The sequence below is a fragment of the Hyperolius riggenbachi genome, chromosome 5 (assembly GCF_040937935.1).
Source record: "Hyperolius riggenbachi isolate aHypRig1 chromosome 5, aHypRig1.pri, whole genome shotgun sequence".
Taxonomy (NCBI): Eukaryota; Metazoa; Chordata; class Amphibia; order Anura; family Hyperoliidae; genus Hyperolius; species Hyperolius riggenbachi.
The window spans coordinates 84,984,612-85,045,559 of record NC_090650.1 but is presented as its reverse complement, the minus strand read 5'-3'; the positions used below and the strand labels follow the sequence as shown (position 1 = coordinate 85,045,559).

At 44.8% G+C, this 60,948-nt stretch overlaps 2 protein-coding genes across 5 annotated transcripts in view; both read right to left on the bottom strand.

Annotated features, from left to right (window-relative positions):
- Window positions 1-4,285: 4,285 nt before the first annotated feature.
- On the bottom strand, window positions 4,286-39,696 carry LOC137519657 (solute carrier family 22 member 13-like). Its single transcript, XM_068238628.1, has 10 exons — window positions 39,288-39,696; window positions 29,156-29,259; window positions 26,035-26,189; window positions 24,531-24,699; window positions 17,797-17,917; window positions 15,627-15,721; window positions 13,650-13,864; window positions 9,222-9,330; window positions 5,763-5,972; window positions 4,286-4,483 (listed from the first exon to the last, which is right to left on the bottom strand). Exons 1-10 carry the CDS (start codon window positions 39,660-39,662, stop codon window positions 4,390-4,392), a joined length of 1,647 nt encoding a protein of 548 aa, XP_068094729.1. The 5' UTR covers window positions 39,663-39,696; the 3' UTR covers window positions 4,286-4,389.
- An 8,542-nt stretch (window positions 39,697-48,238) lies between these two features.
- OXSR1 (oxidative stress responsive kinase 1) overlaps window positions 48,239-60,948 on the bottom strand; it is a 191,544-nt gene continuing 178,834 nt past the window's right edge. For all 4 annotated transcript variants that reach the window (XM_068235944.1, XM_068235947.1, XM_068235945.1 and 1 more), the window contains exons 15-18: window positions 58,968-59,020; window positions 58,629-58,697; window positions 53,039-53,103; window positions 48,239-48,818 (exon numbers count right to left, since the gene is read on the bottom strand). In XM_068235944.1, the coding sequence (XP_068092045.1) occupies window positions 48,744-48,818; window positions 53,039-53,103; window positions 58,629-58,697; window positions 58,968-59,020 (262 nt within the window). In that variant the 3' untranslated portion in view covers window positions 48,239-48,743. The remainder of the gene's footprint in view (window positions 48,819-53,038; window positions 53,104-58,628; window positions 58,698-58,967; window positions 59,021-60,948) is intronic.

Genomic DNA, 60,948 nt, shown 5'->3' with positions numbered 1-60,948 from the left:
GGAGAGGATAACTGCCACTCAGCCAAGGAGGAGGAGGACAGCGAAGAGCATGTAGCAGGAGGAGAGGAGGTGGCAGGAGGCCTGCCTGCAAGCCGTGGAGGTGTCACAATTTGGTCCGCTGCGCCCTGCTTGCCATCGTTCACCACCAGGTTGACCCAATGGGCTGTGTACGTAATGTAGCGGCCCTGCCCGTGCTTGGCAGACCAGGCATCCGTGGTCAGGTGTACCCTTGACCCAACGCTCTTCGCAAGAGATGACACCACTTGCCTCTCAACTTCACGGTGCAGTTGGGGTATGGCCTTTCTCGAAAAATAAGTGCAGCCTGGCATCTTCCACTGCGGTGTTCCGATGGCCACAAATTTACGGAAGGCCTCAGAGTCCACCAGCCGGTATGGTAACAGCTGGCGAGCTAACAGTTCCGCCACGCCAGCTGTCAGACGCCGGGCAAGGGGGTGACTGGCCGAAATTGGCTTCTTCCGCTCAAACATTTCCTTCACGGACACCTGACTGCTGCTGTGGGCAGAGGAGCAGGAAGCGCTCAAGGGCAGAGGCGGAGTGGAGGAGGGTGCCTGTGAAGGTGGAAGGGAGAAAGCGGCAGAAGCAGATGATGCACCTGAAGGAGGAAGAGGAGAAGGAGGGTGACTTTTCTTTTGTGTGCTGCTGCTGCTTTTGCTCAGGTGGCCATCCCATTGCTGTTTGTGCCTTTTCTCCAGGTGCCTTCGTAAGGCACTTGTCCCTACGTGAGTGTTGGCCTTTCCACGGCTCAATTTTTGTTGGCAGAGCGAACAGATGGCTTTGCTCCGATCTGAGGCACACACATTAAAAAATGTCCACACCGCTGAGCCACCCTGGGATGTGGGCACTATGGGGACCTCAGCAGCTGATGCTGAAGGGCAAGTTGGCTGGCTGTACATAGGTGGCGATACATGGTGCCGGACACTGCCACCAGCTGTTTCTGACGAAGAGCTGCCCCAGCTTCTTTCAGCAACTTCTCTCCTCCTACTACTCTCTGACTCCCCCTCTGAACTGTCCCCCTCTTCATCTCCTCTATTGGGAACATACAGAGGATCCCTATCATCGTCATCATCATAATCATCCTGCCCAGCTTCGCTTGCCTTAGACAAATCCAAACATGCACCATCAGTAGGTCCTTCATCCTCCTTACACGTTACATCCATTGTGTTGCCGCGTAACTCAGACATATGAACTGGTGAAAATTCATCTGGCTGTAACAACAATGGCTGTGCATCAGTGATTTCAACACTAAATAATTCTTGCGAAGTGTCAAATGCAGCGGAAGTGGTGCTAGTAGTAGCGCTGGTGGCTGAGCAAGATGAGGTGTTCTGTGTCGCTAAATACTCAACCACGTCCTGACAATCTTGGGAGGTGATGGGACGTGCCTTCTTCCGAGCACTGTACTGTGGGCCAGGTCCACACGAAATTACATTTACACGACCTCGCGCAGACCTGCCGGGTGGCCTTCCTCTGGCTCTGGCACTACCTCTTCCTCTACCTGTTTTGTCCATATCGGGTTTGCACGGAGTGGTATATCACACTGCGTGCACTCACGTAGGTAGGTGGGTTCACTTAACTGCACAGGTATGCGCACTGATGCGGTGGGTTCACTGAACAGAACAGGTATACAGTGGCGGGTTCACAGAACAGGTATGCAGTGGCAGGTTCACTGAACAGAACAGGTATGCAGTGGCGGGTTCACTGAACAGTACAGGTATACAGTGGCGGGTTCACTGAACACAACAGGTATGCAGTGGCGGGTTCACTGAACAGAACAGGTATGCAGTGGCGGGTTCACTGAACACAACAGGTATACAGTGGCGGGTTCACTGAACAGAACAGGTATGCAGTGGCGGGTTCACTGAACAGGTATGCAGTGGTGGGTTCACTGAACAGGTATGCAGTGGTGGGTTCACTGAACAGTACAGGTATACAGTGGCAGGTTCACTGAACAGAACAGGTATGCAGTGGCGGGTTCACTGAACAGAACAGGTATGCAGTGGCGGGTTCACTGAACAGTACAGGTATACAGTGGCGGGTTCACTGAACACAACAGGTATGCAGTGGCGGGTTCACTGAACACAACAGGTATGCAGTGGCGGGTTCACTGAACACAACAGGTATACAGTGGCGGGTTCACTGAACAGAACAGGTATGCAGTGGCGGGTTCACTGAACAGGTATGCAGTGGTGGGTTCACTGAACAGGTATGCAGTGGTGGGTTCACTGAACAGTACAGGTATACAGTGGCGGGTTCACAGAACAGGTATGCAGTGGCAGGTTCACTGAACACAACAGGTATGCAGTGGCGGGTTCACTAAACAGGTATACAGTGGCGGGTCCACTGAACAGAACAGGTATGCAGTGGCGGGTTCACTGAACACAACAGGTATGCAGTGGTGGGTTCACTGGACAGGTATGCAGTGGTGGGTTCACAGAACAGTACAGGTATACAGTGGCAGGTTCACTGAACAGAACAGGTATGCAGTGGCGGGTTCACTGAACAGAACAGGTATGCAGTGGCGGGTTCACTGAACAGTACAGGTATACAGTGGCGGGTTCACTGAACACAACAGGTATGCAGTGGCGGGTTCACTGAACACAACAGGTATGCAGTGGCGGGTTCACTGAACACAACAGGTATGCAGTGGCGGGTTCACTGAACAGGTATGCAGTGGTGGGTTCACTGAACAGGTATGCAGTGGTGGGTTCACAGCACAGGTATGCAGTGGCAGGTTCACAGAACAGGTATGCAGTGATGGGTTCACAGCACAGGTATGCAGTGGCAGGTTCACTGAACAGGTATGCAGTGATGGGTTCACAGCACAGGTATGCAGTGGTGGGTTCACAGAACAGGTATGCAGTGGTGGGTTCACAGCACAGGTATGCAGTGGCGGGTTCACAGAACAGGTATGCAGTGATGGGTTCACAGCACAGGTATGCAGTGGCAGGTTCACTGAACAGGTATGCAGTGGTGGGTTCACAGAACAGGTATGCAGTGGTGGGTTCACAGCACAGGTATGCAGTGGCAGGTTCACTGAACAGGTATGCAGTGATGGGTTCACAGAACAGGTATGCAGTGGTGGGTTCACAGTACAGGTATGCAGTGGTGGGTTCACAGAACAGGTATGCAGTGGTGGGTTCACTGAACAGGTATGCAGTGGTGGGTTCACAGCACAGGTATGCAGTGGTGGGTTCACAGAACAGGTATGCAGCCAGCCAGGAACAAGTTAAGCCTAACTAATCTTTCCCTGAGAGACAGTCTGCAGCAGCTCGCCCTACTCTCACTAACGCAGGCAGCACACGAGTGACCGTAATGGCCGCCGCTGCCTGCCTTATATAAGGGGGGGTGGGGCTCCAGGGGCTAGTGTAGCCTAATTGGCTACACTGTGCCAGCTGACTGTGATGTAGAGGGTCAAAGTTGACCCTCAAGGTGCATTATGGGGCGAACCGAACTTCCGCAAAGGTTCGCCAGCGGGACGCGAACGCGGACCACCGAAGTTCGCGTGGAACCGTTCGCCGGCGAACCCTTCGGCCCATCTCTAGTCCACACTTGTATGGACCTTGCAAGATGGGCCCTCGGGCTATGAGGGTCACCAAGAGTAGGCAAAGGAAAGGGGGTGAATATTGGGGGGACCCCATCAAACTTTTTTTTGCGGGGGGGGGGGGGCAACATGAGTTAGAGTTATGCCCCTCCTGGGCCAGTTTTAGACTTTTCCTGCCTGAGACAAACTTGTGAGGGTGCCGATTTGGAATGATCACACAGCGCCCAACTATATACTCTGCTTCAGTCAGCAAGGGAGCTCAACACAATAACACACTGGCTGGCTGGCTCGATGTGAGTCTGTGACAAACAAACTGCTCACCCTCAGCCAGTCGACCGTCCTCCATTCCTCCTCAGTCAAGACATCAGTGCCACCTCCTCCCTTCCTTCTACTGTGCAAGTCAAATGAAACACTCCCCTCTCCTCACTCACTGTCAGATTCCTCACACAGCACAACAAGCTGCTTTTCCCCAATGATGACCTCTTCACCTTGCTCTCCTCTCGCTTCTCCTCCTGCTCTGACTGCATGTTGTTAGTGTAAACAGTAAAAACATGCTGCCCCTGTAGTCTCTGCACCTGATGCAAATGTTTCACCTTGCTTCATGAGAGAACTGGCCCTGTGCCCCGGAATCTTTGCATCAATATGTGCCTGCTAACATTCACATTCATGCATCATATTTGCATCTAACTATCACCAACATCAAAAAAATGTACATAAACCTGTATATAACAATTTATTTTACTTTAATAAGTGAGTACATTGACTTCATAATATCTACGGTAAGTAAATATTTTTAAGTGTTTTTGTCCACACAGTGGCATTAAAAATGGCTATAAACGCGTTCCCTTGTATTCTTGCTTTATGTCCTTCTCTTGTTGATGATGTTTTTCTTGTATTAAGTGTTCATCTGATGTGGCATAGGACCTATAATAAATGGACAACAACAAAAATGTATTAATAAACGATAATGATGATTAAAAAAGCTGTAAAAACGGTAAAGGTATTTATTGGTATCTAAAGTCTCATGTTGAGAATAAGAGTGCAATTTTGATTGGCCAGTCACTGATCAATTTTACCACCTCTACGCAGCATAAGGGCGAACAGATTTTGAATACTACAAACAGGTTGGGTAATTACTCTCATATTACATGGAAGTGGTAAAACTGGCCAATCAAAATTGCACGAGTGTACCAGGCTTAAAGCCTGGTACACACTTTCAAATATGATAGGCCAATCACTGACCAATTTGTAGTATGAGAGTCAACAGATATTGAATATTATGAGCATATTGTGTAGGTAAACCCTCATACTACATGGAGGTAGTAACATTGGTCAGTGATTGGCCAATCGTAATTGAAAGTGTGTACCTGGCTTTAGTCCTCACTGATTATTATAGGTTCTGCACAGGGTAAGTTAACATTTAGGTTGTATTTCCAGAACTGGCAATACACTCTTATGGCCTGAGGTCTGTGTAGTCTTCTGATAACAGCCTGTGATCTGTGTGTATGATATGCCAAATGTGTGATAACACATAACCGCTGTGTTCATGAGGTCATAAGGCCACTGCATTTCCTACTCTCAGCTAATACTCGAGTCAATGACGTATTCTAACTTTTCGAAGATAAAAGTTGTGAGACTTGTTGAAACATGTTGGGTTTATTTTTGGTGGGGGGTATTGTGTAATATACTTTATTAGATTATTGAGCTGAAGGGGTGTGACCTATGCTCACTTTGTGTACTTATAATGTACCCCTAGCTCAGTCGTATTTTTACAGAGAATCTATATGATATGAAAGCAGTTAGATGGTGGATTTTATAAATCTTTATTAAAAGTTAAGTTTTATTAACAGTCCCCTCATTAAGAGGGTATTTTGTTGTTTGTATTTAGGATATCAGGTACTGTGAAGGTTGAATAAAAGTTGGGAGGTAGGCTTATACTCGGGTCAGCTTATACTCTAGTACATATGATAGATGATTTTGTCGAATCTAATGTAAGCCAGTCTGGGGTCTCCTACAGTATCTAAAAGGAGACCACACACCTGACAGAGCAGGCTGAAGACATATGTAGCAGCCACACCGAAAGTAAGCTGCAAAACAGTTTTCTGAAATATATCCTCCACAAATTTAAGACGGAACATAACTTTTCATTGGCATTTTCTTCTGGCTTATGTCTTTATGGAGCAGGGTCACATGATATGCATACCTCGGAATGCCATTGGCCTCTTGTGTATGGTCCTGCAGGTCTCTATTCCGTGTCTCTGGTAGGAGGCAGCAGAGGAACCCTCCAATGACAGGTCCGCTGCCATATATGGCCATTGGAATAGCTGGGTGGTATTTGCTCAGAAGGCTTATAAGAGGAGCAATTATTCCAGCAACTCGGGCTGTCATAGAGCACAGGCCCACTCCATTCTGCCTGCAAGAAACACAACACCATTAATCTAACCAAAGTGAATAGGAAAGATTCACAATCTCAGATTAGCACTCATTTCGACTGTGGTTTCCATGGTCAGCAGGGATCAGTGGGGGTATAGGTTATTTTAAATAGTGAATGATTCACAATCTGTCAGTGGGGGTATAGGTTATTCTAAATAGTGAATGATTCACGATCTATCATCAGTGATGGTATAGGTTATAGTGAAGTGAATAGGAGTACAAACAACATTTCCCTTGTATTGGCCTGGAAATGCTGCTACACTATTTTTGCAGTCATTTTATGAACATCCTATTACGGATCAAAGGCTTGATATCAGCCGAGCTCCTTCAAAAACAGCAAAGACCATTGCCCTGTGTCACACCGTGTGCACTGTGTAATGTGCATGGTATACAATGCTGACTTTTTTACACAGTGTTGCATTTTTACATATATAATTAACGCATAGTAATGCACTCTCAATCTGTGCAGCTTTAATCACATTCTATGCCATATCTACAATCATTTTCAGTCTAACGTGCACAGTTCACGGGAAAATACACACAGTACGTTTCAGTTACGCACTGTAACTGAAACGTACTGTGTGTATTTTCCCGTGAACTGTGCACGTTAGACTGAAAATGATTGTAGATATGGCATAGAATGTGATTAAAGCTGCACAGATTGATAGTGCATTACTATGCGTTAATTATATATGTAAAAATGCAACACTGTGTAAAAAAGTCAGCATTGTATACCATGCACATTACACAGTGCACACGGTGTGACACAGGGCAATGGTCTTTGCTGTTTTTGAAGGAGCTCGGCTGATATCAAGCCTATGATCCGTAATAGGATGTTCATAAAATGACTGCAAAAATAGTGTAGCAGCGTTTCCAGGCCAATACAAGGGAAATGTTGTTTGTACTCCTATTCACTTCAACAGGCACTCTGTTGCAACACACATAGGGCTTTATTCACAAAAGCGTGATAACTGATAGCACGGCCGTGCTATGCAGTTATCACACTTTTGTGAATCAAGCCTATAGGCCCTTATTCAATTCACTTTTCTCCTGGGAGATAATCTTTCATTATCTGTTGAAAATAACTTTTCAGCACTCTGCAATTGGAAAATTACAAAAGAAGGTGAAATAATGTCATGTGCTTGCTGTTGGCTTAAAAGACATTTTGACGTTTTCCGTATGCACTGTGTATTGTACCATGTTTGCCGATATTGGCCTTCTTTTTGGCAATACTGTGATGTTTATTATTTGTGTTTCAATAAACTTTTGTTGAAAAAAAAAGGCATTTTATTGACATGGTCTAAAAATATCACGTAGAAGAAAACTTAGGAGAAAAAGTACATTGAAAATGGGCCATAGTGTGAATGAGACAGGCAAAAAGAGCTCTGGAAATTTAGGCGCACCATGCACCAGGTCGTAATGTGATTTATGGCTATAGCAGTGCTCAGACAGTAATTTGGGTGCCGTCAAAAGCCGGACCCCAAATTAATATAAAAACACCGCAATTTGGCCACCAGCAATGGCAATATTTCCACCCGGTGGCCTGGAGGGGAAATAGTAATTAATGCCTCGGGGCTTTTGCAGGAGCAGGGTGAGACACTTTTTGGCTTTGTCCTGCACCCAAATTTCCTGGCACATTAATTACATGAATGCATTGTGAACACCCACTTTCAAAGCTATGAGTAGAACGTTGCTATGAACTAATTATAGGATAAAATAAGGCTTAGTAAGCAACCTACAAAAAATACATATATCTGTGGGCAATCCTCTGTGGTGATCAATAACCATAAAATGCATATGCATGCTCTTGCTTCTTAACTATTTGTTTCCTGTTCCATTCTGTCAATTGGACATTCATGTGCGCACTCAATTCGCATGGGTCTCATCCATAAATATTTACCAGCATATCCCAGTGCTCACCAACAGATCGAAATTGCTCCAACTCCTAGACTACGATCATGACTCCACAGCCCTGTCCGTTCCTTAAAGGGCCAGAGCCATGCAGTCCCAAAAGAGTTATAACTAGACCACAGGTGTCAAACTCCGGGCCTGGAGGGCCAGATTCATGCCAGTGTTTAGGATGGACTAAAAAGAGGAATGTGTTCTACCTGATGGACCACACCTTTCCTGATTCAGTCCCATTAATTCATTTGAGCTGTATCAAAAATGTGTGAGGACTTTGTCCCTCGAAGGACCGGTTTGACATCTCTGTACTACACCGTTATGCATGAAGCACAGGACTACCTTATGCTTCAGTTTTTCTATACATTACCCTATGTAACTGTAAAAATATTGTTGCTACAGTCAATGCTTATTGACTACATTGTGGAATAATGTGACGCAGCCACACAGTCCAAACAGCATGCTAACTACACCCTGATGTCCGTCCACTATCAAGTGCACAACACATGATTGCCAGCCAACCCACAGGACCACCACCCTTACAGACAATAAAGAAGTGGCCACAAATGGCTTGCAATTCAGCAAAGGTGTATTTTTGGAGCATGCACAACATGTTTCGCACATCGGCACACCTGATGAAGGACCGGTGCCAGAGACCTAAGTGCGCTCCAATACACTTTTTCTGAGTTGGAAGCCATATATGTGCCGCTTCTTCTTATTTGTCTGAATATTGCAACACAACCACCAAAGCAATATACTTTTTGCACTGCTTACTGATGATTTACGAGGAAGAACACTGCAAAAATTTCCTGTGTGGTGTTCATACATCTGGCCTGTAGATGTCACTGTTCTGCTTGTGTACTGCATAAGATTATCTGGACTGTTGTGGGTCGTTGGGTCCTGCTATGCTCTGACTAGGAACATGGAGTGAAGACACTGCTTATGAAGAGAGTGGGTGAATACTGTAAATAAACCTAGTTTCAGTTATCCTCCGTCTCCGTGTTCAGTAGTTGATGAGACCAGTCCACACTGGAAGCCTGATCCTGGCTGATTAATGCATTTTGTTGGCACTGACTCGCGTCTTTAATCCTATAAGAGTCAATGGAATATGACTGCCAGCGCACAGGGAAACCATTAGCAAACGCCACTTAGCACCAACTGCCATAAGTGCCAGTTAGCACCCAGCAACACCAAATACCACCAGTCATTGCCAACTTTTCCAGGGCTTCACGGATAAATGCACCCAAAGAAATACTCTTTGGCTAAAGAGATTGGTTTTCATACAAAAACCCAATACCATTACAGTGTATGCAGATGTTCAGCTCACCTGATCACTGTGGGGAATAACTCTGCAGCATAAATGTAACAAATAGAAAATGAACCTGCGATTGCAAATTTCCCAATCACTGCCAGCACTGTGGTCACAACAGGCAATGCTAGAGAGAACAGAGAAATAATAAAAACTGTTTTTATACAGCTGAAATGAAACATAGAAAGTGAACAAAAATGTATTATTCTATACAATTTAGGCCCCTTTTACACCTGAGCCTGCCGCTGCATCACCGCGCTGCAGCAATCCGTATATATATGACCCTGCGCCACGGTGCCACGACATAGTCATATGCATAGCGTCGCCCCCCGGCTAGTGACGTACTCTGCTGGGCAGGAAGTACATCCTTGTGATCCCCTTCAGTCCGTGCTTGCGCACAAGTCGCACCATGCTCCCATTGTTCACAATTGCTGCATTGCCCATTGACTTGCATTGCTGCATAATCTGTGCAGTAGGCATGGATCATGTGGCAACGCGCTCTAGACTTTGTGACAGCAATGCGGCACACTTCCAGTGCACCATGTTACGTGTTCAAGTCTTCATAGACTTGCATGTCCCTTGCAGCGGGGATACGGACGGGAATCATAACGCCAAGTGGCCAAGTGTAAAAAGGGGCCTGAAGCTACATGTTAACTATCAAGTATGTATTACCCAGTAGCTCACAATACCTAGATAATGTGTGCTACTCGGCATACATAACGGTAAAATTGGCGTGCACTCTCTGCCAATGGCAGCTTTACCGATGTTTAGTGAATATGGTCCACTGTATCTTTACACTGTTTTGTATTTGCATGATAAAATAAGTCTAAGAGAAACTGAGGTGGTTTTTTGGGGGGCAGATGTGACACAGAGGCAAGTTCTCTGCCTCATGACATGCCTCTGTGTCCCCACACTGCCACTCTCTGGACCTCCCCCCCCCCACCTCCCCGCTATAGCCCCGTTCAAAATGCCCGCCAGGGGCATTCCTGCAGGGTTTCCAGAGCTGCCATTGAATAATTCTCCCTGGTCACGCCCCCTGCTGCTCCCCCGCCTCCCTGCACATTGTGAATGAGAGAATGCATCTCTCATTCCAGCGTCGTGACTCAGAGATCACGAAAGTGAAAGTTGGCCATTGCGGTCCACAGGAGCAGCGGTTTTGGTGGCTACCTGATCCACTCAGAACCCCCCCCCCCCCCTCCCTCCTGGATCAGGCAGCCTAGTTTTTCTTTATTTCATGAACTGACCTCTGGCTCTCTTTAGGGTAGTATGACTTGATTGAGCTATATACTGTTTGTAGTGTAATCTGTAATACAGGACAAGTCTACAAATTCCAGTAATGATAGCAGTAAATGTTCCAGGCAAAATATGGACACCTCAACTGAATGTTCTCTTTTATCACTTATCGGGTGGCTTCATCACTTGAGATGCTGAAGACACTTGGCTAGTGGTGAAATGTCATCAAATTACACTTGTGATTACTTACAGATAAGGGGGAATTAGACAGGCTCTTCTCTCCAAATACACACAGGGTGGATTTTTCTGTGTTTTCCTTATGTCCTGTGCAACAGTTCAGGTCCACTTTAAAGAGGCACTATGGGGACTATAGTAGAATGTAGTAAACTATTCAGGATACGCACCTTTACAGTAATTTTTCCTGGTTTCAGCATCATAAAGAAAGGAGATGATTTGCATAACTGTGGTAAAATTGCTGCCGCATCAAGTTTACCCATATTTACGCATGTAACATAGCTAGTGTTGTGCAAATGGCACAACTCGTGCTACATCTATATATATAAAATCGGATGTATGTGTGTGCAGGGGCGTAATTAGAAATGACTGGACCCCCCTGCGAAACGTTAGATGGGCCCCCCTATTGCCACCCCCACCCCCTTTTTTCCACAAAACTTTGTATGATTCCTTACCAGTGGCAGATGCAGTCATTAGAACAATTGTGCAGAGCGCTGAAAGCTTTTACTCTCCATGCCCAAACTTCTCAAGAATCACTACAGGACACAAACTTGGGGAGGGGTAGAATAGCACTGTACACTAGACCCTGCTGTACACTGACTGTCTACAAATCTTTGTCTGCAAAACCTTGTGTGATTCCATATCAGTGACTGAGCAAATGCAGTCATTATAACAATTGTGCAGAGAACAGAAAGTTTTTTTCTCTCCTTGCCCTTAGTTGTCAGTCTCTCAGGATGGGGCCCCCTGTGGCTTCTGGGCCCCCCAGTGGCTGCATCCCTTGCAGGGTCTATTGTTACGCCTGTGTGTGTGTGTGTGTGTGTGCGTGCGTGTGTGTGTGTGTGCCGCGATCACTCGAAAACGGCTTGACCGATTTGAACGAAACTTGGTACACAGATCCCTTACTACCTGGGATGATAGGTTCTGGGGGTCTCGCGTCCCCCCTGCACACGTGGGCGGAGCTACAAACAGTCAATCAGATTTCACCCATTCAAGTCAATGGAAAAAATGTAAAAGGCTGCCATTCTAACAGTAATCAAGCCACAGTCCCCACACTTGACACAGGTGGTCACTTCATGACCAAGGTTACCAATCCAGGAAAAGTGGGTGGAGCATAAAACAGCCAATCAAATTTCAGCCATTCATTTTAAATGGGAAAATGTAAAGTGCAGCTTTTCTTACACTGTTATTCGCAGGGTTCTCAAACTTTGCACAGTTGGTCACTGGGTGACTAGGATTAATATTTGGAAAAGTAGGTGGAGCCTACAAGAGCCAATCAAAATTCACCTATTGATTTTCAAGGGGAATATTGAAACTGCAGCCATTCTTGCACTTTTAATGGCAGAGGCCTCAAACCTGCTACAGTCGGTCGTTAAGTGTCTGGGGTTCAAATTCAGTAAAGGGGTCAAGCCACAAACAACCAGATTTCTTTGCTGGATAAACTGCTTCCAGTCACACAATTTTGATGCCAGGAACCCAAAAGCTCACAAACTTGGTCATTGAGTAGTGACTGTGTGTCAAGGTTACAAAAAGTGGGTAGAGTTAAAAACAGATTTTTCTGGGAAATTGTAAACTGCAGCCTTTCTTCACTGTTAATGGCAGGGTTCTCAAACTTAGCATAGCTGCTTACTGGGTGACTGGGATTAATATTCAGAAAAGTGGGTGGAGCCTAAAAATGCCAACTGTTAATGGCACAAGCCTCAAACCTGCTACAGTTGGTAATTAGGTCACTGGGGTTCAAATTCAGAAAAGGGGACAGAGCCACAAACAGTGAATCAGATTTGTTTCATTTCATGGGAAAATACAAATGATTGATGCCAAGGACCCGAAAGCTCACAAACTTGGTCATTGAGTGACTGTGTGTCAAGGTTACAAACGGTGGGCGGAGCCAAAAATTTTTTTACTGGGAAAATGTAAACTGCAGCCATTCTTACACTGTTTATGACAGGGTTCCCAAACTTTGCCCAGATTAATATTCACGGAGGTGAGTGGAGCCTATAATAGCCAATCAAAATTCACCTGTTGATTTTCAAATGGAATATTTAAATTGCTGCCATTTTTACACTGTTAATAGCAGATGCCTCAAACCTGCTACAGTTGGTCATTGGGTGGCTGAGGTTCAAATGCTGGAGAGGGGTGGAGCCACAAACAGCCAATCTGATTTGTTTAATTTCTATTGAAATATACAAATTATTGATGCCAAGGACCCCAAAGCTCTCAAACTTGGTCATTGAGTGTTTGTGCGTTAGGGTTAGAAAGTGGGCAGAGCCAACACCAGTCAAATACATACCCGGGCAACGCCGGGTCATCAGTGGTTGGAGACAAATACAAATTTCACTGGGAAAATGTAAACTGCAGCCATTCTTACACTGTTAATGGAAGGGTTCTTAAACTTTGCAAAGTTGGTCACTGGGTGACTGGGATTAATATTCAGAAAAGTGAGTGGAGCCTACAAAAGTGAATCAAACTTCACCTATTACTTTTCAAGGTGAATATTTAATTGCTGCCATTCTTGCTGTTAATGGCACAGGTCTCCAACCTGGTACAGTTGATCATTGGGTGACTGGGGTTCAAATTCAGAAAAGGGGGTGGAGCCACAAACAGCCAATCAGATTTTTTTCAATTCAATGCAAATTATTAATACCAAAGACTGCAAAGCTCACAAACTTGGTCATTGAGTAATTGTGTTAGGGTTAGAAAAAGTATGCGGAGCCAACACCAGCCAAATACATTCCCGGGCAACACCGGGCAATCAGCTATTATATAATATGATTATTACCTGTGTACCATGCACTTGTTTAACGCTCGTTACCTAGGTAACGTGATTTACGCTGTTTGTGCAACCCATAATACGTGACTTGTATAAGTACCAGTAAAATTGCTGTGTGCTGCAATTTTTCCGCTGTTACATGAATTAACAACATGGTTCCCACACATTTTTGAATGATATGGCTTTCCAACATTAACTAAACAGCTGCTTACTTTTTGGTATTGCAGGTATAATAAGACAAACTGTTCCACCAAGAAGGAGACACAGTGATTGGCTGGGCTTGCGTCCCAGGAGCTGCACGACAAACATGGAGCCAAGGCGAGCTGGAATTTCAACAGCTCCAAATATGAGTTGGGTGAGATAAATGTCCAGGCCAAAACTCCCAACATTAAGACTTAATCCATAATAGACCAAACTGTTCACAAACCTGAAAGCAGAAAAAATGAAAAGAAAGGAGGAAATAGAGAAGAGACTGGATTTCCCAAACTGGAACTGAACATGTATATTGTTACAATGTGGCATCATAAAGGGAAAAGATTACAGATTCTTAGCTCCTCCTCTTGTCACCTGTCTGCTGCCAATCCTGAAGTATCAATCATGCCACGCCCACCACCCCTCTAACTAAAACACACACACACACACACACACACACACACACACACACACACACACACACACACACCGCCACCACCACCACGATCCTGCTCTTGGCTGCTTCATTTCACCAAGTGACCAAGACCTGCATTGGCCTCAAGGCTTAGACAGAGGTCCTTCATGATCTGGCAGTCTCTAGTCATACAAGTTACACAAGTTACTGGATATGCACACAATGATGGGTTCTTGTCTGGATGGGGAGGGATTGCAGATAAAACAAGGACCCTGACACTGGTTAGAGAGTAATGAGCAGCTGGAGTAGACAAATGTTCCTCCACTTAGTATAAAAATTATGAAAAAAGATTAATGCAGAATAATATAAGTGTTCAAAAGGTGTGCATTTTACGTTTCCCCCAAAATAAGACTTATGTTAATTTTTTCTCATAAAGGTGTGTTAATGCTCATTTACAGGGAATATCTTATTTTTGATGAACAGCAATCTAAATTTGTTCTTGAATGAAAAAAAAAAAACAATATTTAAATATAGTCATGTCATCACATTCTGGAACATCATCATAACACCTCACTTAGGTCACCCCCCCCCCCCCCCCCCCCCCGAGTAACGAACATACAAACAGTGAAGAGGCGGCACACAACTGGCTTTGTTAATTAAAGCACCTATTGATAGCGGAGCAACACTACATGTTACGAACCATCACGGTTCTTCCTCAGGTGTATATGTTTGTACACCTGAGGAAGAACCATGATGTTTCGTAACCTGTAGTGTTGCTCCGCTATCAATAGGTGCTTTAATTAACAAAACCAGTTGTGTGCCGCCTCTTCACTGTTTGTTTTTACATTTACAGGGAGCCTGGCATTTGCCAACCCGTATTGTTTTGGGTCTTGCAGGCAGGGGTGTGACTAATGGGGAACAGCCTCTGTGATTGCAGGGTGGCCCAGAACTTTCAGGGGGCACTAAATACTACTTCACTCCAGGGTCCTGCTATCCTTCAGATTGGGTTTTTTTTGTGGTGAAACTTGTTTTGGGTGTGTAAATTACGATGTCCACACTTGTTTTATGACCCTTGCAAGATGCCCCCCCCCCCCAGGAGTGAGGGTTGCAAGGGAAAGGGTGTGAACAGGGGGGCTCCAGTCCATAAAAATGTTACTGGGGGCCCCCATGATTTGTAGTTACTCCCCTGCATGTGGGGTCTTTTGAGTGAGATTTGTTGAAGTGTGTCTGCTTTCTTTGGTTATGGGTCTATCTGTCTATTGCCAATTGATTTTACTTTTTTACATGTATATTGTAAAAAATTTTAATAGTGATTTAAATTGTAACTAGGACCTTTTTTTTGAGTGGGGCTTAAAATCCTAAAAATAATTATACTAGGTCTTATTTTTAGGGAAACAGAGTATCTTTCTAAGGTGAATGTGTCTTTTTTATAAATGTCTCTATTATGCAAATCTGAAATACGAGTGAAGTATCTTAACTCATTAACAAGGTTTAGACATTGTCTGTCTGTATATGATTGCTCAGCACACATAGCTAAACCACTAGCATTACAATATGATCCATGTTTTACAAAGATATTTACCATACAAAACTCATAAGTAGCGTCACTCTTCTTAGGGAGCGAATCCTGAACAGGTCCATCATGTTTCCAGATCTTGTTTGTTTTTCTTCTTGTAGCTTAGAGAGATAATATTATACGTGAGCATGACTACAGCAACATTCAGCCTTATGATCATTATAATCACAGCAAGTAAGTTTCCATTTAAAGCGGACCCGAACTCTTGCACAGCACACAATGAAAAGTCTTTATTCCACATATGGTTGGTGAAGAGATTCTCTTCTCAATGTTCTGTGTTTGTTTGCGCAGATCAACATGTCTAATTCATTCTTATCAGTAGCTGTGACTATACATCAGTGGTGCCCTTTAGGTAGATCGAAGAATGAAGGACTTCATGGTAGATCCCGACCCTACTACATTTTCCATTCTGTATACACAAGTGTGCTCCTAAAATTGTACATAGGTAGATCATTTTGACTTGCTAATTTTTTAAAGTAGCTCACAAGCCAAAAAAGTGTGGGCACCTCTGCTCTACATACAGTAAACATTGTAGTTTAACCCTTTCAATGCTCACTGCAAATAAAACCAAGTTAAAGTTTTTTTTTTTAGTATTTACATAAATTGTAATGAAGGCATTTTTTTCCTGTAAAGGTTATCATGCTGTGGTTAATATTTTAGAGCAGAGAGGAAGTTCTGAATTTAGTTCCACTTTAACTGCTTGCCGACCGCTCAATGCCAATTGGCTGAACGCGGCGGCAGCCCCAGGACCACTTCAAGCGTGAATGGCTGCAGGCAGGGATTTCAGGAGAGGCTTCGCTCCGCCTTCAGTTTCCCAGCGGTGAGCTCCTCTTGGAGATGTTAGATGGCGAAACCACCGTCTTTTATTGCTGTACAGCGCTGCAATCTATGGCAGTGCTGTACTGGGGACAGTCATGTGACACAGCTGTCCCCCTGGCAGGCTCAGGGGTGATCCGCTGTCATAGGCTGAAGCCTATGACAGCTGATCACAGTGATTGGCTGGCGGGGGGAGGGAGGGTGAGAGTCAAATGAAAAAAAAAGCATACATTTAATAAAAAAAAAATAACAAAAATATTTGTGAAGAAATAAACACTGGGGGAGCGATCAGACCCCACCAACAGAAAGCTCTATTGGTGGGGAGAAAAAGGGGGGGGGGTTACTTGTGTGCTAGCTGTGCGGCTATGCAGCGAGCCCTTAAAGCTGCAGTGGCCCAATTTTTTTAACTGTGTTATCAAAAAATTTAAAGAATATGCAAATTTCACTTCAACAGAACATCAGAACTGTAAATTTGCTAAATGAGCGTCAGTAATAGCTCACCTGTCCCGGCAGCTGTTCCATTCATGCTCTGTCTTCATCCCCATTGCCTGCGTCTTCCTCATGACCCGCTGCAGGTTATTTATGCATAATATGCAAAGCATGGAGAGGAGGCAGGCAGCAGGACTGAAGACAGAGCATGGATGGAGCAGCCGCCAGGACAGGTGAGTTATTACAATGCAGCTACACATTGTGCAGGGGCCCCAGGGAGCAGTCAGGGGGAGACCAGCCAACTCGGGGCCTAGGGAGGGGTTGACTTTACTGGGGCAGGGTAGGGGACCCAGCCACTCTGCCCCAGCCATCCTCCACCCTGTACCCAGAGGCACCCTGTACCCAGAGGCACCCTGTACCCAGACACAGCCACCCTGTACCCAGAGGCACCTTGTAAATTTAATGTTTTTAGGTGTAATTTTACTTTTTGGCCACAAGATGTCCTCGCGCAAAACTTCCCCCTGCATAGTATTACTACGCAAAGAGGAAGCAATGCGCAGACATGTAACTATCGGGTTTTGTGAATGGCGGCGCCGGCTCATAGACGGCGGCATTCATTCACACGGGGACTTAGATTAATGAATGCGAACTGTGTTCCCTTTCATTGATCTCCTGGCTAAGGATTGGCAGCAGTATCAGTGGCTGGGAACGTGCGGGGGAAAGGGGGGCGAGCGGGAGGGGCGTGCACGGCGCGGAGGGACGTAGTAGCTACGTCCCTGCAAGATGATATGGGGAAATGCAGGGACATAGTTACTCATCTCGGGGGAGGGGAAGTGGTTAAATCCTCATTCTATTTTTTGTTTTGTTATTTCCTAATACTCACCCAGAGGGGCGGCAAGATATATGTATACTGAATATTGTGTCCTGTTACCTTTGCCAGGAGTTCCTCTGATAACTTATTTTTATTGACTGATGCAGCTTTTTGGAGGAATTTCTTGGCTTTTTCATTCTTCCCTTTAGTCAGAAGCCACCTGGGTGATTCTGGGAGGATCCTGCATAACAAAGAGTCAATTTTAAAAGTATTAAAAACAAAAGTATGTGTCGCCTAAACACCATGGTTAGTATTTAGTCAGAGGCACTGGTGAAATATGCATCGGGAAGGCCTGGGTTTATGGGAAAAGGCCACTATGTTTAACATATGGAGGAAATAACTGTAAGACTTGCCAGATGCAACACATTCACAAGCTCATCAATTGTCTTTTAACTATACATAATAGAATAAGGATAACATTGGACCTGAAACATTAAGTATGGTAAAGTTGGCGTGTGCAGGGAACTAATGGTTTAATGATCAGCGCTCCCCCTGTGCTAGTAACAGTATAAATAAATACATACATAGTGTGGTTTGAAACAATACCAATACTGGTACATGTTCAAAGAAATCGGGAAAAAAGGAAAAATCTTTAAAAAGGAGCACTTCCTGATAACCAAGACCAGATTTATACTTATGCAGCAGCGCCCCTCCAATTCCATTTGCCACCCTTCTTCCATGTCTGTGTATCATCCATGTATGCAGCCCCTCTCTTCCATGTACAGCTCCCTTGAGCATCATTTTCCCCTTTTCATGTGTTGCTCCCCATTTTCAGCATCCTCTTTCATGTTCAGGTGCCTCCTTGGGTTGCAGTCGCCCAAGGCCTGGGCAATTGTGGCCTTTCCAGAAAACTGACCTGATGATAACCCCTTGATCACATTGGTTTTTATTAAGCAAGAAACAAGGGCCCTGGTTCACTAAACTGCAGTAAGATTGTTGCGCAAAGGCAGTGTATGGCAATGCTTCCATTACTACTGCTAACCGTGTAGCACAAGTTACCTAATTAGCGCAACCCACATTGCCTTAGTAACGCAAGTGTTGCTAAGGTAGCGCAAGCTACAATGCGTCACCCTAGCAATGCTCCTGTTACTTAGGTTGGCTATGCTGTCAACAGTGAAGTAAGGCTAGTTGCTGTTACGCAACTCATGCTATGCTGTCAGCGGTAGTAACAGTAAAATTGTTGTGTGCTACTTGCACATGGCATTCTTACCGCGGGTTACTGCATCAGGCCAAATTAGTGGCTGTATGTACATTTTTTCTGAAGACTTACAGATTATATGTGAAGTACTAGACCAGCGCTGTCCAACTGGCGGCCCGCCAGGCCTCCTGCTGCGGCTCGCTCCTCTCCCTGAGATGCAGGCATGGCTTGCGCTATGGGCGCCATGCCTGCTCCCTCTTATAGTGGCCTCTCCTGTGTCTCCGCTGGCGCTGCCTCACAGGTCAGACCTCACAGATCGCGGCGACTGAAGCAAGGAGAGTTCATATGGTACCCGCACACACGGAGTACGTCACATGCGGAAGTGACATCATTAGTCACTTCTGCATGTGAAGTTCAGCCGCACGGGTGCCATGCGCACTTTTTTTGCTTCAGTCGCCGCGATCTGTGAGGTCTGAGCTGTGAGGCAGCGCCAGCAGGGACACAGGAGAGGACATTGGCACTGATGTGATGTAACGGGCGAGGCAATGGACACCTCCCTATGTAGCTGGGGGACACCTGTCACTACCTCAGCTGGGGGGGACACCTGTCACTATCTAACTGGGGGGGCACCTATCACCACCTCATCTGGGGGGACACCTGTCACTATCTAACTGGGGGGGGCACCTGTAACTACCTCAGCTGGGGGAGGGGGACACCTGTCACTATCTAACTGGGGGGAGGCACCTATCACCACCTCATTTCGGGGGACACCTGTCACTATCTAACTGGGGAGGCACCTATCACCACCTCATCTGGGGGGACACCTGTCACTATCTAACTGAGGGGCACCTGTCACTACCTCATCTGGGGGGACACCTGTCACTATCTAACTGAGGAAGCACCTGTCACTACCTCAACTGGGGGGGGCACCTGTCACTACCTCATCTCGGGGGACACCTGTCACTATCTAACTGGGGGGGCACCTGTCACTACCTCAGCTGGGGGGGACACCTGTCACTATCTAACTGGGGGGGCACCTATCACCACCTCATCTGGGGAGGCACCTGTCGCTATCTAACTGGGGGGGCACCTGTCACTACCTCATCTGGGGGACACCTGTCACTATCTAACTGGGGAGGCACCTATCACCACCTCATCTGGGGGGACACCTGTCACTATCTAACTGGGGGGGGGGACACCTGTAATTACCTCAGCTGGGGGAGGGGGACACCTGTCACTATCTAACTGGGGGGAGGCACCTATCACCACCTCATCTCGGGGGACACCTGTCACTATCTAACTGGGGAGGCACCTATCACCACCTCATCTGGGGGGACACCTGTCAGTATCTAACTGGGGGGGCACCTGTCACTACCTCATCTGGGGGGACACCTGTCACTATCTAACTGAGGAAGCACCTGTCACTACCTCAACTGGGGGGGCACCTGTCACTACCTCATCTCGGGGGACACCTGTCACTATCTAACTGGGGGGGCACCTGTCACTACCTCAGCTGGGGGGGACACCTGTCACTATCTAACTGGGGGGGCACCTATCACCACCTCATCTGGGGAGGCACCTGTCACTATCTAACTGGGGGGGCACCTGTCACTACCTCATCTGGGGGACACCTGTCACTATCTAACTGGGGAGGCACTTGTCACTACCTGCGGACTAAGTCCGGAAATGCCAGGCTAAACAGGTGGCTTTTCAGTCTGGATTTAAATAGCTCCAGGGATGGTGCTGTCTTTACTGGGTGTGGCAGGGAGTTCCAAAGAGTAGGGGCAGCATGACAGAAGGCTCTATCTCTAGATTTTTTGAGGTGCACTCTGGGAGTGACCAAGTTTATAGAACTAGCTGATCTGAGGTTGTGAGAGGTGTGGTGCAGCTTCAGCAAGTCCTTCATGTATCCAGGGCCCAGATTGTGCAGGGATTTGAACAGCAGTCCAATCTTGAAGAGTATTCTCCATTCTACTGGTAGCCAGTGCAGTGAGCGAAGGATCGGTGTAATGTGACAGTGGCGAGGCTGGTTTGTTAGCAATCTGGCAGCAGCATTCTGCACTAATTGCAGGCGACGCAGGTCCTTTTTGGGGAGGCCAGCATAAAGGGCATTGCAGTAATCCAGCCATGATGTGATGAAGGCGTGAACTAGGGTTGGAAGATCCTCTGGGGGAATCAGATGTTTAATCTTTGCAATGTTCTTCAGATGAAAGTAGGAAGATTTAACTACAGATGAAATTTGGTTTCTGAAACTTAAATCCCCATCGATTAGTATGCCAAGGTTGCGCACAAGGTTGGAGCTGTTTATGTCCGAATTCCCAATCCTGATTGGTGTTGCTTTAGGATAGAGCTGTTTTGATAGCGAGCACTGGCTTTGGACAAAGAGGACCTCAGTTTTGTCAGCATTCAGTTTCAACCAGTTATCATTCATCCATGCCTGTAGCTCAGCTAAGCAAGAGTTTATTTTTGGAGTAGGGTCTGTTCCACCAGGTTTGAAGGACAGGTATAGCTGTGTGTCATCGGCGTAGCAGTGGTACGTCAGGCCATGTCGTTGGATAAGTGTACCGAGTGGCAACATGTAGATTGCAAACAGCAGAGGGGATAGGATTGATCCTTGTGGCACTCCGAAGGTGCAGGTTTGGACATTATAGGTCCTAGGGATACTCTCTGTGTTCTGTCAGTCAGGAATGATCTGAACCACTGGAGGACTGATCCACTGATGCCACAGTACTCCTGCAGTCTGTTAAGCAGGATTTCATGGTCAACTGTATCAAACGCCGCTGAGAGATCCAACAGGATTAGGTCTTCAGTGTTAGTTGTGTCAGTATTTTGCTGTGTGTAAACTGCAAGAATGTTCCAGGCTTGTAATTTTGCAACAAGTGCAGTTTTTGTGACGAGTCATGGCATATTCAACAAGGAAGAAAGCTGGCACATTCAAAATTAATCTTTATTGGTTCCATGTAAACAATAAGGCCAAAGTTTCTGAGCCGCGCAGGACCCCTTTATCAAGGCAATATTTGCTCGGAGGCAAAGATCTGTCTGCTGTTGTGCAAAAGTTCCTGCATAGGAAGTTGGGAGTCTGGCTCCTCTATCACTCGCTGACAGAGATGTGTACTGTCTGGGATCAGCAGCAGCACACTATTTCCAGGTGATAACCATACCTCAATACTACCAATGTGAGTCATGGCATATAACTTGTAATAATTATTGATTACTATTTTTCAATAAACACTTCAGGACAAGAGCACATATCAGCGCTGCTTCCATTCATTTACCAATAACTTTATTACTACTTATCAAGTTATCACACCTAAATGATCTATATATTGTTTTTTAGGCTTTTAGTGTGTGATAAATTTGTTTAGTAATTACCTTATTTTCTATGCATTGTAAAAGGAAAATAAAGGAAAAAATAGAATAAACACACTATTTCTCCACTTACATCCAATATAGCTTTATAATGAACAGTGCTAACTATAAGTTAAACCCACAAATGTTATTTGTTTATCCATCCATTAGATTATGTTCCTAGTACAATATATGGTGACAATATTGTATTTGGGAATAAAGGTGTCTTTTTTTCTGTTTTTTTTTATTTTGTTTTTTTGCCTTTTCATTGTACACTATTGATGATTACAAGACCTTATTTGCAAAAATAATAATGATGATATACCCTCATGGCATACATACCGGTATTTAAAAAGCCAAATTCCTAAGGTAACAATGTATGTATTTTCTTTTATATTCTGTCACTTTGTTTTCATTTTACAAGTCTTTTATTTTGGTACAGAATATGCAAAAATGTAATTGCTTTTGATTCAGTTTGTGACTAAAAAGAATACACAAGACATGGGCCTCGACCCTAAAACTCTCTAAACTCTATTCTACTATTTATCACGATTAAAATGTTATCACATGTGTCTCTTGTAGTTTTGCTAAAACTTTCCCAAGTTTGATCAATTAAATCAATGGGAGTAAAACACTATTTCCAGGTGATAACCATACCAAAAAAGCTAAATACGATTAATTGGAAATATGAAGCAATGACTCTTCATTCAAGCCCTTCCAGATACATTTATTATATCCAAACACACAAGAAAAGTCCATGTGACCAGCTACACAAAATCCTTAGTTACATAATTGAGACCAGGAGCATAGTTATGACTCCAATGTAGTTGAAAAAAAGGCAGTACGACGGCGGTTTATTTCCGAAATAGTAAACATTCAGGTAGACAGTTCTGTATGTACAAAATCAGGGGTACAAAGTGATCCAGATGGTTCCCAATGTGGAGTAATAATAATAATAATAATCCGAACATTTGTATAGCGCTTTTCTCCTGTTGGACTCAAAGCGCTCAAAAGCTGCAGCCACTAAGGGGGCGCTCAGGAGGCCACCCTGCAGTGTTAGGGAGTCTTGCCTTGAACTCCTTACTGAATAGGTACTGACCCTAGCCAGGATCGAACCCTGGTCTCCCCTGGTCTCCCATGTCAAAGGCAGAGCCCTTAACCAGTACACTATCCAGCCACTACAGAGTGACACCACATGAAAAAATGTTGCTCTTGTATGGGGTTGCACCACATGCTGGTTGCGCACTGTGCATTATGCTTTTTGCATAACACAGAGTACACTACCAGCGCACAGCTATTTGTACAGCCCGCATTATGTAGATGAGATAAATACCAGCTACACTGCTGGGTGCTATTTACTCAAGGCCGTTTTACCAGAGTTTTGTGAATCAACCTCTTTATCTATAAAATAACTTTATAAGCACTTTTCATTTAATGGACTTACGAGGCCAATTTTAAAAAAAAATAATAAAAAAAGTTAGCTACCTTGCTCAGCTTGTAAGGCACGGAGGACGCCGTCCGCGCCCTCCGTGCCGTTCCGCCTGGTCCCCGCCGCTGCACAGCCCCCCGAACGGTCCCCGACCGCGCGGCCCGGGTCGGGCTCCCCAGCCTGTACCAAGATGTCCGGCGGAGCTGGCCGCAGCTGCGCAGTCCGCATAGCCGCTAGTGCGGCTGCGCAGCTCTAAGGCCAACCCCCCGATCCACGCAACAGTAGCGTGGATCGGGGGGTTGGCCTTAGAGCTGCGCAGCCGCACTAGCGGCTATGCGGACTGCGCAGCCGCGGCCAGCTCCGCCGGACATCTTGGTACAGGCTGGGGAGCCCGACCCGGGCCGCGCGGTCGGGGACCGTTCGGGGGGCTGTGCAGCGGCGGGGACCAGGCGGAATGGCACGGAGGTCGCGGACGGCGTCCTCCGTGTCTTACAAGCTGAGCAAGGTAGCTAACTTTTTTTATTATTTTTTTTTTAAATTGGCCTCGTAAGTCCTTTAAAGGACAAATGAAGTGAGAGGGATATGGAGGCTGCCATGTTTATTTCCTTTTAAGCAATACCAGTTGCCTGGCATCCCTGCTGATCCTCTGATACTTTTAGCCATAGACCCTGAACAAGCATGCAGAGGCAACGAGTACCCCACTAGGGGAACGCGCAATCGGCCGCGGCTTTTTTTTTCATGGACGTAACTCCACGTCCAGCATGAATTTTTGGACGTAGGAGCTACGTCCTAAAAGCTAAACTGGTTAAATAAAATACTTCATTTATTTTATCAAAACATTTTCCATTCATATTGCTCGGTATCATTGCTTTTACTCACCAAAAGTAGAAAAATAACAGAGCAGGTGGGGCTGAACAAACTATTTGCAAGAGTCTCCAGTTCCTGATGCCATAACTAAGTCCTGCTAACACCATTAATCCTACCGCAAAACAAACATGGGTGCTGATGGTGGCGTAGGCACGATGAGAAGATCCCACCCACTCTGCAACTGAAATGACAATACACAATGATAAGCTACATTAAAAACTGTAATGAGATAGCTTCATTATCTAAAAATAAAGGTATTGAAAAATTGGCACATCCTGATTGGGGAGATGCAACCTTGAGGCCCCTTTGACACTTGTACACTTTTTTCACATTGCGTTACCCTTTCTGCATGCAAGGTAAAGCAACATCAAAATGGTATGGGGCCCAATACACTAACCGCGTAGTGTTGCTCCGGAAGTTTCCGATTCGCCATCGACACACCGAAAAATGAACAGTGCGGCAGCGGAATGCGTTGAAGTGAATGCGTGATGTCAAAATTTTAATTAATTGGCGGCGGCGGTTGCAGATGAACAGAACGACACAAGTATGGCAGGGAAGCCGGGAATCCCAGTGACGTACTTTCCAGCATCGAGTATGTCACTGGGCAACAGGTGGCAAAGGGCATGTGGGGGCATGTAAGTGGTTTGCAGGAGGGGGGGCAGTGCTATGCATATAACTCTGTTGCCGCGCTCAACTGCAGGGTCATATGAATCCATTTTTTAGCAGTGTGATGCAAGGGGAGCGGTGCATTGCACTGCAACACTAGTTTCCACAGGTATAAAACCGACCTTAAACTGAAAATAAAAATGTGAGACTTTGTTCTATGTAAGGCCTGGAACCCACTAGGAGCACTTTTCTGAGAGCTTTGTGGTTTGAAAAGCTCTTGCTAATGTAATGATTTGGGTGTGATCCCACTTGAGCGATGTGATTTTATAAAAATCCCCCATAGCATTGCATTAGCTAGAGCTTTTTCAAATCACTAGTGCTTAAAGGCTGCTAGTAGGTTTGAGCCCTCAGGTCCCATTCACACTTGCAAAATGCAAAACGCTAGCACTTTTGCTAGCGTTATGCTCAGGCGATTTTTGGCGCTTAACGCGGAAAAAATCGCCATTCACACTTGGCGATTTTTCCGTGATCGCAATTAGCGTTTCTATAGCGCTAAACGCGATCGCCGGAAAATTGGCTGAAAATGGTGCAGGATACAAATTTGTGTTTGCCGATTTGCGCAAATCACCTAAGTGAGAATGGGCCAATAGGGTATTAAGGCACTAGCGCTTTAAAAAGCGCTAGCGCTTGAGCGTTTTGCCGAAATCGCTCAAGTGTGAATGGGGCCTTACACTTACTACTAATCGTTTATTTACCATGACTACTACACATCAATTAACTACCTCATAAGTTTATTTTCAGTGCAGGCTTAAGTGCCAGAAGTAGAAAATATAAAATATATCAGTGGAGCATCCGAGCATGTAATGAAATAATCAAGACTAGAAGGATTTGAAGTTTATAAATGTTTTACCTAATACAAGATTGTTGATAAGGAGCCCCGATATGGCCATACCCACAATGCACCGCAGGGCTGTATAGACATAAAAATCTGACACAAACGCTGCTCCAACCCCGAATGCTACAGTCAGTAGCATTGAGATCAATATAACTGGACGCCTCCCAATCCTGCAAAACAAGCATTTCACATCCTGAAAACATGTAAGAACTAAAAGAAATGTTATTGTATTGCATGTTAAGAGTAATTTATGTGAGTTGTACCATTCTAACAGGTTGTGTCATCTGCAAAAGTCCTTAAAGTGCACCTGAACTCTTGCACAGGACACAAGGAAAACATAACAGAAATGCACCCTGTACGTACAGTATTATAAAAGTTTAGCCTATCTAATTCCCCTCATTTGTGTCTAATTACTAGTTGTAATTTGATCTCCCTCCCTGTGTCACCTGACTGCCTATGGCAGATAAGCCCATTTGAAAGCACAAGCTGTAAACTATATGTCTGCTTCCATGAATCAGGAAGTAGAAACTGTGCAGAGTTATTTTAGGATTTGCATCAGCTGTAACAAAGAAATGTTTTTTGTTTAAAAGTTGTTATGCTGTTGTGGATCTTTTAGAGCAGAGAAGAGTTCTGAGTCCACTATAATACTCCCTATGCTGTTTAATTAGCTCCCTAACCGGTTTGTTGGTAATTGGCCATACAATATGCACTATGCACTATGCAGGGAAATGTTAAAGTGAACCCGAGGTGAGTTCTATGGAGGCTGCCATAATTATTTCCTTTTAAGCAAACCAGGGGCCATATGCAATTCACTTTTTCACCTGAGTTTACTCCTAGGTGATATTTTCACAACTTAAAATAAAATGCCTTTTAAACCACCAGCAAGCAAACAATCACTCAAAATAGTTTTTTACAGTAATTTTTCACCTACTTTTTGTTACTTTTTCCAGTGCAAAGCGCAAAAAAGTTATTTTAAATTTAAGATGAAAAATGATCTCCTAGGAGAAAACTCAGGAGAAAAAGTGAATTCCATATGGGCCTAGGTGCCTGGCAGTCCTGCTGATCCCCTGTCTTTAACCAGCTGAGCGGTCTGGACGAGCTAAGGGCTGGATCGGAGGCGGCTGACGTCAGGACGTCGGCTGACGTCCATGACGTCACTCTGCTCGTCGCCATGGCGACGAGGTAAGCGAAACACGGAAGGCCGCTTATTGCGGCCTTCCGTGTTACTTCTGGCCGCCGGAGGCGATCGGAAGAACGCCTCCGGAGCGCCCTCTAGTGGGCTTTCATGCAGCCAACTTTCAGTTGGCTGCATGAAATAGTTTTTTTTTTATTTAAAAAAAACCCTCCCGCAGCCACCCTGGCAAATTAATCAGAACGCCAGGGTGGTTAATACTTTGAGCCATAGACCCTGAACAAGCATGCAGGCTTGATTTTGCCACAAGCCTGCCAAGAAGTCTGGAGTTCTGTGACCTCCCCCTATTGTGTTGCTGTGGCCCAACCCCATCTCGATGTCTGCCTATCAGGCCGCGGTTGCCCCAGCAACACAGTGGGGGTGGCCAGAGAGCTCTGAACTTCAATGGAGAGGCTTCAGGTTTGCGACAAGGGAGGGGTTTACCAATTACATGATTACTAATGATTTATATTCCCATTCATTCGCCAGACCTACATTGAGGGACTATAAGAGGAAGATTAATTGCCTTTATTTGGATCCCAAATCCCACTGAAGGAACTAGCAAACAGGTATAAGGGGTGAGTATACTGCTCTCCTCTGCTTTTGAGCCCACACCAGCACCTATTGTGCAACTAGAAACAAATAATACAATATACACGTTACAGTACTGTTTTAGAGATGTAGAGTGTAAATTAAATGAGGGCTATAACATTGAATAGCTCGCTTTTAGGAGTTGGCAGAGTTACCTCTTTCCAGGCAATCCTTCACAATTTCTTAACCTCCCTAGTGGTAACCCCCGAAATCCGCTGCTCAGAGCGGTAACCCCGAGCCTGACGCGGGGTAGCCCGCTTGGAGGTATGAAGTACCTGCACTGCGTGGCAGCAATTATGACTTACCTTCCTTGGGATCCGGACACTGGCAGCCATTCTTCTTCCGGTTCTTGGAAGCTCTCGATCCCTATTTGTCACATGGTGACAGTCGGGATCTCATGAAAGTGGTAGAATGCCACCCAGTGGACAGAAGCAGAATTGCAGTGCTGGATCCAGGGGAGGTGAGTTATTTGCAGGGCTGCTGCAGATCTATCTAGGGGTATAATTTATTACTGCTTTTAGGGTCTAAAAGCTTGAAAAAAGTTGCACAGCTTTTAGTCCCTAAAATCTGAAAATAATCGAATCATACCACCAAGGAGGTTAAAGTATCCCTGCAGTAAGAGAGATAAAGAGTGGATCATAATCATTTCCTTTAAGACAATGCATGATGCCTGACTGTCCTCCTGATTCTCTCCTAATATTATAAGCCACAGACCCAAAACGAGTATGCAGACCAGAAAGGAACTCTGACTAAAGGGACTCTGACTTCATATGCTATTGATACTAGAAAGTTCAGCAGGACAGCCAGACAACTGTGAGTGTTTAAAAGGAAATAAATATGGCAACTTCCATATCTTTCTCATTAGAGGGTAACTTTATTGGTAGAATTACAGTTTCTGTACTAAATATTCTTAGTCCAACTAATGCCAGAACTGAACAAGGCAAACTCTCAAAATAATGCTGTTAATTAGTGTTAATTGTAAGTAAGAATTTTATTCAAGATTGGGGTCTTACAACTGCTGACCCCTTTTTGTAACGTGCGTTATACTAGCAACACGCGCCTTAACTACATATTGCGAGCTGCGTTTTGCGCCCAACACGTGTAACATTACTTGCCTAAATACTGCTATAATTGCCATGTGTAGATGAGTGAATATGCCCATTAGTCACATGATTGCTCTGCCCTACAGCAGATTACACAGGGCAGGATGTGAACTATCCTGCAGTGGCAAACATATTTGTTTAATCAAAAATGTATTTCTATTACTTTGTTGTTGTTTTGTACATAGCTAGTATTTACATATCATCCTTATTGCTAATACGGGGCTTAGTTTGTCTATGAAAAGCAATAACACATTTCAGCAGGTTTTCTTACCAATCTCCTAATGGTCCAAAAATCATAGCTCCAATGAGGAGTCCCGCCATATAAACAGATTGAGAGATATCCGTTTGATCTTTTCTGTTGCAAACCAGGTTGAACTAAATGATGAAAAAAATTAAAAATAAGAAACAAGGTATCTGGCCATTACTGTGTGTATATAAAATAAAGGCTTACTTAAAAATAAAAGTAAGAATGGTATACATCCCAATTTTTTTGAAAAAAAAGACACCTTTAGGATACAGCCATGCTATACTTCTAATCATGCCCCCACCACACGAACACGGTAAATCCAGCGCTGGACACTTGGGCGCAGCAGCGCAGGAGACTTGGGCGCAGCCGGCGCCACCATAGGCCGTAATAGGAACTACGGCTATCGCAGGCACAGGGAGTAACTTCAGCGCCGTCAGAAGACGGACCTGAAGTTGCTGTTAAAACAATAATTCGGCTTCCAGCAATTGCTGAAAGACGAATTATTTCATTCCCTCACTATCCATGTCGGCCTGGAGGGGGAATAGTAATTAACACGGCCCGGACTTGTGCGGCAGCAGGATCAGCCATATACTGGCTGTGTCCTGCGCCCAAATCTCCGGCGCCGTTCTCTCTCGTACGCCCCACCACACCCCTGTGACATCTCTAATCCCCCACCACACCCCTACTTACACATACCACAAAGACTTCATTAGCAAGAGACCTAGTTTTATTATTAAAACCACACTGGTTCTTCTTAACATCATTTGTCTTCTTTCATATTAACATTTGAAAATAATTTAAAGACACTACGGGTAGTATACAAAAAAATGTTTTTGTCATAAATATTTTTTATTTGAGTTTTTGTAAACAGTTAATCATCATAGCAGACGTTTGCCACCAGTGTGGCTTGTATGTAAGAAAGAGACGACCAACATCAGTCGGGATAACACTGTTACTCCATTACAACTGACAACACAACCCATCCCCACGCCAAAAAATAAAACAAGGGTGAGTCAGGATGGTGTTATAGGAGTTTTTGGTACCATAACAGGAGGAGAAAGCAATACGAGATGACATCTTCAGTGGCATGGAGCTACAGCATTATTTTCCAAGATAAGGTAAGTTCCAGGGGTCCCAATGATCCTTTCAACTGTTCAGTTGCATGGCGTGTGGTAAGACAGGAAGGTTACATAAAGGACGGACTGCAACTGGCATCCAGTGTAGACATGAGTAAGTGATACAAGCCTTCCATCTCTGAAAGAGATCTTTTAGTTCCCGCTTCCTTATGAATAGCACACAAAAATGATTTTAATTGAACAAAAATAAATGAGTTAGTAAGTCCACAGCCACCTTTTAAAACTCTTTTTAGTGTATTATATCCTGATTGTCACCTCTGTTTATCGATTCTTCAGACATCTTGTCACTCTACAGGAATAGAGTCTGAGGCTGGTTTCACACCAGCAACCTGTGTTAAGTTTGCAGTCGATTGGATGATCGCATCGCACTGCAATGTTTAAAATAGGCTTTTGAAATACCCGTGGCAATGTGCGGTAATCTCACTTCTGGCAGCAAGTATAAGTGAGGCTCTCTAGCGCTTATTCCTGTGGCCGAAATACAAATTGCACAGAAGTGTATTGAAGAAATACGCTTCCGCGTATGGGCAACACTATGTGAAAAATGTTAAAATATATGTGTCACCATTGACTTACATGACTTCCGGTCACCGCACGTCGCCAATGATGTTGAATGGTAACGTGCTGATGCTTTCATGTCAGATCGGATGCTGCCATTGCATTGCATCTCACCACATCCGATCTGAAATGTCCCATTGACTTTCGTTGCATTAGCATAACCCTGTGGTAAAAAAAAAGGGTAACGCAGGGAAATGAAAACATCCCAGTATGAAAGGAGCCTCAAGCTTACCCTTTTGCTTAGCCAATAAATGGTATCATCCTACTTTTACTAATGGCTAACACCATACAATACTCTACTGCTGCTAACATTTCCTATCCATCCTACAAAGAATTGAAGATTTCCACTTTAAAGGATACCAGATGTGCTGTCACAACAGCCTATGTTATTAAACATTGTTTATATTTTTTCTACATTAGTATATTCCAGTTCCCCTGCTAGATTTAGCTAGTTAGGATATTCCAAATTTCCAACTGTCACTCCCTGCTCAGCAGCAATTTTTAGATCATTCAGTTATAGATTGAAGTCAGTTGGTGAGGTAATCCTGTATGCACCTTGCAATCGCATCGTTGCTGTTCTGTTTCGATTACTGCTTTATGTGTGAGGCACACTCCAGAAGACCTAGTCTGTATGACTCCACACTGATTCAGAAACCTCCCCAAGCAGTTTAACGAGATGAAAATAGCTCTGAAAAACATCCCTGTATGCTTTAAACGCAAGTAAAGATACCTCGGATTACACTTGGAGTTTTATTTCATCGAGTTAAACTGCCTGTAGAGGTTTCTGAATCGGTGTGGAGTCATATTCCTATGCAGACTGAGTCTTCTGGACTGTGCCTCACACATAAAACGGGAATCGAAACAGAACAGTTTATAGATATAGAGAGGCTGTTGTGACAGCACACCAGAGCCCAAATGAATATGAGAAATGGGGGGAGCAGGCATGGATGGTGAGCTGTCCTGATGCGAACACAGGGGTGCCTCTAGCCATGTTGTCACTCCAGGCTAAAAAACAAGTAGATAAAAGGAGGCACAAAAGGGACAGAAGGAGGCACAAAGGGGGAAAGAAGGATGCACAAGGCACAGAGGTGGCAGCTGCCTCCAACTTACGCTAAGTAGATGTAGTGGAAGCAAATAATAGAACACCCATGGGGCGGGGCTTAGTCCTGGGGTGGGGATTAATTTGAGGGGGAGGGGCTTAATCCAGCAACATGGTGCCCCCCAGGACCAATAGCGCTCCAGGCAATGGCTTGTACTGCCTATGCCTAGAGGCTCCCCTCCGCCACCTTCTTCCTGGTCGACTGGGCATCACTCAGGGCCGGGACGAGGCATAGGCTGGAGAGGCTCCAGCCTCAGGGCGCAGTGTAGGAGGGGGCGCACAATTCATTCAGCTGTCATTCCTAACTGTGTTTGAAGCAGAAAGAAATAAGAAAAGGGGATACATAGCAGTGACTGCAAGCCAGATAACTAGATATTAAGGTGTTGGGGAGGTTGTGGGCCCTGTGGCACCTCTTAGTCTAATAGCAATCAGTGTGTGACGGCTAGGGTGGGAGGGATGGAGGGGCGCACTTTGGTGTCTCAGCCTTGGGTGCTGGAGGACCTTGTCCCGCCTCTGGCATCACTGTGCCTCTGCTGGCCTGGCTGCATGCGTTCTAAAGTACACAACCTCATCCGGGAACGCTCTGTGCATGCATGTGACGTCACAATGACACCATGCGCAGCGCGCTCCGTAGCCGGGCTAGCGCAGGCCAAGTGATGCCCGTCACCCAATCTGGCCGACCGGAAGAGGGTGCTGGAGGGCAATTACAGGTAGCGGAGGGGGAGCGGGGAGCAACAGGACAGCTCACAATACATGCCTTCTCCCCCCGTTTCTCATATTAATTTGGGCTCTGGTATCCTTTAATTAAACTGAAACTTTGACTACATCATTTGGTGGCTTTTGTACATATTCTGAATAAAGCTGATAAACCTGTGGCCTTATTTACGTGTCATCTTCTTCTTCAAGGTCATATTATTAATTGACTATTTATTGATGTTATTTATTAATTCCTTTCACACATTCTGTGCAAATGGAAGTCATGCGTGTCTTGGGATGGAGCGCTTTGTTCTTTGGTCAGTCCCTACCGTGGAATTTGCTGTCACTGACTTACAGGGAAAAGCACTTCTGGAGTGTAATCAGTTGAGCCTGACAGGATAGTGATGTCAACTATTAGCCAGAAGGTTTATTGGATAGTTTAGCTGTAGGCCTGTGTACCACATGGTCTTAGCCCTAGATCGGCTATTATTTATATTAATAGGATTATATTCTTTTTAAATCAGATTTTTTGGATTGATTCATAAAGTGTAATAGGGCATTTTCAGAAACTGCAGGTAACTGTTGTGCACCACAGCAGTTTTACTGGCACTTTTGCATAGTGAGTTGCTCTTTATTAAAGGGACACTTAAGTCAGGAATAAAAAATCAGTTTTGCATGCCTGGGTCTTCTATCAGCCCCCTGCAGCCATCCCATGCCCTCGCAGTCACTCACAGAGCCTCCGGTCCCTCACCGCCAGCTAGTTTCGTTTTCGCTGACAGGCCCTGACAGGGAGTCGGTAAGCTTTCTGCACCTGCGCAGGCCTGGCCGTGTGTATCCTTGTTCATGTTCCCATCCTCAATAGCGTTATACATAGGCGCAGAATGCTATTGCAGACCAGAACGCGAAGAAAAATACATGTGGCCATGCCTGTCAGAGAAAAAAAAACTAGCTGGCGGTGGGGGACCGGAGGCTCCGTGAGTGACTGCGAGAGAACGGGACGGCTGGAGGGGGCTAGTAGAAGCCTCAGGAAAGTAAAACTGATTTTTTATTCCTGGCTTAAGTGTTCCTTTAAGTACACAATGAGCATGTTGTTACTGTGATGATGTTTTAAACTTAAGGGGAGCTGAAATATAAAAAAAAGAATTATACATACCTGGGGCTTCCTCCAGCCCCATCCGCTCGGATTGCTCCCACGACGCCGTCCTCCGCTGTTTGCAGCTTCGGGAACCGGGTCCCATCACTGCCGTCAGTCGGCTCCAGTCTACGCACGAGAAGTGTGCTGTTTGCGTATCTCTCCAGCAGCCGCTGGAAAGATACGTAGAGGCAGTGATGGGATCCGGATCCCGAAGCTGCAGACAGCGGAGGACGGCGCGCGGGAGCGATCCGAGCAGATGGGGCTGGAGGAAGCCCCAGGTATGTATAAATCTTCTTTTATATTTCAACTCTGGTACACTTTAAATTTACTGGTGGTTTGTGAATATGCCCTGGTAACAGTTTGTATAAATCATTACTATCATCAGGGGAGGTAAAGGCAGGACCAGCACTTCTACATGGGCACCTAGTGAGTGCATGAAAGCTCAGCTAGTGTGTTGTTTTGGCACAAATATTTTGCCTGAAGAAGTGGGTTGAGCCCATGAAACTCGTCACCACTGTCTAAAAAAATCATGTGTTTACCACAATGTGTCACCTGTGAGGTAAGCTACCTACTTGTTATTTGTTTTTAACCTTCCTGCCAAGAATTATTTTTTACATTTCAGCGCTCCTCCCATTCATTTGGCCAAAACTTTATCACTGCTTATCACACCCAAATTATTTATATCTTTCTACAAATTAGACTTTTTGTGGGTGATACTTGATTTCAGTAAATACTTTATTTTCTATGCATTTTAAAGTGAGAAAGAATGAAAAAAAATACACTATTTCTTAAAATTCATCTCCTATAGATTTAAAATAAACAATGCTACTACTGTAGATAAAACCCACATTTTTTATTTGCCCATTTCTCCTGGCTATCACAACATTTAAATTATGTTCCTTGTACAATTTATGATGACAATATATTATTTGGAAGTAAAGGTGTAGTTTTATCTTTTTATTTTGTTTTCTCACTGTACGCTATCAATAATTAAAAGCCCTTATTTGCAAAAATAACAGTAATATACCCTCAAGAGATATGTACACTAGATGGTGCTACACATTTTATCCTGTGTTTACAGGAACTGTGTGAATGGTTTCTACGTTTACTTTTTACCTTCATTTTAATGAATGAACATGGCTTCTAGAGAAGCCATAATCATTCATTCACTGGCACTTTGATTGGCTCAGGAACACATATTCCCATTCACCAATCACTGCCAAATAAGTCCCGCCGTGAACGCCGTTGACTAACAGGATGCACCTGTATGTCCTGTTTGCCAGATGGCACCACAAACTGGGTGTGTTTATAAGTCCAGTTTGTGGCAACGGGTTAATCTAGTTTTATCCATCTCCTGGGCGCCTCATTTCCTCCACTTGCATTTTTACATTCCCATTGGAGTTGTGTGGCTCACAGCCTCCAATTGGCTGGTGGCTATGCCTTTTTCCAAGAGAGTGACAATCCAGCAACTGCCTGAGTGGAGACGGTTTTATCATCTCCACCTGCTCGATCTGTTGGTGGCCCTGGTTGGCAACCTTATTTTGTGAGTTCCTTCTTAGTTATTCCAAAAAAGAAAAACCTAACCTACTGCACTCCGTATGCCTCTGTGGTTTGTTTTTGAAGGTGTAACATCTTCTCATCCCCCTGCCATTATTACATAACTTTCTTTTAATAATTATAATTACGCTTTTATCTAGTTTGAGTTATTAGGTGGTGTGTTGGAAAGTTTCATTTATAGTTTCATTATTGTCAGTTGTGAAATAAGGGTGATCTATAGGTCTGCAACACATCAGCTTATGTACTTCCATGCTGCTACTGTGAAGAATACATACTGTATTTAGAAAAACCTTGACATGCTGGGACTTCTGTGATCCCTACAGACTTGGGGACCTACTCATAAAAGGGTGCTTAGGTTATTCACAGTACAGGTAAAGTCATTGATCGCTATTTAAAGTGGACCTGAACTCAGAAGTTCCTCTTTGCTCTAAAACATATGCAACAGCATAATAACCTTTAAAGAAAAACATTTCTTTGTTACAGCTGATACAAATCCTGCCATAAATCTGCAGTGTGTCTACTTCCTGCTTTCATGGAAGCAGACATAAGGTTAACATCCTGTGTTTACAAATCAGCAGCTTACACAGCTGAAGAGATCAAATTACAGTGGTGGTAGTCATAGATGGGAGGGAATTACAGGTTACACTCTCTGTATACATATAGGATGCATTTGTCTCTGTTTTCCTTCTGGCCTTTGCAAGAGTTCAGGTCCACTTCAAACAATCCTATTTATTAGAGAATGAAGAACAAGAAACTATTGCAATTGCATTGTACTGCAATGGCGTTTTACGCATAAAAAACGCATAAGAGTTTTTGTGCATTTGGTATGCGTTTTATGGAAATCACTAGGAAGTCAACAGGAAGTGGAAATGTATCATCAACCTTAGTTTAAAAAAAAAAAACAGATGAAAAAATGCATTAAAAATGCATTAAAATGCAATACATCTTCATCACCATAAATATTCATTATGTGCTTTTGGAAAAATATGTAAGTCCTGCATTTTCAAAAACGCACATTGCAGAACGTGAACATATGTGTTTTTTCATGCGCCCCATTGACTAACATCATGCGCGTTAACGCTAGCATTTCTGCCTAGTGTGTTCCTGCCCACAATCTGTTCAGACCATCACTTCATTATAAATAGGTCTGTCCTTTGTGCTGGTTCCTGGGCAGTAGGGGATAAAGCTGTTTTTTTTTTTTTTAATGCAGAAAAATCTATGCCAGTATGACTGAAAACTGTTCTGTATTGCAAAATGTTGGCGGCAATATTACCGTATTATGACCCTGCTGTTTCCTTGATTGTGTAACGTGATCTGGCATGAAAGGGAATGGATCATTTCCCAGAGATTTTCTGGGAACACTGTAGCCCAGAATCACTTTTCCAGGACAACTGACCTGAGAGCGATATGGAGGCTGTCATACTTATTTTCTTTTAAACAATGCACATTGCCTGGCTGTCCTGCTGATCCTCTGCCTGTAAAACTTTTAGCCAAAGATCCTGAACAAGCACGCGGATCGAATGTGTGACTTAGAGGAATTAGTGAAAATAACATAATGGATAAAATGACTTAGGGCTTGGTCACAATGCAGGCGTTTTCAGGGTTTTTTTTACATGTGGGCGATTTTTCAATTCACCCACTAAACGCTTGTGCAATGAAGAGAAGGTTCATATCAGCGCGGGTTGTGCGCTGTCCGTTCAGTAAAGCGGTGCATTTTTGAGGAGATTCCGCCTCAATGGAAAGCATAGGAGAAATGCAAAACGCTCACAAAATTGCTTTGTGCAGCAATTGCGTTTGCATTTTTAAGAATAAATACAGTGTGTTTATTCTTTTTGTGGTCAAAGAGTTCACTTCCTCTTCACTTCCTGACTTGCTTCAGGGAGTAAATTACAAAGCCGCTTGGAAAAAACGTTAAGAAAACCGCTAAGCACAAAAACGAATCGTCCACCCAAGCGCCGGGAATCTGAAAAAAAAGACACCTCAAAAACAGCCGAACGCAATGTGAACAAGGCCTTATTGTTGACAATATTTGGCTGCAGTAGTGTCTGAATAACACCAGAAACAAGCATGCAGCTAATCTTATCAGATCTGACAATAATGTCAGAAACACCTGATCTGCTGCATGCTTGTTCAGGGGCTATGGCTAATAGTATTTGAGGCAGAGGATCAGCCGGATAGCAAGACAACTGGTATTGTTTAAAAGGAAATAAATATGGCAGCCTCCATATCCCTCTCACTTCAGGTGTGCTTTAAACGCACCAAAACAGAGAGATTGAACGGTGACATAAGAAAGCGCTTTCAATGCACTTTCTGAAGTCCTTGTAGATTTCAGTATGTGTTGCTGAAATCCGCAATGCAACACACGAGTGTGGACAGGCTCTGTGAGTTGCCGATAACAATGACAGTGATTAATGATTCTCGTATAAAAGTCAAATCAATAATACAAGTTCATTGCATGAATACCTCATCTTAAATTATTTAAAGTGTACCAGAGATCACCATGTAAAAATAACCCATACTTACCAGGGGCTTCCTCCAGCCCCATAAGCACGTGTGAGTCCCACGCCGTCCTCCTGCAGTCTGCTGTTCAGCCGCGATCACCCCCCTCCCCCCCCCCCCCGGTAATTGCTTCAGTCGCATCCAGTCTGGGTCTTCTGAGCATGCGTGGACTTCCCGAACATGCACAGAAGACCCAGACTGATGTGACTGAAGCAATAAGGGCCCGTTTCCACTACGGCGATTTCGCCGCCGATTCTGCAGAGTTTCCCCGCACATGATTCGCACGGGGAAACTCTGCCATAGGGGATGACGGCGCCGCTGCGGAATCGCTCGCGGGAGCGATTCGCCCGGAATACCCCGCAGTTTTCGCTGCCGAGGCTGCGAATCCCATAGCCGTGCATGGCACGGCTCATGGGATTCGCCTGCGATCCCGCCCACTCGCTCAGTGCGGCGTGCGTCTGCGAGACGCACGCCGCACAAGTGGAAACGAGCCCTAAGCGGGGTTAATCGCTGCTGAACGGCGGAATGTGGGAAGACGGCGAGGGTCTCAGATGTGTTTATGGGGCTGGAGGAAGCCTCGGATAACTATCAAATCTTTTTATATTTTGATCTTTGGTTTCCTTTAAGCACACTTAAAGGGACTTTAAATTGAACAAAATGTTCCCAGTTTAACTTACTTGGGGTTTCTTCTAGCCCCCTGTAGCCGTTCTGGCAGAGCCGGGACAAGGTCCTCCAGCACCCAAGGCTGAGACACCAAAGTGCGCCCCTCCATCCCTGCCACCCGAGCCATCAAACACTGATTGCTATTAGACTAAGAGGCGCCCCAGGGCCCACAACCTCCCCAAAACATTAATATCTAGTTATCTGGCTTGCAGTCACTGCTATGTATCCCCTTTTCTTATTTCTTTCTGCTTCAAACACAATTAGGAATGACAGCTGAATGAATTCTGCGCCCCTTCCTACACTGCGCCCTGAGGCTGGAGCCTCTCCAGCCTATGCCTCGGCCCTGCGTTCTGGTCCCTCGCTGTAATTCTACTTCGATCCTTGCAGCAGCTGTGCTCTTCAAAAAGCTGCATGTTCCTCCCCAGCTGCGCATCTCCTCTATCGCACAATCAGGGCCAGGTGTGCTCTAACCTTGCGCAGTTTATAAAAATTACAACTGTGTATGTGCCAAAGTCTCCCAGCCAGGTGCATGAGCAAGCAGGAGTGCATGCACAGTAGCCAGCGACTGGCTGAGTCGGCCAGGTTTTGGAGGAGCACAGCTGCTGAATGGAGCAGCACGGAATGATGGCAAGGGACAAGAAGGACTACAGGAGGCTAGAGGAAGCCTTTGGTAAGTTAAACTGGGCACATTTTCTGCACTTCAAATTCCCTTTAAGTATAATAGCACTCTAAGGTAATGTACTGTACAGATCTAGGGAATTCTCAGTGAGCAATAATAATTTTAGATTTTAGATTGCTTATTAAGTATTTACAAACCTCGGTGACCAGCGTTGCCTTTTGCTGTGACGTGTCATACACCCATCCATCCTGGCAGTCCTGTGTGTCGTTCAGCCCATACCTCTCAATGGATTCAATATCCCAGTCCACTGGAGAGTACATGAGGCATCTCTCATAGGAGCCCTGTGTATTGCGAGGGATGGTTAAGTTCAGCTGATGCTCCTCAGTCAGGTTTGGGTTCTTCTCCAGTATCCAGCTGGTATCGCAGTGGTGAGGCACAGATATTCCCATAAAGACCTGCCCAAACATGTGAAAGGCATTGAAGAAGCTGAGGAAGCACATAATAACCACCAAAATCTTCTGATATCGACCAAACTCTCCGACATTTTTTAAGATGTCTACAAATTCCGTCATAGTGGCCTGGATCAGAGTCTTATTGAACTGCAGGAGTCCGACATCCAGCTATTAATGTTTAATCTTGATGAGTCACCTTGATTGAGACAAAGTCCTATGTTTAACCTGGTTACTGTGTTGAATATAGTAAAAGGTAGTAAAACTCTCCTAGTGTATGCATGCCAACAAATAACAATATAAACATATGGAGGGAGTATGGTTAAGATGCCATCCCAAAACAGTAGATCTGGTTTGGTTATTGGTGAAATAATTAGTACAACTCACAGCTTGCAGGGCAAACAATCTGTTCATGAGAAAAAAACATTTTCAGATTGCTGGATTTGTTGTAATGGTAATCAATTAAGCAGGGCTGGATTTGCACTACAGGCGCCTGATGATGGAAAGGCGGCTCACTCCTCCTAGTGCCCCCCTCCCTCCTTCCCTACGCAAAATTCCGAGCAGAGTGTAAATGAGACGTTACTCACCCAGCTTTCGACATTCCACTGACGAGATCTCCCGTCAGCATCACTAGCTGCTCAATACTGAGGGTACCTCTGGCTAACTAATTCTAAGCGACACCTGTAGCTACCTATGACAGGCAAGGGAAGTAAGGGAGAAGTGACAGCTGGGACAACCAGCATACTTGCGGTGCGGTTCTGCAGAGGTTTGTAGGTTTATGGAGGGCGAAGTCTAGGGTGCATGATATCTTTGCCTATAGGCTCCTGAGATGTAAATCCAGGCCTGGCTTAAAGGTAACCCAAGATGAAAGGGATATGGAGGCTGCCATCTTTTTTTTCCTTTTAAATACCAGTTGCTCTGCAGTCTTCCTGATCCTCTCCTGCTAATACTTTTAGCCATAGACCTTGAACAAGCATGCAGCAGATCAGGTGAATCAGCTGGTTTAACCATATGCTTGTTCCAGGGTTTTGACTCAGACACTACTTATGAAACGGGCTGACAGGCAACTGGCATTGTTTACAAGGAAATAAATATGGCAGCCTCCATATCCCTCTCATCTCAGCTTCCCTTTAAAGGGAACCTGATGTAAGAGACATTATTATTATTAATTAAAGAACGGCACAATATTCTGAAGCACTGTATAGAGATGGCACCGGCTGACAGTTCCCGGCAGATATCAGCTGTTCGCGTCTTTGGCTGGCGGCGAGCACATGGCGTGTTTGACCCACCCCCTATACATCATCATCGAGCTAAACTTTGACCCCTTACCAGTAGTACTTAGTCAGCAGACACATGGCAGCCAATCAGCCTGCACTCCCTCACGGACCCCCCCTCCTTCCCCGCCCCCTATAAAAACGCAGTTGTGCTGGCCATGTTTCATTCTGTCTCTGGCTGCTGTAGTGAGAGAAAGGGAGAGAGAGCATTGCTAAAATAGGGAAAGTTAGCTAGGCCTGTTTTGTTGTTCCTCGCTGACTGACTTGCTGTGAAAGCATCCCAAACAGAGGGCTACTATATCGTTCTGCTGTTTTGTTTTTGTGTGTGTGAGCGCGACATTCCAAAGCCCACTGGCACCCACCCAGAGCTGTGTACAGTACTACTGCTTACTGCTATTGTTGCCCCATTAAGTTGCAGGCACAGTAGCACTCTAGTGCACTAATTTAGACTGTATTCTGATACTACTATTGCATTTCTCTGTGTGTAACACTACACAGCCCACTGATACCCACAGCTGTGCACAGTACTACTGCTGTTGTTGGCCTATTCAGTTGCAGGCACAGTAGCACTCCAGTTCATTAGTTTAGACCAGGCATGGGCAAACTTGGCCCTCCAGCTGTTGAACTACAAGTCCCACAATGCATTGCAGGAGTGTGACAGCCACAGTCATGACTCATAAAGGCAAATGCATTGTGGGATTTGTAGTTCCTTAACAGCTGGAGGGCCAAGTTTGCCCATGCCTGGTTTACTGTATTCTTATAGTACTATTGCATTTCTCTGTGTGTGACACTACACAGCCCACCGATAACCAAAGATGTGCACAGTACTGCTGCTATTGTTGCCCCATTCAGTTGCAGGCACTGTAGCACTCCAGTGCATTAGTTTAGACTGTATACTGATAGTACTATTGCATTTCTCTGTGTGTGACACTACATATCCCACTGATACCCACAGCTGTGCACAGTACTACTGCTATTCTTGCCACATTCAGTTGCAGGCACAGTACCACTCCAGTTTTTTTTTCTTCCACTGTATTTTGATAGTCCTACTGCATTTATCTGTGTGTGACACTCCACAGAGCCCACTGACACCCAAAGCTGTGTACACTACTGCGACTGTTGCCACATTAAGTTGCAGGCACAGTACCACTCCAGTGCATTATTTTTCACTTGTTGGAGGCACAGTCCCCTATATAAAAAAAATGACAGGCAGAGGCAGGCCACCCCGCAGGGGTCCTCGAGGTCATGCTGCTGTGATTTCCTGCGGCCCTGGAAGAATGCCCAATGTTCAGAGGGCACATACCATCAACACCCAAAATTCAGAGGACTTAGTTGACTGGCTTACACACAGCACACCCCATCTTCTACAGCTTCCGCACAGAACCTTGACGCACCATCCTCCTCCTGCTCTCTTTCGGGCACCCCACAACAACTTATTACCACTCGCTCGGCAGCCGCCAGCACCACAGCCGCTACACTTGATTTGTAAGAGGAGTTATTCACACATTTGTGTTATGAATTTAGTGATGCCCAACCATTATTAGCAGGGGATGATGGTGATAAGGATGTTACAACACCTGATATGTCTCCATCAGTCGTCAGTACACACATGCACGTAAGGTGTCGTGATGATTTTGTAGTACCTGTTGTTGGTGCCTTTTTGGAGGTGTCTGATACAAGTGAAGCAGTTGTTGATGTTGATGATGATGACAATGTGTCTATGGATGTCACATGTGTGCCCGCAAGAAGAGTTGAAAAACAGGGGGACAGTTCAGATGAGGAGACAGAGAGAAGGAGGAGATGAGTTGTAACTAGCAGGGGGAGATTGTCAAAAGGAGCTAGTGACACTGCCACACAGCATGTGTCGGCACCTGGGGTCAGCCAGCCAACACCCCCGCCAACTTCTGCTTACTACCACCAGCAGCAGAATGCCGTCAACCCAAAGCTCACCAGTGTGGCAATTTTTGTGTGTGTCTGCCTCTGACAACAGCAAAGCCATTTGCAACCTGTGCCACAAGACAAGAGTTGTGGGAAGTCCAACACCCACCCAGGTTCAATCTGGACTCCCAGTTGCTACACACTTTCGGTCCAACGGACACAGCATGGATGATCTTCGTGTCACTGCCCTGAAGGGTGGCTTCAAAACGTCAAATGACCGATTAATAGCAGAAACAAAATTTAAAAATTGGTTCAAAGCTGTACAGAAGGGTTTGAATAAGGACAACAACTTTCTATATTGGTATGAGATTGATGATATATGAACTGTCTCAGCCACTCTAGCTGAACTTGTGAACTAAGAATTTACGATACCTCTGGGTCAATCCTAAATACCAGGTCTGTGAGCAATGGAGTAAACAAGGATCCTTATCTTACCCCATTTAGATGGTCTGTTTGTATTAAGGCATCTTAATGACGTATTTATGCTTGAAAAAAATATCTGTTTTCCCTTTTGATGTTGCATGTATATAAGCTGTCTGTACCACCAGCTTGCAAACTAACAGGATGTAAACCTGACAAAGGCTGCAAGGCCGAAAGCTTGTTTATTTATTCATTTGTAGTTAGCCAATAAATGGTATCATCCTGATTTAAAACTTCTGTTTTGATAAGGCACCTGAGCTCCAAACACCAACGTCAATGGGAGCAACATGTGAGGAGAATCAGTACCCAAAGTCTAAGCCACCCTCCTCCTGGTCCAGCTTCTTCAGCCACATCACCCTCTGCTGTCCTTGTCCCTTCGCAGCCACCCTCCACTCCGCCTCTCACCTGACCACAGTCAGGTTTGTGTCAAGGAAATTTTTGAGCGTAAGAAGCCAATGTCTCCAAGTCACCCCTTTGCCCAGCATCCGACAGCTGGCTTGTCGGAACGGTTAGCCTGCCAGCTGTTACCATACAAGCTGGTGGAGTCTGAGGCCTTTAAAAAATTTTGTTGCGATTGGGAAAGTGCAATGGAAGGTACCTGGCAGAACTTATTTTTCCCGGAAGGCAATCTCCAACCTATACCGAAATGTGGAAAGCCAAGTCAAGGCCACTTTGGCATACAGTGTTGCAGCAGGGGTCCATCTAACCACTGGTAACTGGTCTGCAAAGCACGGTCAGGGCAGGTATATCACCTATACAGCACATTGGGTAAACCTGCTGACCGCTGGCAAGCATGGAATACGTGGCTCTGCAGTGGAGTTGGGGACACCGCCACGAATGACAGGCAGGCCTGCTGCCACCTCCTCTTCTCCATCATCCTCTTCCATATCGTCCTCGGGTGAGTCCTCCTCTGCTGCGCCCTCCTCTACTACAAGTGCACACCCCAGCTCCCCAGGGTCTATTCCACATCCCAGTACACTAAACATTTTTTTCTAAATAACATTGACATTTTTTTCTCAAAATAAATTTGTATGTGTAAACGTGCGCCATCATGTGCAGAGCCAAGTCACCGCATCCCTGGCACACAGTGTTGGGACAGGGGTCCATCTAACCACCGCTACCTGGTCTGCAAAGCATGGTCAGGGCAGATATATTACTTATACCGCACATTGGGTAAACCTGCTGATCGCTGGCAAGGCTCCACTGCGTGGCTCTGCATTGGAGTTACTAACACCACCACGAATGGCAAACAGGCCTGCTGCCAGCCTGCCACCTGCTGACCACCCCTGGCAAGCCTCCACTGCGTGGCTCTACATTGGAGTTGGTGACCCCACCACGAATGGCAGGCAGGCCTGCTGCCAGCCTGCCACCTGCTGCCCACCCCTGGCAAGCCTCCACTGCATGGTTCTGCATTGGAGTTGGTGACACCACCACAAATGGCAGGCAAGCCTTCTGCCACCTCCTCTTCTCCTGCCTCATCCTCTTCGCTATCGTCCTCCTCTGCTGCTGCTACGCCCTCCTCTACTACAAGCGTATAGCCCCAGCTCCCCAGGGCCTAATCCACATCCCAGTGCACTAATAACATTTTTTTCTCACATTTAATTTGTATGTGTAAACCTGCACATACACATGCAGAGCCAAATCACCACCTCTCGTCAGTGACACTCACCAGGGATGCAACAAACATTCATTTTCTTTAATAAAAATCATTCAATTTTTGGAGTAAAATGTGTAGGACATGACATTGTCCGGCCTCTGCTACAGCGTATGCAATTTATTTTTCCTTTTTTTGGGGGGTCAAATTACAAAATTTAGACATACATGTGCAGAGCTAAGTCATCGCATCTCTTGCGAGTGTCAGTGACCAGCATCACATTCCAGACCTGGCATCGCTCAATCTCGCGTGGCTACATGGTCGCGTAACTAGTTAGCAAGGAAGAGATCACAAATAAGCCAAACTAAAAAAATATAATAAGGTTGTATACTGGTTCCATCGTACAGTTGTATTAATACAAACCCAAAACTTGATGTTTGCGACATCTCTAGCGATGTACAATGGGCAAAACACTGGGGAGCAGTTCAGCATACTGTAGAATCGCAACAACCAGTGACACAAGTACCGATAAATACAACTGATGTGTACTTTGAATAACATCACTAAAACTGATGTTCATTCGTTAACTAATTTTCGACCATCCAGTCTAGCCCCTTTAAGGACCAGAGTTATAAAGCTCTGTTGTCTTTAGACAGCAGAGATCTGTGCCGGCGGGGATGCGCTATTGCATCCCATGCATGGGATCGGGTGACATTACAACTTCACTGAATGATGATGGATGATGCTGGTGTAACACACACACAGCAAAGGACAGCAATTTGAAGTATGGAAGATTCCAGGGCAAGGGAAGATTGTATACAAAAGTAAGCAGAGTGGCGCAGTGGAAGTGTGCTGGGCCCATAACCCAGAGGTCGATGGATTGAAACCATCCTCTGCAAGGCATGATTTTTGCACCTCGCTTTATCGCATGGGCAAAACGATGTAAGAGAAAGTGTAATAAGGTCACTACTCCTGGGCCTTTCTTGTAGTTGAAGAGATGGGTGAACTGTGACCACACTTAAAAAAAAAAAAAAAACAGCAAACAGAGAAGCTTCCCCATATTGGAGCATTGGATTTGGTAAAGTCTTAAGCCAATGTGTTGTAAGCCACAAGTAAGCTTTAGGTTAGCAGGAATGGTTGCATGGCCACCTAGCTTTTCATCCTTCCCACCCTTGCCCTGGAATCTTCCAGACTTCAAATTGCTGTCCTTTGCTGTGTGTGTGTTACACCAGCATCATCCAGGGGGGCACATGCTCTTTCTGAAGTCTTGAATTGAAGCCTGTAAGCAGTATCACCATGTGTCCCACTGCTTTCATCTTGCAAATTAGGCAAATCAGCAAGCTCATTTTTCTCTTGGGTATATCGCAATGGTACATGCTAGGCTGGCTTCAGCATGTAGCGTTGGTGGTATAGTGGTGAGCATAGCTGCCTTACAAGCAGTTTACCTGCTTTCGATTCCACGGCCGTGCAGTAGCAGCACGAACAAAGCCGCAAATGCGCAGTAAGTTTGAGCTACGCGAGCGGCTCCGTGCTACTGTGCATGCGCGGCCGCACTCATCACAGTAGAGGATCGTGACCTGGATATGGAGGTCAAAGCTCACCAGTGGGACAGCAGAGGATGCAGAGTGAAGCCTTAATAGGTTCCTAAGGTCTCCTTCTCTGGGCTGAACTTGGGCTTCGGCTCATTGTTCCCTTTTATAAGGTGTAAAAATATTACTTAGGAGGAAACTTCGGAGAAAAGGGGAATTAAATAAGGCCCACAGTGTCCAAATTTCAGAAAACCTTTAATTTAGAGCCCCAGATTATTACAGTAATTAAAAAAAACAGGCTACTTCTATGTAGGATTAAGACTGCAAATACATGTTTATCTCATCAAGTTACATGTCACTTTGGATGACCAATGTGTATACAGAATAGGTAAAATCCAACTTTGAACAATGCTGTGTTCCCTTTTTTCCCCTCTAACCTTAGAGGTTAAAAATTAATGGCTGTAAATCAGTGTCTGTGCAGCTGAACTGAATACAGACTGTAGTGTTATCATGATCAGTTAATTATGGTTTATGACCAACATTGCAGATCAAGGTTGTGATCCATTTCAGCTCTTAAAGTACCCCTGAACTTGCTTTTCATAACATACCTTACTTTTAAGTCTCTTATCTGTGGTGCTATAACATGTCATAGCACCATCTGCACCCTCCAGTGCCCCCCGTTCTGTAAAGCCATAATATTTGACTGAGCAAAGCAGAACATCGATTATGGAACTGCTACTTCATTCTCACCAATAACTGACATTCTGCTCAGTCGAATATTACTGCTGAGCAGAGCAGGGGGTCACAGAATGTGCTGAAGTGTGAGGATGACGTGGTGACTTATGTCACAGCACCAGAGTTGAAAGAGAATTAAATGTATGTTGAGAAAAACTCAGTTCAGGGGTACTTTAAGTTTGATTGTAATATTAAAATTGAATAGTGTATGGCCAGTTTTAAGAAACATTTCTGCATGCAGAGAACAAATGAAAAGAAGTTTGAATGTAATAGTTTTTCTCATCGCTTTATTTTCATATTAGGTTTGTATTCAGGTTTGTGGCTACTACACAGTATGTGCCCCTTTTTCATGGTTTTGTATCGGTTTAACATCTTCATGGTGGCCACACACACCATGCATTTTTTTTATATTTCTTTTCAAATCAAGAATTAAAATCAATTTTTCTGGCTGATTGTAACATTTGAAAAATTTGAGCTATGTATCACACGCGTTCCCCCCCCCCCCCCCCCCCCTCCCAATTATAAATAAAAAAAGGACTGAGGTTGGGGGAACACACTAGGCAGTGCGGTAAAGGTTGCGTTTTGCTGCATATGCATTTGCGTTTTTCTTGAGGAGATTGCGGTTTGCATATTCACATCACATATGCATTTTGCATACGTTGTTTTAATAGTTTATGCAAATCCCCAGGAAGTCAACAAGAAGCGAAAATACATAATCAAGCTTGTTTTTTTTAAAAAGAAGCATATAAAAAAAGCATGCAAAACGCATAAAGAGCACCCTAAAACGCAACACCTCTGCATCACCATTGACTTTCATTATGTGCGTTTTTGATGCGTTTTGGAAAAATATGCAACAAAAAGCAAGAGTTTTAAAAAATGCACATTGCTGAACGCAAACCTATGCGTTTTTTCCATGCGGCCCATTGACTTGCATTATGTGCGTTTTGTGCCTAGTGTGTTCCCAGCCTGAAAACTGTGAAAAAAATTGCTTGTGTGTGTAGTTTAAGAAATTGACAATCCTCCCTACACCATTCAATTTTTCTAGAGGAGATTGGATTACTGATTGGGCTGTGGCTCCCTGCATGTTTTGTTTAGTGACGGAACATTATCTGTCAGATTATGCAGGCTTCACCAACCCCCCCCCCCCCCCCCCCACCTAGCATCTATGGCTAGATCTAGATTACACACAAAAACGAGACAGAAGACCAATTCAAATTATTAGGTTTTTATTTAGACTCTTTCTGTTCACTTTAAATTAAAGCCAATAAAAATCAGATCCAAAAATTCGTTTCTCTTTGCCTTTTGTGTTTAAGAGTGGTAGAAACCCATCGCTCCATCCTCAGTAGTATATAAGGCAACAGTAACAAACAGGTACGAGAAAAGCTGGTTGAAGCTCAACAGTGGCTGAGGGGCAGCGGAGACCCCGCCAGCACTTGGAAAGGGAACCAGCGTGGGTCACATGAAAATAAAAATAAATCCAAATGAATCATGTGTGGAAACACTTTTGTTCGCTGTCGGTTACAAAGCTCTGAGCTCTCAGTGTATTCCTCGTTACACTAAGTTAGAGACATTTGTTAAAAGAGAAATTAATACGTGTTGTTACAGCTCCAGAACAAGCCAGAATTCGATTCTTTGGCAGTAGTGGTTCTTCGGGCCAAGAGAAGCGTTCGAAAGATGATGGCGTTTCCTTTTCGCGGCTCGTGAGAATGACACCTTAGCTAATGCTGAGCTGTGCAAATCCTATGAGTTTTCCATCATCTGGAATGTCCGATGGATCAACCCCAGAGGCCTGCAGAGACAAGAGGGCATGCATAAATACATGGAACAAAAAATCCAAAACAAATATAGGAGTTTAAAACTGTAACGTTTACCCGAGGAGACGTGACATGGTCAGATATGTGTATGAACAGTGCCAAGCATGCAAATAACTAGGCTCTGTTCCTTTTTATTTTTATGTAAAAGGAAACAGGATGGCGTGGCACTTCTCCTTTAAGGGGTGCGTTGCTTCCAGTCTTGGTGCGAGTAAGGCGTGCCCAAGGTGGTCAATATAATAGCTGACAGGCTATACTTTCATATGCTTGTAGACAGTTGCTTATACAAGACGTGTGCTCCGCTCCACAACTTGGAAAGAAGAGGTTTGAACAGCATACATATAGAGACAGATAGCGTGCATCTTCCGTCTTAAGCATGTAGATTTATTGTCAGTGTTGTACATCAAAATTGAATTCTGTGCATTGCATATTCCATAACTGCATACAAAGTTTGCCAAGTATTGCGCATATATAGTACCTTGCGGTTCCTTGTGAGGGCCTGTCAGCGTGGGAGGTGGGAGTGAGGGACTGATGTGGGCCTAGCGACGGCCGTTTCGCGTCCTCCTGGACGCTTGGTCACGCCGTGTTCCACTGTGGTACTATATATGCGCAATACTTGGCAAACTTTGTATGCAGTTATGGAATATGCAATGCACAGATTTCAATTTTGATGTACAACACTGACAATAAATCTACATGCTTAAGACGGAAGATGCACGCTATCTGTCTCTATATGTATTCTGTTCCTTTTTATTCCCCCATTTTCTTGCCGTTTGCAGCGGCAGGTCGTTTGTAAGTCAGGCTTTCGTATGTTGGGGACTACCCGTGTAAGATATAGGAACCCTTTGCAGGTGTTTTGGATGAATTAGCCGATTAGAGTTTGACACCGAGTCTAGAATATTGAACACTCTGCAAACACTTGCCGAAATGCGGGGTGTACCAGGAAAAATTAGTCAAACACTAGAGCCCAGAAGGACATAGCCCTATCAGTACATATATAAAAAACATAATAATTTTTATTTTATAGCAAATTTAGCTGGAGTGAGGTGTAGCTCTGACTGGGGCTATGATGATGGGGGGTTTTATTGTAAATTTGTAAATATGTGAAATAGGTTGTCATAGGACTACTGTAGATATGTATAGCACACTTTCTGAGGAAGCCGTCTAGGTGAAACATGAGCATGTAAAAGTTTTACAGCACCTGCACTATTTGTTTGTTTAAACCCACCCGTCCTCTTTTGTGATTCTGTAAGGTGATAATTCACTTTAGGTGATGCACCAGTTTTGATCTTATAATTGATCTTTTTGGTAGCAATCGACCGTATCACCTACAGATCACTACCGTGTATGTTGCCAGTGTAGGATAGCTACACCTCGCTCCAGCTAAATTTGCTGGAACAGAGGGGGATCAGCAAAGACCCCCACATCACCAACAACTTTCTCATTTGAGTAATACACAAGAGAACTTTCCAGACCTGTGGAGGTTTTTCCTTTTTAATATGAGATGACATAAAATAAAAATTATTATGTTTTTATATATGTACTGATAGGGCTATGTCCTTCTGGGCTCTAGTGTTTGAATATTGAACACTCACAATATTCTAATGGTCTGAGATTGTGATTTTGGGGTTTTCATAAGCTGTAAGCCATAATCATACAAAATTATAACAAATAACGGCTTGAAATATCTCACTTTGCATGTAATGAGTCTATTTCACATATTAGTTTCACCTTTTAAGTTGAACTACTGAAATAAATGGACTTTTGCATGCAGGGCCTAGAGTTTTTGCTGCCTGAGGCAAGGATGTGCACCCACCCCCCCCCCCCCCCACCCGAAAATTTTCACTCTCAGTATAGGTAAGTAGGTAGCCAGATATAGGTGCCCTCTGCATATGTAGCCAGTATAGTTGCCCTCTGCATATGTAGCCAGTATAGTTGCCCCAGTATAGGTAGCTATTATAGTTGCCCCAGTATAGGTAGCTATTATAGTTGCCCGAGTATAGGTAGTATAATTGCCCCAGTTGCTTCCCACAATTTCCCCCCCCCCCCCCCCCGGTTGTCTCAACCTCTGAGCCAGTGGCCGCTTCCTCTAGGATAGTCTCCACCAGCTCCCTCCGCCCCTTGCCTCCGTCAGACCTCAGTCAGATCAGCGCGACCTGCAGCTGCTGTGCAGAGGAAGCAGGACAGCGGTTCCCCTGGTAGTGGTGATATACAGGAAGTAAGAACTTCCTGAAGTACTTCCTGTATATCGCTGCTACAAGGAGCCGCTGTCCTGCTTCCTCTGCACAGCAGCCGTAGGTCGCGCTGATCTGACTGAGGTCTGACGGAGACAAGCGGGCTGCCCGGGGACTATCCTAGATTAAGCGGCCTCCAGCTCATAAGGTGAGACAAGCAGCAGCCGCAGGGAAGGAGGGATGCTGCCCTGGGCCCATGCCACCTGATGAACTAGTTTCGCCTGGCGTCATGGGCCGTCCACCACTATATTCTAATGTTTTGTTTCACCTTTATAGCAGCCCCCGCAGTCGGACGTCTTCCTCTACCAGGGCCTCCCTCCAGTGAACTTCTGGCTCTCTCCACCCATCTATACCTACTGCTCAGTGCAGCCCGGTACAGGGCTTAACTTCCACTGTCAGATCTCTCTGGAGCTCCTGCTGCAGCCACTAAGTGTCCTCTGACCTCTCCCTTCCTCTAGGTCTCCTGCGCGTTATGCGCAGAGAAATGCAAACTGAGAGCAAAGCAGAGACCAGAGGACTCCTGGAATAGGTAAACCCTGAACCTGGCAACGCTAATCAGTCTGGATGGGTGGAGAGAGCCTGTAGAGATCGGGAGGTGGGCCCTAGGAGGAAGAAGGAAGAGGCAGGATGCACAATGGGGAAGGGGGGACTGAATGAAGGAAAGGGTGCCCCATAAACATTTTTCAAATGGGGCCTGTGAGCCAAAAAGTTATGCCCTTGTAGAAGAGTTAACATTCAGCTATGCATGTAACAGTTTCTCTCCAGTGGAGACCCAGTCAGACTATAGCGTAAGCCTAACTGAAAGAATCACAGCCACAAAACTTTTTCCTAGAAGTGAACAGTTTCTGAGTGCAGGGGATAGATAAAAAAAAGGTCAGTAGTTCATATATTTTAGCTCTGGGACACGAAAAGACTGTCATTGAGCAGAGACAACAAGGGCTGGTTCACACAGACATCTGTCCCGCAATTACGCCAGTGTCCGGGACTCGTCAAACACTTCCATTCAAGTGAATGGGAGCATTTGTACCGGGCTTTTACTGCAGTTTGTGTGATCGTGGCTTCCGATCCCGATTTTCCCCGTTGTTTGAGGTGACCCTGGATGCTATATGTAGGGTCTTAACCGCCGCGTCTATAGTCCCCCTACGGGGCCGAACAACGCCGGCTGTGAAGCCACTGAAAGCCACAGAAAGGCTGAATGCCACGCCTGGTGGACGCCAGCGTGAACAAGCCCTACACTGAATCAACCTTTTATGTTTTAAAACATAAAATAAAAAACTTAAAAAGCTTTTTTTCAGGAGTAGGAGGATAGATACAATAGTTTATCTCAGTTTATTTTCACCTCGGGTTTACTTTAAAGGCTAACAAGGAAAAATAATATCACTTGAATTTACATTTCATTGATTTTAAATAACACCACATTCCACAGAATCCATTTTATTTCAGTAAGAAATGACGCAGAGGGCACCCCTAGGTAACTGTGACATAATGCAGAGGGGGTACCCACAGGCGACATGACAGAGGGCACCCATATGGCTGCGACATGGCAGAGGGCAGCCAGACGGCTAAGAAATGGCACAGAGGGCACCCAGGCAGCTGCGACATGACACAGAGGGCACCCAGGCAGCTGCGACATGACACAGAGGGCACCCAGGCAGCTGCGACATGACACAGAGGGCACCCAGGCAGCTGCGACATGACACAGAGGGCACCCAGGCAGCTGCGACATGACACAGAGGGCACCCAGGCGGCGACATGGCACAGAGGGCACCCAGGCGGCGACATGGCACAGAGGGCACCCAGGTGACCAAGTCATGATATAGATTGCACCCATACAACTGCCACATGACACAGAGGGCACCCAGGTGACTGAGGTAAGACAGAGTAGCACCCAGGTGCCTGTGACAGCACAGGTGTAAAAATGAGGAATACATTTATGTGAGAGGCGGATATCTCTGATTGCTTACCAACTTGAAGGTGACTGCTCTGTTGACCTGTGGCTCTTCCACAATCTTTTGTAAATTGGCCGCAACTGCAAGAGAAAATAAGAGAATTAGTGGAGAAGGAATGCTAAGAGAGGACTGTCCTCCAGTCTGACCTTACAGCTAATGATACCCATAGAGAAAAAGAGGACCAGTCACAAAAGCCTGAGCAGGCCAATACCGAGGAAAGAATAAGCTATGGATCCATTTCCTTTATGTGACAGATGAAACCTGTTTTGCTGTCACCAGTGGATCCTCACCCTTAATTCTAGTTTTCACAAATAAGTGAAAGAAAGTTTGAGTTTCCTCAGCTACTCCATATTGGTGACAATTTGCACATTGGGATATATGCACAAAAGGTCGGAAACCTTATTGTGTGCAGATGGCGCATATTAAAGGGTACCTGCGATGGCAGCATATGGTGTATTTATACTTACCTGGGGCTTCCTCCAGCCTCATGAGGTGCAGGGTGTCCCTCGCCATCCTCTTATAATAGCTCCCGGTAATCGGGAGCTATTATAAGTGACGGAGGGTTTGGGCGCGGCCGGGTATAAGCAGAAGAGCGCGGCCGGATTACCGGGAGCTATTACAAGAGAACGGAGGGGCTGGAGAGGGACCCCCTGCACCTCATGAGGCTGGAGGTAGCCCCAGGTAAGTATAGACACACCATAATACTGGGGGTGGAGGTGCCCAAAAATAGGTAATGCAATGAAACAAAAACTAATAAGGGGTACTGAGGTGTCTTTACCAATCCAGATGGAAGAACCCAAACCACAGGGTAAATATAAAAAAAAATGTATGCTTTATTCAGCATAATTAATTAATTTAATTGTGCTGAATAAATCATTTAATCTTATTACATTTACCCTGTGGTTTGGGTTCTTCCATCGGGAGTGGTAAAGACACCTCAGTCCCCCTTATTATTTTTTGTTTCATTGCATTACCTATTTTTGGGCGCCCCCACAGTGACCACCTTTTCTACATTGGTTTGCAAAAGTAATCGGCCCCCTTGAAGTTTTCCACATTTTGTCCCATTACTGCCAGAAACATGAATCAATTTTATTGGAATTCCACGTGAAAGACCAATACAAAGTGGTGTACATGTGAGAAGTGGAATGAAGATCATACATGATTTCAAACATTTTTTACAAATAAATAACTGCAAAGTGGGGTGTGCGGAATTATTCAGCCCCCTTTGGTCTGAGTGCAGTCAGTTGCCCATAGACATTGCCTGATGAGTGCTAATGACTAAATAGTGTGCGCCTGTGTGTAATCTAATGTCAGTACAAATACAGCTGCTCTGTGACTGCCTCAGAGGTTGTCTAAGATAATACTGGGCGCAACAACACCATGAAGTCCAACGAACACATCAGACAGGTCAGGGATAAAGTTATTGAGAAATTTAAAACAGGCTTAGGCTACAAAAAGATTTCCAAAGCCTTGAACATCCCACGGAGCACTGTTCAAGCGATCATTCAGAAATGGAAGGAGTATGGCACAACTGTAAACCTACCAAGACAAGGCCATCCACCTAAACTCACAGGCCAAACAAGGAGAGCACTGATCAGAAATGCAGTCAGGAGGCCCATGGTGACTCTGGACGAGCTGCAGAGATCTACAGCTCAGGTGGGGGAATCTGTTCATAGGACAACTATTAGTCGTGCACTGCACAAAGTTGGCCTTTATGGAAGAGTGGCAAGAAGAAAGCCATTGCTAACAGAAAAGCATAAGAAGTCCCGTTTGCAGTTTGCCACAAGCCATGTGGGGGACACAGCAAACATGTGGAAGAAAATGCTCTGGTCAGATGAGACCAAAATGGAACTTTTTGGCCAAAATGCAAAACGCTATGTGTGGCGGAAAACTAACACTGCACATCACTCTGAACGCACTATCCCCACTGTCAAATATGGTGGTGGCAGCATCATGCTCTGGGAGTGCTTCTCTTCAGCAGGGACAGGGAAGCTGGTCAGAGTTGATGAGAAGATGGATGGAGCCAAATACAGGGCAATTTTGGAAGAAAACCTCTTGGAGTCTGCAAAAGACTTGAGACTGGGGTGGAGGTTCACCCTCCAGCAGGACAACTACCCTAAACATAAAGCCAGGGCAACATTGGAATGGTTTAAAAAAAAACAACATATCCGTGTGTTAGAATGGCCCAGTCAAAGTCCAGATCTAAATCCAATCAAGAATCTGTGGCAAGATCTGAAAACTGCTGTTCACAAATGCTGTCCATCTAATCTGACTGAACTGGAGCCGTTTTGCAAAGAAGAATGGGCAAGGATTTCAGTCTCTAGATGTGCAAAGCTGGTAGAGACATACCCTAAAAGACTGGCAGCTGTAATTGCAACAAAAGGGGTTTCTACAAAGTATTGACTCAGGGGGCTGAATAATTACGCACATCCCACTTTGCAGTTTTTTTTTTTTTAAATGTTTGGAATCATGTATGATTTTCGTTCCACTTCGTATTGGTCTTTCATGTGGAATTCCAATAAAATTGATTCATGTTTGTGGAATATGACAAAAATGTGGAAAACTTCAAGGGGGCCAAATACTTTTGCAAACCACTGTAATACAAATACACCATATGCTGCCATCTCAGATTCTCTTTAATCGTACATAAATAGCATAACCGATATATAAAAGGAAATTGTATAAAAATGCAACATAAGCCTTCTGGGGGCCGGACTGGAAGATGGGAAGAGAAATGCAACATAAGCCTTGCATTTATGAAAGCAAGTTATGCTATGTGTGTGACTTTCTACAGAAATTGTGCAAACATGGTAAAAAAAATTTGAGGTAAAAGTAAACTGATGAGATAATTGTATCTAGCCTCCTAAAAATTTTTTTAGCTGTGCATCAGCTAAAAAAGGTAGGATTAATGTTTTATTGTCTCAACTGAATGACACATTCTTGCACAAAGTCGAATCTCTGAGCCAAAATATATGAACTATTGACCTTTTGAACTCGGAAGCGGTTCTCTTTCAGGAAAGATTAAGGTAGAGGAAAAGGTAGGTAGGCACCAGGCGTTTGCTGCAAACACTATGGACTGCCCCTACTAGTAGTTGTGCTCACGTAAACATTGATCCATTACCCAACAAGAAGGAAAGTTGGAGCATCAGCTCACGCAATTAGGGATTTAAAGAGAACCCGAGGCGGGGTTCTTACATCGCAATCCATATACAGAGGCTGGGTCTGTCAATAGAGCCCAGCCTCTGTTGCTATTTAGCTTCCCCCAAAGCCCCCCTGCGTGCTGTGAGACCCCATAAAACACAGCCGCACTATGCGGCTGTGTTTACCTCACTAATGTCAGTCTCGGCTGCTCCCCCGCTTCCTGAATCGCTCCGGTCCCCGCCCGCATCCCTTCCCTCCAATCAGCGGCGAGGGAAGGGACGTGGGCGGGGACCGGAGCGATTCAGGAGGCGGGGGAGTGGCGAGACTGGCATTAGTGAGGTAAACAGCGCGCTGCGACACGCTGCGCAGGGGGAGCTTTGGACGAAGCTACATAGTAACAGAGGCTGGGCTCTATAGGCAGACCCAGCCTCTGTATGGGGATTGCGTTGTAAGAACCCCGCCTCGGGTTCTCTTCAATAACAGTCACATAGGCATACAGGCATTCCAGTGGTAGGTGATGGGGAGAGAGATACCGGCCTTACAGCCGTTTCACGGCAACTGCCGCTTCTTCAGAGACCAGAAGTATACTTCTGGTCTCTGAAGAAGCGGCAGTTGCCGTGAAGCAGCTGTAAGGCCTGTATCTCTCTCCCCATCACCTACCACTGGAATGCCTGTATGCCTATGTGACTGTTATTAAACCCCTAATTGCATGAACTGGTGCTCCGACTTTCCTTCTTCCAGGAAAGAATTTTATGAATGCAATATCTTATCAGTGAGGATTATGCTATAGTGAGATTAGATCCCAACTGGAGAGATACTGTCAAATGCATACCTGAATACTTAACGCAGGCATAAAAAATGCAAGAAGGAACACAGCCTAATTATTTGTATGCTTGGCAGTGTACATACACATGCCCATCACATGTCACCTTGGGTACACTTTGACATGCACTGTCTGTACATATTACGCTTTCTGACCTTTTATGCATATACAGCAAAGTCCCCAGTATCCGGCACCGGCGGGGATCACCTGATGCCAGATGTATGTGATTGCCAGTTGCTTGAGCAACCAGCCTTAAAGCAAACCAGAGATGAACTCTTTGGCACAAAATAAACATAGCCCCCAATAGATTTTACAAAATAAATTTTCGCCGCTCTGGTGTGCTTTTTTTTTTTCATTTTTTTTTTTTAACTAAAACTCCATGCAACACACAGTTCATCAGAAAAGCATATTAATAAGTGGGCTGTGTGCAAAATGAAATCACCATTTCTAAAAACCTCTTATGACTAATATATAGATTAAAAAAAACACAACGTTTTTGAAATATACCCTTACATTAGCAGCTCCTCCCATCTCATCACGTCTATGGTGCTGCAAACATACAGAACGGGACAGCAGAGCCAGAAGGGGACGGGCTTGGGCTTGAAAAGACATCAGATAAGACAGACTCCGCTATAATGATTCCTGAGCAAAGCCAGACTGAATGCTCAGTGGGGGATTTTATCAGGGCTGATGAGCAGGCTGAGCAGTAAAGGATGAAACAGAGCAGAGTAGGCGTTTTCTGTAATGTTCCCACTGATATATATGGTAAAATACATGAGGGTGCTTCGTCTCTGGTTCACTTTAAAAGCACAAACCTCCCCCTGCAAATACTCACCGGGACTCCAGCAATGTCTGGTAGTCTCCCCATACCTCTTCGCGGGCTCCTAACAGCTTTCTGGCGCCCTCCGTGCATGCAAGTCGGTAGGTCACACAAGCTGGCTTTCGTACACTGCGTCGGAAAGCCGCTAGGAGCCCGCAGGGAGGTACGGGAAGACTACCAGACATCACTGGAGGCTCGGTGAGTATTTAAAAAGCCTACAAAACCCCGTAAACAGCCCCACACTGTAGTCCCCGTTATCCCACAGGCATGCCAATTAGTTGAGACTTCCAGTAGCCTGAATTCTGGAAACCGGTGACTTTGCTGTACCCCAGTATCTGCACTAGTAAAGTGGGGTGAATAAACACTTAGCAAGACCCGCATACTATAGATTTTATAAGCAAAACATGTGCTATGCTAGACTTGCACCTGGTGTTAGAATATAGTCATGCATATGATTTGCATTTTGCACTGGTCATTTACAAATGGGGTTACATCTGCTGGTTCACATTATTGTTTATATTGAATGTGTCCTGACTGATATCTCAGTATTGCATTACTTTTCTGAGCCCCACTAACCCAGCACCAACTGCCCTGCATATTTTATATCAGCCAATTGCCCTCCCTTTCCTCTCTCCCATTTCCCTGGTTTTTAAGGTTTTGTGTCTTGCATATAGTTCAATAAAGATTATACATTTTTTGCAATTTAGTGTCACATCCTGGTTTCTTTTTATTCTTGATGTTCAACATACTATTGATGTGACTGTCAAGCTTTGAGCTCTGCATACAAAGTCAATCAATGGAAATAGCAAAAGGAAGGATACCTATTACTACGTCTCTACCATCTACAAGTCCAGCAGATACGAGTTCTTGAGACACGCCATCAGCTGTATCTAAAAGGAACAAAACAAAAAAAGAATATATTAGTTAAATGTAAATAAGAAGTTGTGACACTGTAAACGGAATGTGAAGGGTTGAAACTCATGTAGACCCCATAATTAAATACAGTTGTGTGGCATCTTCTCCTCTATAACAGTAAACCTCTGGGAACAGAGGAGGCCAATAGCTGTAGATTTGCATGTAAACTGCTGCCCCATTCATGCTGTCCCATTCACAGCCTTAAAATTTTGAAACTATTAACAGGTTTTTCACATAGATCTTACCTCTTCCAGGAGTAAATTCAAATCGAATATCATTGAGTTCTTTTTTTATGTTTCTGGAACAAAAACAAAGATATAAAGCTAATCAAACTGTGAAATGACAAAAAGAACAAAATCAAGTCTGTAGCACACAACACAGTGGTGAGGGTAGTGCAAAAATGGGACCACTTGCCTCAACTCAGACCTCGCCATTCCCTCTAAAGGCATATTCTAGGATTTCTATCAAACTCATCATTAAGACCTCCGCCACTTTAAGGCTCTAATTGCACTGTGAAATCTTATATATCTCCTATTGTTGCTGGCATTTACAGTAAGTAGTTGAAATCTGACAGAACCGACAGGTTTTGGGCTAGTCCATCTCTCCATATGGGGATTCTCTGCACGGCCTTTATTTTTTATAAAGACACTCCCTGAAAAATATTTGTACAAAGATGCTGGCCAGCCTCCCTGCTCGCTGCACACTTTTTTGGCAGGTGGATGGAGCAACTGCCATTCGCTAAGTGCATTTTGAAAATAAAGAAATCCCTGTGAACCCCCATGAAGAGATGTGCTAGTCCAAAACCTGACAGATTTCTACTACTTATTGTAAGTGACAGCAGCATAGGAGAAAAGTAATTTATGGCTCATTTTACTCTGGAAGAAACAGACTTCTTAATTGTATATGTTTATACATATTTTAAATTTTAAGATTTTCGTGACAGAGGTCCTTTAAGTACTTCAAAGCATAGTGCCACCTCTCTGGAAAGCGTGATATTTTTATGTGAATGCCGGTGTTATAATGCACATAAGCACATGCGCAAAAAAATGTTCTTTGTGTGTGTCAAACAGATAGAATGTAGTCAGGACTGCTGAGTATAGAGTGCAGATTAAAAATAACCCTCAAATTCTGCTCATTATTTTCAAATGTTACAATCATTTAGAAAAATTAGAATATAAATCTTGACTTGCAAATCTACAAAGTGTTTCAGCTTCAATTAGATCAATGACTGGAATTATACAACATCCTTTGAATTTAATCTTAAAATCGGTACAATCGCCTGGACCATATTTTTTTTTGTAAATATTTGATTATAGCTTTTTGTGGGACAACACTGACGCATGCTCTGGCCCCAGTTTGAGCACAAGCTACTCCAAGAACAAGGGACAGACAGGTTACAGTAAAGGGGAAAGGATATCACACTGTTACATATTTCTCAAAATCAAGTCCAGAATTTTCTACAGCAAGTACAGCAAGATTGCTGCTAAAAGGACACCTTAGTTCAAAATAGGGAGAGAGAGAGAGAGAGTCCGATGTCTGCCTTCATTCATCTGTTAAGCTGACCATGCCAAAACCCTGGTTGGCACAGGCGCAGTATATGTCCGCGGGAGTACGCAATCATGCCGGAAAACGTAGGAGGCGTGTGCGATCACCAGGTGCCCAAGCGGACATACTGTGCATGCGCACGTAGTATATCTGGGTCAGAGGGCATGCACACCGGCTAAGTCTTCCTTATCTGCCTCTGTGGATTTCCACAAAACAGGCTCTGTTAAAATCTATTAACCCTTTGCACTCTCGCATGCAAATGTTCAAACAAATGCATTCACAGATTCACTCATACAGGCACAACTGTTATCCCTACAACTAAGTTAAAAGCCGGGGTTTTAGTTCACAGAAGAAAGCATTCTTATGCTTAGTCACCTATACTGCGCAGAACATGCTCTGTTGGTGGGCCTTGGGGACTGGAAGCCCTGGTTTAGTGGTCCCTCATTAAAGCGGATCCGAGATGAAAAACGAACTATAACAAGTAACTTGTCTATACATGTTATCTAAAGTTTAGATAGTTTACACAGCAAATCTAGCTGCAAACAGATTTAATAGAAAATGATTATTTCTTCCTGTGATACAATGACAGTAGCCATGTTGTTTGTAAACATTATACAGAGGCAGACTTATCTGCACCATCAGCACTCAGACTGTGAAAAAAACCTAATCCCCCCCTTCTCC

Excerpts from the sequence above, each read along its gene's own strand:
- LOC137519657 (XM_068238628.1), bottom strand. The coding sequence starts at position 39,662 with ATGACGGAATTTGTAGACATCTTAAAAAATGTCGGAGAGTTTGGTCGA. Across the intron at positions 29,260-39,287 it reads AGGCAACGCTGGTCACCGAG|TTCAACCTGGTTTGCAACAG; the intron begins GTTTGTAAATAC and ends TTCATCATTTAG. Across the intron at positions 13,865-15,626 it reads CTACTTATGAGTTTTGTATG|GTTTGTGAACAGTTTGGTCT; the intron begins GTAAATATCTTT and ends TTCTGCTTTCAG.